Source organism: Malus domestica, chromosome 14 (assembly GCF_042453785.1).
Source record: "Malus domestica chromosome 14, GDT2T_hap1".
In the NCBI taxonomy this organism is placed as follows: Eukaryota; Viridiplantae; Streptophyta; class Magnoliopsida; order Rosales; family Rosaceae; genus Malus; species Malus domestica.
This window is the reverse complement of record NC_091674.1, coordinates 22,613,661-22,685,749: the sequence shown is the minus strand read 5'-3', so window position 1 is coordinate 22,685,749 and position 72,089 is coordinate 22,613,661. Positions and strand designations below refer to the sequence as shown.

General features: G+C 38.5%; 4 protein-coding genes across 4 annotated transcripts; 3 read left to right on the top strand and 1 right to left on the bottom strand.

Annotated features, from left to right (window-relative positions):
- The first annotated feature begins 840 nt into the window (after positions 1–840).
- LOC139191434 (disease resistance protein RUN1-like) lies at positions 841–21,895 on the top strand. The gene is made up of 2 exons (XM_070812291.1): positions 841–1,307; positions 20,058–21,895. The coding sequence occupies exons 1-2, from the start codon at positions 1,237–1,239 to the stop codon at positions 20,524–20,526; spliced, it is 540 nt and encodes a 179-aa protein (XP_070668392.1). The 5' UTR covers positions 841–1,236; the 3' UTR covers positions 20,527–21,895.
- A 16,425-nt stretch (positions 21,896–38,320) lies between these two features.
- On the top strand, positions 38,321–42,705 carry LOC103424418 (NAC domain-containing protein 14-like). The gene is made up of 8 exons (XM_008362500.4): positions 38,321–38,950; positions 39,412–39,713; positions 39,863–40,168; positions 40,295–40,675; positions 40,866–41,327; positions 41,408–41,722; positions 41,807–42,121; positions 42,215–42,705. Exons 1-8 carry the CDS (start codon positions 38,785–38,787, stop codon positions 42,545–42,547), a joined length of 2,580 nt encoding a protein of 859 aa, XP_008360722.1. The 5' UTR covers positions 38,321–38,784; the 3' UTR covers positions 42,548–42,705.
- A 3,107-nt stretch (positions 42,706–45,812) lies between these two features.
- Positions 45,813–46,365, top strand: LOC103424417 (uncharacterized). Its single transcript, XM_008362499.4, has one exon. The coding sequence runs from the start codon at positions 46,023–46,025 to the stop codon at positions 46,212–46,214; it is 192 nt and encodes a 63-aa protein (XP_008360721.1). The 5' UTR covers positions 45,813–46,022; the 3' UTR covers positions 46,215–46,365.
- A 13,034-nt stretch (positions 46,366–59,399) lies between these two features.
- LOC108173693 (uncharacterized) lies at positions 59,400–60,212 on the bottom strand. Its single transcript, XM_017333240.2, has one exon. The coding sequence runs from the start codon at positions 60,210–60,212 to the stop codon at positions 59,400–59,402; it is 813 nt and encodes a 270-aa protein (XP_017188729.2).
- Positions 60,213–72,089: the final 11,877 nt, after the last annotated feature.

Genomic DNA, 72,089 nt, shown 5'->3' with positions numbered 1-72,089 from the left:
TTCAAGATAATCTAGGGCATTCCGGAACATTCCACACAAGTGTACATATTTAAGCCTCACCTAGAATAATCTAGATTAGGCAAGTTGTATCTAGAACTATGCTAGATATTTTTGGATGTAAGTAGGGGATTCTAGAACCCTCCATTGAGGAGGTGACTTAGGCCTATAAATAGGAGGTAAGGCCATTTGGCCAAACCATCCAAGAATTGTAAGCAATTGTAAAGTTCTCTTAAGTTTCAATACAAAGCTTCCTTTCTCCCATCTTCTAAGTGATCTTAGCATTCTCCAAGCTATCTTAGCTTTCTTTGTGATTCGATCCGGGGAAGCGAGGCTTCGAAGGCTTACTTAGCTTGTTCATCGAGGTATTCAAGTCTAAGTGCCGCACGGGCGGAAGGCTTAAAGAGTCATCCCGTGACACTAGGATACCATGCAACCTCACAATACAAATTCGACCGATGAGCTTTGGAAATATGATGTATATCTCAGCTTTAAAGGATCAGATACAGACATGAAGTTTACAGACCATCTGCGCAGCAATTTGCATCAGAGGGGATTTCGCGTCTTCAGAGACGACGATGAGCTTCCAAGACGAAGAGAAGACTACAGGCTGGTTTGGTATTGCTGTGCTTTGAAAAAAAACAGCTATGAGAATAAGCGTTTGTGCTGTGAAAATAAGCAGCTGTGAAATAAATCAGCAGAGTGTTTGGTAAACTTTTTTGTAAAAATGCTTTTGGAAAAAAAAACAGTCTGATAGTGAGTCTTTTCATTAAAGGAGCACTGTAGCTCCATGTGCTTTGAAAAAAAACCATTTTTCCAAAGCTGCAAATAGCAGCTTCAGCTTTTTCCTTTGATTTCAGCTTATTCTCACAACAGCTTCCAAAATAAGCCTTTTTTTTTTCAGTTTACCAAATACCTAAAACCCTCACAGCTTTTTTTCATGGGTGATTTTTTTTTTAAGCACCTCACTCTCAAACCACCCCTACTTACCACCACGACCCTTCAAAGGAATCGAGGAGTCAAGGATTTTTTTTCATCGTATTCTCTAAAAATTATGCATCCTCACCCTGGTGCTTAGATGAACTCGTCAAGATCCTTGAATCCAGAGACTCAATGGCAGGACAACAAATTGTTATGCCAATTTTCTACAAAGTGCAGCCCTCAGATGTAAGAAATCAAAGAGGCAGTTTTGAGGAGGCATTTTCTCGTTATGAATGAGTATCTGAGGATGATCTGCAGATGAAGCTGTTGACATGGAGGAACGCTCTTCGAAGAGCAGCAGAGTTGACTGGGTGGCCTTTGGATAACGGGTATGCATATTTCTAACCACTCGCATAATTACATTTGAGTGTCGTATTCTTTTATCCAATTTTTCTTTGCTAGAGTAGTCTGAGAAATAGACGGTGAATATTGACTCTAAGAAAATGAACGATTGGATCTAAAAATTCGAACAGTGAATATTATTTTGAAAAGTGAGGTCTTTTGATTGAGGCCAACCAAACCATACATATTATAGTAAGGGGCGTGATATCCACACATCATTTTTTTACTTTTCTCACACCCCTTGTTAATTTCTATCATTTGATCTTCTTTAATTCATCCGATCCGACGGCTAAAAATTAAAAGGGTGTGAGAGAAGTAAAAAATGGTGTGTGGATATCACACTCCTATAGTAAACCCTCTTATCTAAAATAACACTCGAGAGTAACCTGAAGAAGAAAACCACCGTAAATTAATACCTGTATCGAAGGTCTATTGACCTCTACGTTTGATTCTTCTAATGTATGTTTGGTTTAGGTATGAACTATGAAGACCCTGCGTAAAGCGGGAGTCTTGTGCACTGGGTACGACCTGTGATCCAGCTAAACTGAACCAACTTGGTTTAGGTAATGCATGAAGATGCACAGGTTCTCAGAGATCACGGCAAGAGTCTCAATCCCTTTTCCGGATGAATCTCGACCCTTTTTTTTCTTTTCTTTTTTGGCATATTTTTGCTCACCATTATATTTATCATCATTAGATGAGTTTAAATTTCAAGATTTATGTAGTGGATAAACGCAAATCTCAAAATTAAAACACATCTAACGATGATAAATAAAGTAGTAAGCATTACTAGTGTTGAGCAAAAATGTACTTTTTTTTTAAGAAAACTAATGAAAATGATTTGAAAATTTTGACTTTTAACGATAAAGACAAAATAAAGGGTAAAATGAATAGTACCAGGATTGACTTTTTAATGTTAAAATGTGATTTTTCGTTAAAATGAACAGTACCAGTAGCTTTTCGTTAAAATTTCCTTTCTTTTTTTTTGGGTGAACGTGAATCTTGACCATTCTACCCATGTGAACCGTGCCAAGTTCAAGGTAAAATGACGTTAAATTGTCCTAGATAAAAACCAAGTCATTAACATCTGCAATCAAAGCCATTAAAATCTGCCAAATATAATGAAAAACATCTATAAGAGAATCCTCCTTGGCATCCAGGGACGATGAAAAAACAAGCATACCCTTATTTATTTTATTTTAAAAATCATTATTGAGAGAATCTTCTTTGTATTCAAAGAGGATGAAAAGACAAATATACAGGTTATTTATTTTATTTTATTTTTAATAATATAATTTCTTATGAGAACCCTCCTTGTCATCCACAACCACAACCACTACTTTTTTTTTTAAAGCTCTTTTCTCTTCTCCCGTGAGAGACCTTTTCTCCTCTTGTGAGAATCTTTCTTACCTTTGTGTGAGTGTTCTTCATTTCGTTAAATTCACATCATTGCCGGCCCTAGCCGTGGCTAGGGTCAGTGGTAGTCTTATGGTTTTCATTTCTTTTCCTTTTTTCTTTGCTCTCTCTGTTGTTTGCACTTTTCCCCATCCATGCAATTCTTGATTTCCTCATTTGAAGTCTTCCCTTGCTTTTGATCACACCATCTCTAAATCTAATTCCCAATCATCCTCCATCTCCTTGATCCATTACCCTCCCTACATCTCCCTTTCATCCCCCTCCATCCATCTTCCGTCATCTTTTTCATTAGCTCGACTCAATTTCGATTGTCTTCCACATATTCACCGCAATACTTCACGGATTTATGGGAGGATGTGTAGAGTTTTAGCTCGGATGTTCGCACCACCATCCTTGTTGGCCTTGTTGGCCCTCCCCAGTGTTCGCCCTTGGTGGCGATGTTGCTCGCTTTCTTCCAGCAGGCTTCCTTTGTTTCGTGGCGATAGTCGGTATGGTGGTCCTTGGTAGATGATGCATCCTTCTTCTTCATCAAGTCTGTAGTTCCTGTTGGTGTGATCTCAGGCGATGGTGGTGGGCGACAGATGGCAGTGATCGTTGTAGGGTTTTCTGGTGATGGTGTCTGCAGGCATCGGATGAGTTGTACATTTGGGTTTCAATGTTGTGTTTTTTGCGTGAGTTGGGCTCTAAAGTTAGCTTTAGGCCTTGTCCCCTATGTTTTGATGCATGTCTTTTCCTTTGTGCTTATCTTGTATAAGGGCTTATGTTTGTACTTCTTGTTTTTTTTTGGAAATGGTAGTTACCCTTTTTGTCCAAAAAAAAAACCACTACTTTTTTTAGGGGTAGTTCGGATTGAGATCCCGATCCAAAAATGATAACATGAAATCCATAATAAATCCTTATCGGGACGGAATTCTAAAAACCAAAATCGAATCGAAATTTTGGTATTCTCGAATTAATTTGATTCGGTATGGGTATAATTTTCAATATATGAAACGACAACATCTAATTGCAGAAATCCAACGTGCATGCTCAGAAATCGTAAATATGTAATTCAACATCCTAAATAGAAAATTCATTCCCAAATCCCCAATTTGTAAATCCCTAATTCAAAAGCCCTAAATTGTAAACCCCTAATTCGTTTTATAAATATGAAATTGCTTACCTAAATGGCTTGAATGCTGGAGATAAAGCAGAGAGGATTGTGGTCGACAACGAGTTGATAAGAGGAATGGGTCGTTGGGAGTGACGCCTGAGAGGAGAAAAGAAACGGAGAGGGTCGATAGGGGGAGAGTCAAAGATGCGTGCCTCCATAGTCGTTGCGACACTGGAGAGGTTCAAGAGGGAGGAGTTTAGTGGTGGGTGGTGACGGCGATGACTTAGAGAGGATAGAAAGGATGATGGATCGAGACTAGAGATAGCTTCGAAGGTTGAGAAAGAGTCGAGTGTCTGAGGTCTGTGAGGAAGTAGGTGAGAGAGAGAGAGAGTAAAGTTTAACAAACGATTGAGATTCAAATTTCAATCAAATCCAAGGATTAAAAAAATAAAAACTTGAACACGTGTTCAGTCGGGATTGAGTATAAGCAGCGGTTGCTGCTGAATTTGCAGCAGCCAATTCCAGTTCGAGAATGGCTATTATTAATTCAAGTATATATAAATTATATTAAAATATCTATTAGTTCAATTGGGGATTACCAAATAAAAACATATGGGATCCGAATCTCATATCGATCTTTTAAAGGAAAACTAATGAAAAGGGCTTGAAAACTTTGAGTTTTAATGATAAGGACAAAATAAAGGGTAAAGTGAATAGTACCAGGATTGACTTTTTAGTGTAAAAATGTGGTTTTTCGTTAAAGTGAACAGTACCGGGTGCTTTTCGTTAAAGTTCCCATCTTTTAAAGATCGAGTACCAAACGCTTCGGGATTTTCGGTTTAAAACGTTTTTGGTTTGGGTTTGGGACCTTTTCAATTCGGTTTGAGAGTTTTGGGACATTTTCCCCACATTTTATTTTTTTAGCAAAAAACATGCATGGCATGTGCGGACTTCCTAGTTATTAATAAATAAATGTTTGAAGAAATTAGGTTTTTATTTCTCATTTTTCTTTTTAATTTCTTTAAACTTTATTTCCTTTTAAAGTTAAAAACCTTTACATTAGCATATTTATATTTGTGGCTAATTTTGTATCATATATTTATATTTTTAATATCTACACTTTTCTTTTTTTAATTTTCAACCAGTTTTTTTTAGTTTTAATTTTACCCATATATTTAACTTACTTTTGTGCCAATGTTTTAAACTCTTTTTAGTTTTAACTTATACCCATATTTTTTTAAGAAAAACTAATGAAATGTGTTTGAAAACTTTGAGTTTTAATGATAAGGACAAAATAAAGGGTAAAATGAATAGTATCAGGTTTGATTCTTTAGTGTAAAAATGTGGTTTTTCGTTAAAGTGAACAGTATCCCAGGGCTTTCCGTTAAAACTCTCTATTTTTTATTTTTAATGTACCCATATATTATAATAAAATGCATACTTTTTAAATTTAAAAGTTAAAACGTAACCATATTAAAATAAAATAAAAATTATTTTGAAAAATAAATAAAAAAGTTTATTTTGAAAAAGAAAAAGAAAATCTCATAAGATTTCACGTAATTCAAATTTGAGTACAATAATTGAAACTCCCTATTTGATATTAATCTTTGCATGATTTTAGGGAGGAATTATTAATGTTCGTTGTTAAATTTCTTAATTAGTAATGAAATTCACATTTTGTCCTTCAACAAAAGTATTCAAATTAATAAGGTTTCAATCTAAAATGTTGATCAATCAGGGAAACCAAAATTTCTCTTAAAATATACAAAGAAAATACGTAAACAAACCAATACAAATAGGAGAATCAAATGCTTAAATTAAATTATGAGCAAACTTTGGTCGACAACGTTTTACCATAGTGACAGAAAATAACAATATCTAGGCGCTTTGATGCGCGTGTTCAATGGCCATCGATTTATCTCCCTCTAACACTTAATATTTTAACTCACTAACAATATTGTTTGTCAAAAAAAATAAAAATAAAAAAGAATAATGAGCAAATTGTGTGCCTATGAGTCGTGGAGTGTAAAGGAGGTATGAAAAATTCACTCTAGATTTGACTCAATTCTAATATGACTCATCACACTAAAAATAGGAAATTGCTTACGTGGAATGCTGGTCGAAGTGTTCAATTTGGAAAAAATATATAGTACACTATTATGTTTGTGCCAAAATCAACTTTTCTAGTTTAAGACAAGCTCCATTTACTTTGTGTGTGTGAACAAAATAGGTATATGATTGTCATTTTCTAAAAAAAATGAGGGTAAAATAGAAAAAATAGGGATATGATTGTCATTTTATCAAAAGGTACTGTTGACCCTAGAAACTACCAAGCCTACGTGGCGCGCAGGCCGAGTAATCTATAAGCTAACTACGTCCTTCGGTGAATGCGGGGCGTGCCAACTCGTTGGCCGAGCTCGGCCGAGGAGTAAATTTTGTTGATGTTGCGTTGGGTGCGCGGCTGACTTCTGCGTCTTGCGATTGCGGCCGAGAAAGGAACGCGTCTCGGCCTTTTGGGCTCTCGAACCTGAAGACAAGGTTACTATTCTTACGAAGTTCAATATCAAATTCGGCTCTCAATGTGCCGAATGTAATAACTGTAACACCTCACTTTGTCGAGAAGGCTGATAAGATGACCTCGACCAATAAGGATTCGGAAATCCTTCTCGACCGAGACTTGGATAGGTAATCAACCGTCCTCGCCGCAGTGCTGTTAATGCCAACGGAAGATGCTGCGAGACTGGCTGATTCTACGGTGACAGAGCTATCTATGCCGACTTAAGATATCACCGGTTACTTCCACAGTGCTGTTGATGCCAACAGAAGATGTGTCAGCGAAAAAGAAAGAAAAAAATCTCAAGTTTATGAGTTTACGCAGGGCAGTTTTGTATTGATTTGCAGGGGTCTTCAATGATGCGCAGTCTCTTCTATTTATAGCAACGGCTCCCCCCAAGGTCGAGTTAAAAACCTACTCGGACTAGGTCTTCTTCTCCTGATCAGCACCAACTCGACCAGTCCTACTTTCACTAGGATTGTGAATCTAGTCCTTAACCGAGCCGGATTCGCTTCCGGGTCTTGCCGAGACTCCTCATTGCATTAGGACTCGACTTCTTGCGTTATGACCTAGCCGACCTAGGTTTGGAGGCCCACGTACTAAACGATCCATGGTATTCTTGTCGCAAGGCCTTCCGGGCCGAGAATGATTCTATACTCGGCCCAAACTATTATTTTGGGCCCAAACATTGCCCCCTCGCTTCTGAGGTCCTCGGCCTGAATTCGTTGGCCGAGGTTCGGCCTTGAAGAAGCGAATGTAATCCTCAGAACCCTAGTGTTCTATTTCCAAGGCGCATTTATTGAGCACGATTGCACGATCTTGATCCTGCTAACCAACTCGCCACGTGGCGTCTTCTAACACGACCAAACCCCAATAATGACGTCTAAGGCGTGCGGCTACCTGAACCGTCGTGCCATCATGACCTTATGGCTGAACCTAGCCACTCTACCTCAATCCGCGAGTCGCTTGTCATCATGTAGACGTCGAAACGTCTTTCACCATTAATCTCGCCATCACACGCAATCGTGCGCCCCCAAAACCTGAGACCCTCGGTCTTCTCAACTGCATTTCCTAAATGTTCATCATAATTAGCGATTCCTTCGGTCAATTTTGCACTTTGTTTTGAAATTCGAACGATTGCCCTTCCTTCCAAAATCCTATAAATACTGAGAATCCCTCATTCATACTTTACGCTTTCAAAACCTCTCTGAAATTTCTTGCCAAGCGCAGTTCTTTTTCCAAGTCTTCGTCTCCAAATCCCCCAACTCAGAAAAAAAAACCTTTTCCACCGTACCTTTTAACCTTCTTACAATGGCTTCCTTCATCTCTAAGCTTTCAAGGGAATGTGATCAGTGTCAGAAGATTCTTGATCGAAGCTCCATCAAAACCATACGGTTTGAAAGTGACATGAGCACTTCTCACCAAATCTTGGGTCCTCTTTTCAAAGCGGCAGTACCGTCAACCATTACTGGACTTCTCCAGGAGCACTGCCTATCACCCTTGCTCCAAGGGTTTGAATGGTTGAGATGGGATGCGGCGAAACCTCAAGGCTCCTGGCCTTCGACTACTACAACCTGGGCAGCTTGGGTTGTTTGAATGGAAAAGCTCTTCGGCGAGCAATGGAAGGCCCTTGGTATCTACGACGTCATCTTCCTCTAATCTATGGATGTCGTTCTCGACAAGGAGCTTCTCCTAGCCGCCTTGTGTTTCTGGTGTTCGGCCACCAACACCATGGTTCTCCCCCTTGGCCCCACCGTTCTTGATGTCACCGCCATCTTGGGCATCTCGGCAACTGGACTCTCCGTCGATGCGGCCCTCTCCGGGTACCAGTCGAATCTTGACTTGAAGACGCTTTTTGATCGACGGGCCTTTGAGACGTTGAGCCGTGAGGGTCAAATCCCGTCGAAAGAAGACGTCCAGAAACTTCACAAGAACTTCTTCAATTACAACACCCTCTATCTCCATTTCGCCGGCCGAGGAGAAGAGGCCCTGCGAGAAGGGGAACATGAAGCTTTCCTCTTCTATTGGTACAACAAGTACATTTGTTGTACCAAGTCAAACAAATGTTTGGTCGAGAACATGCCGGTAACCGAGGCTCTGGCTAGTGGTCACGTCCTGTCACTTAGCTCCAATATTCTTGCCCATCTCCTCCGCTGCCTGGCCGAAACGACCCTTCACAAGATCGATCCACACCAGAATGGTCCCCTCTGGGTCTTCCAACTCTGGTTGCAAGTTTACTTCGCCTCCCTTCGGCCGGCCATTGCCGATTTCTCGCCAATGGAAGCGCTCGGACCTCAGCTGGCCTCCCGACCGACACCCCCTCACCAAGCCGAAGAGGTATTTAAGTACCTTTTCGCCCTTGATGACCTTTCCAACGACGAATTCCTGGTATGTCGTCGTCGAGACTATCCTTCTTCCATCAGGCTACCCACGTCCATGTGGGGCGCGGACGAAGATGCCGACCTTCGTCAGTCCTGGGGGTCATTCGTGCTCACTCGCGACCTTCCTCTCGGCTGCGATGGGAAACGAGCGGGTTGGGAAGTGTACCATCCTAACTTCCTTGCTCGACAACTCGGCTACCTCCAAGGCTGCCCAGTCCCCCTTCTCTTCTCCCGAACCGTCCTAAGCCGTGGACGTGAACCTGGTTCCTCGGAGAAGGAATGCAATATCGCCACAAGGGAGTTCCAAGAGCAATGCCAAAATTTCCGCATTCGACCGGCCACCCCAGAAACCCTTTGCACTGACACCTTCGGTGATTGGTGGGAGGAGTATACCCAGGAGTTCTTTGATGCTCCGGTCGAAGGTGTGTTGACCAAATGCTTTGGTGATCGACCTAAGAAAACCTCGGCCCCCCAAGCTCAAGGTAACTGCTCATTTCTCCCCTTTTCTTTCAACTTTGCACATTGATTTGCCTTGCTGATTTGCTTTTACTCTCTCAGGTAGTCGGCCGTTGAGGAAGGTGGAGGTAGTCGTTGCGGCTGCGGCCGAGAAAAAATCGGTCATTGCTAAGAAGGCCAAGGCTGCTGGTCGAGCCGTACTGAACAAACGGCCTCGCCAAGAGGTCGAGCCGGCTATCGAACCTCCGCCGCCTACCAAGTGGGTCAAAAAGTTGGCAAAGAAAGGAGCACGGGAGATCCACGTCATCTCCAGTCAAACCACGGGGGCGATGACTCCCAGTGTTTCCCCTTCTCCTGCCGTCAGCCAACCCTTGGTCAAGAAACAGCCAACTCTGCCCGCGGAAACAGTCCGAGCCCGGCCTGTTTCTGGGGTCGGGGCACCCGTTGTAGCTCCCTCGGTCGAGACTGCGCCTGTCCTAGAAAAGGCAGTCCCTACGACCGATGGGACTTTTCCCGTACATCCAAAACCTTCGATTTTCATCCTAGAAGAGAGTGAGGGGAGCGATGAAATTCCATTGACGAGTCGCCCTCATCTCCACCGTCGACCTCTACCTGCGTCCAAGGCGGCTGTTCCAGTCGGTCTTTCCACGGCCGATCGTGGCAAACGACCGGTCGGAGAGTTAACAACGGTAGCGGAAACGCCTGCTCCTCCGCAGGACCAAAACCTCAATCCCGCACTCGAAGCGGCTGTCTCGGTCTGCCCTTCCACGGCCGACCGTGGCAAGCGACCTGCCGAGGAGCCAGAAGCGACGGCGGAGACGCCCGTTCACCCTCAGGACCAATACCTCAATATTCCTTCCCAGGAAGCCACTTCGGCCTTCGTAAGTACCTTCCACTGTTTTTCCTTGATAACTTTTCTGCTTTAGAATTCTAAACGAGGAAAATACTAAATGTCAGGTGCCTATACACTCTTTTCATCGAAAATTCTACGCGCCGAAGGGCGTTATCTATATTTCTTGGCCGCCTCAGTGGCCATCGAACGTAGATAACCTCCATCGGCCGCGTGAACTGAGAAGCAGTTTAAGACACTGGGCTCAGCCATTGAGTTCTTTAGGTTTGAGCAACGATCCTGGAGACATGGCCGAGGTCTCTTCTCGGCAGGTTAAAAAACGAAACCTTCTTGCTATCCTTTTCATGACTTCTTTTGAGCTTAACCTGATTTGTGTGTGCAGGCTTCGTGGGAGGTCGAATTCAAAGCCCTCCTCTCCAGCACAACGGCAGGGTCTGGTCCTTCGGCCGCTGTGACTGAAGCTGTCGATTCAACCGCTCTAACTCAGTTGCGAGAAGTCTTGTCGCTTTCGACATCGCAAGTACTCGAGCGCAACGGTCTTGACTTGCTTGGCGCATGTCTGAACGACCTCGGAGCTGACGGTCGTCTAAGCGGAGATGCTATCATTCGGGCATCGTCTGCCTTGGAGCGGGTTCGGGAGACATTCAGTATCTTCTAGACCGCTTTAAAGGCCGAACAAGACCTGCAAGCTGCCACGACCGTCTAAGAAGTTCTCCGTCTGAAAATCGACGCTTTAAGAGCAAAAGGTGAAGCATTGGCCGAGCTCGACCGTCAAATGGCCAAACTAGCGAAACGTAGGTCGGTCATTGCCTCCGAGCTTGCTAAGGACTTCGAGTCGGGCGGAAAAGATTGCCTAACCGAGTATACAGCCAACACAAAACGGGTTGAGCGGTTAAAGCTGGATAAGAGGAACCGGCAAGCCGAGGTTATTATGGACGAGGTGCGGTGGTTGGAGTTGAAGGCCCTGCTCGGCACTCTTCTACCCTCTTCACCTTGAATGTACATGAATGTAAACCGATTGACTTACTCATTTTGTACATGCTTATCAATCTTAATGAATTGGTTTTTTATTCCCGCATTTCCCATGTGACCGGATAGTATTTCTTTAAAAACTTCCCATTGATGGGTAATCTGTGCACTACACCGGTCCGGTCTTTAAGATGATACGCCCCTTTTCCGTATACTTTATGTACAACGAACGGCCCCTCCCAATTTGGCGACCACTTGCCGAACCTAGGGTCTTTTAGTCCTACGGGTAACACCGTTTGCCAAACCAATTCACCCTCGCCGAATGTTTTCTGACGCACCTTTTGATTATAGGCTCGCTCGGCAATCCGTTTTTGTGCCACCAGTAAGTTATAAGCGTCAAGTCATGCTTCTTCCAAATCTTCTAATTCCTGTCTCATGGACTAATTATATTCGGCGCTAAACAAACTACTTTGTTCAATTAATCACAATGAATTTATGCTTAACTCGACTGGTAACATTGCATCGTGTCCGTAGGTTAATGCATACGGGGTTGTCGCAGTCGCCGATCTGGGCGATGTTCGATATGCCCATAATGCCTCGTTCAACTTCAAGTGCCACATGCCGGGTCTTTCTTTTATTATTTTTTCGAGGATGCCGATCAACACTTTATTACTTGCCTCGGCCTGCCCATTCGCTTGTGGATAATACGGTGTAGACTGTTCGAGCCGAATTTTTAAATTTGCCGTATACTCTTTAAACCTTTCGGCTGTGAAGATTGTTCCATTGTCAGTTATGATCGTTTCTGGTACGCCAAATCTGGTCACAATGTGTTCCTCCACAAAGTCGCAAACTTCTTTAGACGTTAGCTCGGCATATGATTTTGCTTCGACCCACTTAGTAAAGTAATCGGTTGCGACTATTATCCATGCGTGTTTGGTAGCTCCGGAGGATGGCGTGATTTTGCCGATTACGTCCATAGCCCATCCTCTAAACGGCCATGGTTTAATGACCGAATGCAACGATTCGGCCGGGACCCTTTGTATAGGCCCGTGGATTTGGCACTGTACGCATCCTCGTGCAAACTCGATACAATCCTTTAGTATTCTTGGCCAAAAATAACCGTGTCGTCGAAGTAGCCATCGCATTTTTCGTCCAGATTGATGAGCTCCGCAAACCCCTTCATGGACTTCTGTGACCGCCCGAGCACCCTATTGGGGGCCGAGGCATAGCAGTAGCAATCCATCCTCCCCTTTTCGGTATAACTCGTTTTGGTATGTGACATAGTTCGTGGCGTGGACTCGTGTCTTGCGACTATGTTTTCCATTGGGATTGTCAAGGTATTGCATAATGGGTTTTCTCCAATCATCCGGTGTTGCCTCGACGGTACAAACCTCTATAGTATCTTGTCAGTCTAGCAACGAAGGTAAAGACATGACCCGAGTGCGTATTACATCGTCGCGCCGGAGGATCTGCTGGTTGACCAAAGCCGGGTATAGTTGTCGTAACACCGGTATTTCCCGGCCTAGCTTGCCCCCCAGGAGTTGTGCACCAGAGGTAATTTGAGCCAACTCGTCCGCGTCGGTATTATGGATCCAGGAAATATGTTCGAACGTAATACCGTCGAAGGATTCGGCCAAATAGCTGGCAACCATGTGGTAAGGTGCCAGGGTACAACTCATGCAGGGGAAAGACCCATTAAGTTGGTTAATCACAAGCTCAGAGTCGCCGAGGACGAGGGCACGGGTGGCCCGCAAGTCCTGAAGGAGGCCAAGGCCGATGATTAGGCCTTCATATTCGGCCTGATTATTGGTGCAGTCAAAATCCAACTTAAGCGAAAAATACCAACGATCGTGATTAGGAGATTGAATGACAACTCCAACGCCGACCGAGGATGAAGTACTGGACCCGTCAAAATACATCGTCCAATAGTTGTCGCGCGTTTCAACCATGCCGATTTCGACATCAGTATCCCCAAAACCGTAGGGGGAGGGGTGGTGAGCAAGGAAATCGGCCAATGCTTGGCCTTTGACAGCTTTCTGGGGCACGTATTGCAGGCTAAACTCGGACAACGCCATCGTCCACTTCCCAATTCTCCCTTTTACGATTGGCCGGGTAAGCATGTATCGGATAACGTCGGTCTGGGCAATGACTTGTGTGACCGACGGAAGCATGTAATGCCGGAGCTTGGAGGCGGCGAAGAACACGGCAAGACAGAGCTTCTCAACGGCGGAATAATTGATCTTCGGTGGATTAAGATTTCGGCTGAGGTAAAAAATAGCCTGCTCTCACCCGGCATCATTGTCTTGGGCAATGAGGCAGCCGATGGACTCTTCAGCCGCCGAGATATATAGTTTGAGGGGTTTACCGCGCCGAGGTGGAACAAGGATAGGGGGTGTTGTGAGGGAGACTTTGATTTGTGTAAACGCCGCCTAATGCTCGTTCGTCCACGCAAATGTATCTGAGTCCTTAAGTTTCAAAAGAGTTGAAAACGCTTTCATTTTCCCTGCCAAGTTAGCTATAAATCGGCGGAGAAAATTTATCTTACCGAGTAAGGACTGTAGCTGTTTCTTCGTAGTCGGTGGTGGAGCACTGATGATTGCACATGCTTTATTTTCGTCCACTTCAATCCCACGGTGATGTACCAGGAAACCGAGAAAATTACCGGCCGACACACCGAATGCACATTTGGCAGGATTCATTTTGAGATTGTGTTGGCGCATACGAAGGAAAGCCTGTCGGAGATCATCCACATGAGTCCGCCGTTGTTTGGATTTAATTACAACATCGTCAATATAGACTTCGACGATGGTTCCAATTAAGTCATGAAATATGGTGTTCATTGCCCGTTGGTATGTGGTGCCGGCATTTTTGAGGCCGAATGGCATAACAACCCATTCGTAAGTGCCGAGTGCCCCTGGGCAGCGGAAAGCAGTCTTGTGCACATCTGCTTCAGCAATGAAAATTTGGTTGTACCCGGCATGTCCATCCATAAAGGATAAGATCGCATGATTTGCCGCGGCATCGATTAATAGATCTGAAATCGGCATTATATACTCATCTTTGGGAGTTGCCAGATTCAAATTTCTGAAATTGATGCAAATGCGCAGTGCACCATTCTTCTTTAAGACAGGAACGATATTCGCCAACCATTCCACATATCGAGCTGTCCGAATGAACCCGGCTTTCAAAAGTCGAACCAGTTCGTCCTTGATGCCGAGTTGCACTTCGGTCGAGAATCGACGGGGTGGTTGCCGGAAAGGTTTGCACCCGGGCTTAATACGTAATTCATGCTCGACGAGAGTCCGATCTAAGCCGGGCATTTCATGGTAGCTCCAAGCAAAACAATCTTTGAACTCTGTAAGCAAGGCACGAAGTTCGTCCTTCATTTGTTGGGGAAGTAATGCACTAATAAACAAAGGCCGTGGGTCGTCGGCCGTCCCAACATTAATCTCTTCCAGGGGGTCCTTAACCTGGGGCTGATGATCTTCGAGCTCAGCCGGGGCGGCTCGAACTTTGTCAAGGGATAAGACAGGACCATTATTTCCTTCGGCAAGGAACTCGACGAGGTTAACGCCCGAATTTGGTTGTTGAGATATAGTATACCAATAGGCCAGCAGTCGTTCCATAATAAATGAAACCGCGGCCCTTCGTTCCTCCCGATCGGCGTCAAACATCGGCTTCGGGGAGAAAGTTGGCTAATCCGAGTCTCGCCGAATCCTGGTGGACAGTCTCGGCGCCAACCTCGATAGCTTTCTGAACAGAAATTCGAGTCGGCTGTCCTTCATCATTGAAGCCTTGCAAAGTAATATAGCCGACGTGGTCATCATAGTACCGTGCTTGGATCATGTTGGTTTCGAAGGGTTGGCTATCGGCCGGGTGAACAGTGACCGATTTGCCGTCCCAAAAAATGAGCACTTGATACAACGAGGAAGGAATATAACTGGTTTGGTGAATCCAATCTCGACCGAGTAGTGCATTATACTCGGTTTTCAAATCAACCACGAAAAAAACGGTCATGTGAATGAGACCGGCAATATTCACTGTTAGCGGAAGGACACCTTTGGTTTGGGATTTGTCGCCGACGAAACTACTCATTGTGATCCCCTATGGAATAAGTTCGTCATTAGAGCGACGTAAGGCCTTCATGATGTTCATAGGCATGATATTGACGGTAGCTCCACAGTTGACAAAAACTTTAGAAACTGGATATCCCTCGATATGGGCTGTCACATACAATGGCTTTAAATGATGGAGGTTGGCCGATGGTGAACGAGGAAATAATTCGGCCAAAGCTGCTTTGATATTGTCATCTTTTGTTGTAGAGTCAACTTCAGCAACGGATATGAAATTAACATGGCCGGCTTCCTCGGCGACTACATCACCATCGGGGAAATTTGGCTGAGCTGTGCTGGATTGAAAAGCAGCGGGTAACACATGGACCATACTGATTTCCATGTTATCCAAGATGGATGGGCCCATCGGGTTAGGATCCTCTTCGTTATCCTCATCTTTCGTCTGGTCGGCGACTACAGCTTCCGTTGTTGTCAGAGTTGGACAAAAAGATTCTCCTGCTCCTTCTTCAAGGGTTTGATCCTGTGTTGTTGCTTCGGCAGCTTGTTGGTTCTGCGTGATTGCCTCAAGTGAGGCTGGAGTCGTCAGTGTGCTTGGAGTCAAAATCCGAGCCTGCTCTTGGTAGTGTATCCGGGCATCCCTGGTGTCGAGATAAGCATTCAATCGCGCAACATGCTATTTCATCAGTCGTAAGGCCGAAGAGAGAAACAGCTGAAAATACTTTGAAGTGATATCGTAAATATTGAAGGTCCTCCATTGAGAACGGAAGGTCGGCTACATCGATATCAGTGTAGGGGTCGACTTCAAATCCAAGGACACGAGCTTCTCGTATGTGCTGGAATCTTGCTTTCAATCCTGGGTCTGAGGTCTTCTGAATGATTCGCTCGGCATCAGGACAAATCAGGACTAAATCAATTGTATCCTGACATGCCTTTGGCAAGCCATACAGATCATTGGCCGAATGTTTCTTATGGAATTCTCGCATGTACTCCAAAGCCTCCCCGAGGAACGGTGGGTGCAAATTCCGTCGAATTTTAACCAAAGGTTCTTGTGTGGCCGGCGGGGCTAATTTGCTTTCGGCCTCTTGCCTGAAATGCTCGAGGCGTGCCTTCATCTCCCCCGGCCGAAGAAGAAGTTTGATCCGTTTATCAGCCTCTTCGAACGTGGTTTCAATATCTCGGTTGACCAGCCGTTTCCCTTGAACCAACTCTGTCATAATAACTGGAGGTGGTCGTTCATCATCAGTAACAATTGTGTCCTTCGGCCGCCATTAAGGAGTCGAAGTTTCTTGGGCCGCTTGTCGGCGGGCCATGCAATCTATCCTTTGGTGCCAGCGTTTCTGGGATTTGGACAGTGCAGTGTAAACGCCTTTCGAAGAATGATATGTATACCAACGTTGATCGCTAGGTTTGGGAGGTTTGAAAGTCTTTTGGCTCCGCGATGACTCCGAACTGCTAGAATTACGTTTATAGTAGTCCTCATCGTAAAATGAAGCATTAAAATCAAGACGCCGCCTGACTGAGGGTGCCTCTTCCATCCTCACTTTAGGACCGAGCCTATCAAAAACCCCCTGATGTTGGCCTACATCGGCAACCTTCTGCTGGGTTGCGGCCGTAGGTCGTTCCGTTATAAGCGAAGAGGGCTTCCCCTCTGGCTCACTGCCGACCTTTGCTCTACATTTACTGCACAAAACCGTTGTCCCATTGTCTTCATCGGTGGTATAATCTATCATAGGTTTGACAATAGCGGGACCCGTTAAAGCTGTAGGCGGTTTGTTTGAACGAAAATCGGCCATGAAACGCGGCCGAGAATTCTGATTCCGAAAGCGTTGCGTCGCAACATCTTCGGCCTTCCCTTTCCCTTTGTCTTTAGGGAGGCATGCATCGACCATATTTACTGTTGCCGTGGGGAACGGGTCAGTATCAACACTCATCTTCTTCTCTGGAAATTTCAGTTTGCCATTATCAATCCAGCTTTGGACGTTGTCTCGAAACACGACACAATTGTTTGTCGTGTGTTTGCTTGAATTGTGGTATTTGCAATATATCTTCCCTTTAAGCTCTTCGGCCTTGGGAATGTTGTGCCCAGGTCGAAGTTTGATGATCTTTGCTGATAATAGTTGATCAAAAATTGCGTCGGCTTTTGTAATATCAAAAGTATAAACTTTCGACGGTTTCAGTGCTCATTCAGTAGCCAAGCGGGTTTTGACTTCCTTAGAATCAACTTGAGTCAGTGCCTTGCAGACGTATGGCTTGTCTATCACTATCTCAGCTGCATCCACACTAACGCATTCATCCTCGGTTGATGCATTACTGACAGTAGGATTCTTGTAAATCGTCCCCCGAGATGGAGCTTTCGAAATCTTTTCCTCGCGGAGCAAATAATCATACTGCTCGACATGCTGGGCTAATTCGTACATATCCCGAAAGTTTGCCCCCAAGAATTTCTTTTTGTATTCGACGTCAAGACCGTTCAGAGCAAGTCTGACGAATTCAACTTCGGGGAGAGGCACTCGGCACCAATTTCTAGCTGATTTGAATCTAGTAAGATAATCCATTGGTGACTCGTCAGACGCCTGAGCCATCCTTGCTAGTGAGGATACTGACATTTCCATTCCCGGTCGATAAAACTGCTCATGAAATTTCTCGACCAACTCCTCCCAACTCTGGACGGAGTTCGGTGGGAGGTTAATATACCAGGCGAACGCTGAGCCGGTCAACGAAAAATTGAAAAGTCGCAACTTGTGAAAGTCATTATTAACGTCTCCGCACTGTGCGGTGAAACGAGCTACATGTTCCAACGAGGATAAGGATGATTCTCCGGTAAAAAGGCTAAAATCCGGGATCTTGAAACCTCTAGGGTATTCGACCTGTTCCACGTAAGCTAGGTATGGGTGTATAAACTTAGGGAACTTTGGCCCTTTCTTCATGGCCGAATCGATCATCCGTTGAACATCGGTCAGATCGACGGGCGTTACTTCCGCTCTCTGGTCGGATCCGTCTCACCTACTATTCGACCCTCCTCCTCTTTCCAATTGGAGCGGTCTGAGCCGAGCAGGAATTGGCTCGGTCAGTGCACTTGATAACAGATTATTCCTCGGCGGCAAATGCTGGGCTAGATCGAAAATTCTACCATCGCTGACCTTACTAACCAGTATTTCGAGTAATCTGGTTTGTGCTTCATTGGAATTGCGTATCACGTCATGAAGCTTATCGATTCCTCGACTCAATGTCTGTTCAACTGTCCGAGATTGCTCGTCAAGCCGTTTTCGAAGAAACGACCTTGTGGGTGGATCGGATCCTTCGCCACCATCCTCATCACAATCTTCTATTACTCCTTCATTAAGAACGCAAGTGTTCCTGTCTGGAATTTCAAGACTGCGAACCTGACCGTCGAGATTGACTTCCCTCTCTCGGCGAGTTGCGCTCGTGGACTCAGGTGTCACGGCGCTAATGGGATTCTGCGCTTGTGGCACATGGTGTCCTGCGTTCTGATTTGGTAGATCGGCTGTCGACTTTCCCATAGCTGTTTTCTTTTTTACCGATCGTGTTTCAATTGGCATGAACTTCGTAGTCTAGCACTGGGTCCCACTGGGCGTGCCAAAATGTTGACCCTAGAAACTACCAAGCCTACGTGGCGCGCAGGCCGAGTAATCTATAAGCTAACTACGTCCTTCGGTGAATGCGGGGCGTGCCAACTCGTTGGCCGAGCTCGACCGAGGAGTAAATTTTGTTGATGTTGCATTGGGTGCGCGGCTGACTTCTGCTTCTTGCGATTGCGGCCGAGAAAGGAACACGTCTCGGCCTTTTGGGCTCTCGAACCTGAAGACAAGGTTACTATTCTTACGAAGTTCAATATCAAATTCGGCTCTCAATGTGCCGAATGTAATAACTGTAACACCTCACTTTGCCGAGAAGGCTGATGAGATGACCTCGACCAATAAGGATTCGGAAATCCTTCTCGACCGAGACTTGGATAGGTAATCAACCGTCCTTGCCGCAGTGCTGTTGATGCCAACGGAAGATGCTGCGAGACCGGCTGATTCTACGGTGACAGAGCTATCTATGCCGACTTAAGATATCACCGGTTGCTTCCACAGTGCTGTTGATGCCAACGGAAGATGTGTCAGCGAAAAAGAAAGAAAAAATCTCAAGTTAATGAGTTTGCGCAGGGCAGTTTTGTATTGATTTGCAGGGGTCTTCAATGATGCGCAGTCTCTTCTATTTATAGCAACGGCTCCCCCCAATGTCGAGTTAAAAACCTACTCGGACTAGGTCTTCTTCTCCTGATCAGCACCAACTCGACCAGTCCTACTTTCACTAGGATTGTGAACCTAGTCCTTAACCGAGCCGGATTCGCTTCCGGGTCTTGCCGAGACTCCTCATTGCATTAGGACTCGACTTCTTGCGTTATGACCTAGCCGACCTAGGTTTGGAGGCCCACGTACTAAACGATCCATGGTATTCTTGTCGCAAGGCCTTCCGGGCCGAGAATGATTCTATACTCGGCCCAAACTATTATTTTGGGCCCAAACAGGTACAAAATTAAAGCTTCTTCAACCGCCAACCTCCTCTCACGTTGTTCTCCTCAAGCGCAACCACTTCAGTTCATTCAAATTATCCAAAAAGCATCATGATTTCACTTATGTGTATGAAAAAATGATAGTGTGACAATTTCTCTTAATAAGTGCATATTTTTTATTTTATGTAAATATTTCGATATAAAATTACTATTTTGCCCTCCTTATGTAAATATTGTGTATAAAAAATGAGGGCAAAATAGGGAAAAAAGGGGAAAAGGTTCAAAAGATAGAAAATAACTATTTTGCCCTCCTCATATCAACATTGTGTATTCAAAAGTGAGGGCAACATTGGCAGAAAGGGGGGCAAAAAGTTGACAAACCCTCTTTTCATTCACTGAATTTGAATTTATGTAATGAACTGGCAGGCCTGAATCAGAGCTTATCAAGAACATCGTTGAAGATGTATCAGCACGAATAGTAAATCGTACCTATCTGCATGTGGCAAAATACCAAGTTGGATTAGCCTCTCGAGTGCAAGATATCCATGAGATTCTAGATCTTGAGAATGGTGATGTTCGCATGGTAGGTATATGGGGACCTGTTGGAATAGGTAAAACAACAATTGCTAAAGCTGTTTATAATTCTGTTGCCCAGCGGTTTGAAGGGAGTTGTTTTTTGGCAAATGTTAGAGAAATTTCAATGAGTCCTGGAGGCCTTGTTCGACTACAAAACTTGCTTATTTCAGACCTTCTAAGGCTAAGGGTAGATGGATCGGAATCTTTGAAGGTGCCAAATATTGATTTAGGGATCAGTATGATAAAGGCAAGGTTGGGGCATAAAAAGATTCTCTTAATTCTCGATGATGTGAATGATTTGAGCCAGTTAGACTCATAAGTTGGAAATTGTGATTGGTTTGGTTCCGGAAGTAGAATTATCATAACAACCTGAGATAGGCGTTTGCTAACTGCTCACGGAATTCACCCTATATACAAGGTCAAGAATTTAGATCCTGTTCAAGCTTTGGAGCTCTTCAGCTGCCATGCCTTCAACAATAGCATTGATAGAATGCCAGATGACTGTATGCAAACCGCAATTACTGCATCAAGCTATGCTCAAGGGCTTCCATTAGCTCTTGTAGTTTTCGGTGCATTTATGCGTCATCGAAGTACAGACGAATGGAAAGCTCCATTAGACAGGAGATTTTTCAACCGAGAAATTCACGACATTCTCAAAATAAGTTTAGATGCGCTAGAGGAATCAGAGAAAAATGTTTTCCTGGACATTGCTTTTTTCTTAAAAGGTGAAGATAAGGACTCTCTGATAAAAATAATTGAAGGTTATCACTATAGTCCACAGCTTACTATTGGAGTACTCTTAGATAATGCCCTCATCGAAATTGAAGAAAATCGTGTTTGGATGACCGAAGTCCTAGAAGATATGGGTAAAGAAATAGTTCGCTGAGAGTCGCCGGATGAACCTGGAAAGAGAAGCAGGTTATGGTCTGAAGAGGATGTGTACGGCGTTTTGACGCAAAACACAGTAAGTAGAAACACAGAAGGGCACACACACATATATATTATATATAGATGAATTTATACTTAAGTGGTAACAGGTTAATAGATTAATACTACACTAACCACTCGTTTGATCATGATCAAAATCAATCATTTGTCATCATTCAGAGATCACACATGCACAAAATTAGTCAAATCATAAACTATTTCACCATTTGATTGTTATTCATTCGTCCATTTGTTTGATTGCATAGCTAAATGTTGTTTGATTTGGCTAATTATTTTCCAAGGTAATCTTTAATTAAACAATGATCTAAAATAATGAACGGCTTGGATAATGAAATGATAGTTGTGAAGTGGAACCATGGCCCTAAATAAGTTATTAATGTCATATTAATTCAGCAGTTAAGCTTTATTGTGGGTGTGTGTTAAGCTCTTTTGTGGGTGTGTGTGTGTTTGTGTATCAACTAAAGACGATAAAACAATTATTATGTCATTATTTATATGTAATACTATGGAGATTATATTTTTAGATCAACAAATGATATACATAACTAACATCTAATTAGAGAAATTCATTAATTGACATATATAATATTTATATATCAACAACCACGTTAGATGGGTGCACCAATGTGGATGTTATAAACCCTTGTCAGCTGTCACATTAGTGTGCCACATACCGTGACAAATGTGATGTATATAATGCTACTCTTAACATATCAATTGCCACATTAAATGCAACTGTTTTATCATGTCAGGGAACAAAAAAAATTAGAGGCATCATGATGAAGTTTCCAGAAGAGACCCTTTTCGGTTTTTTTTTTTTTTGTTTTTTTTGTTTTGTATATTGGGTTTCGTTTTTTGTTCATGGGTTTTGTGTAAAATTTGTTTATTTGTATATTCTCCAATTAAAATTTTCATTTTTGGGTAAATTGGAGCTGTTAATTTACCCCCATGAAGTTAAAAGTATTGAGTTTGCTTTGTTTTGGTTGGTTTTTGGATTGGAATTTGGGTTGTTGTTTTTGCATTATGTCTGTTGTTTTTGCATTGATTAGGTCTCTGCATTATGTTTAACAAAGGAGCTATTTCCCGAATATTGTTTGTTTTTTTTAAGTTTAGGGGCTGCTGTCGATTGTCTTTGATTAGGTCTCTGCATTGGTTAAATCTTTAGTTTAGAGGCTGATGTCGATTGTCGCCAAGAGAAAGAACATGCATTGATTAGGTCTCTGCATTATGTTTAACAAATCGCAGGACATAGAATGCTGTTGTTTTTGCATTTTATCAGAAAAACCGGTGGTGGCCTTGATCACTTATGAATACTGAACAAAAGCACTACACTTTTAAACTAGCCAAATATTTGAGCAATATTTGCTTATTTTCCGGAACCCAAACTAATATAATATTTGAGCTAATGTCCATATCTAATATTTGGGTTCCTGTTTAGATTGAAATGTGATCAATCTACTAACAGCATATGAATCCTGGTCAAACTTCTAATTAACAACATATGAATACTGAACAAAAGCACTTCACATTTGTCATATATTAACAGCATATGAATACAAAAGCACATCACTTTAAACTGGCCTTGGTCAAACTTCCAATTATCAGACTATTGGTTTTAAAAAAAGGAGGCGTTAGGCTAATGTAGTGTAGGGGGAGATCGGGAGAGTAAGAGGAAAGGTCCTGAACAAAAGCACTTCACTTTTGAATTTGGAATTTCAGAGGACATGACTTGCTTTAGGAAAAATATATATAATAGTTAGTTTTAGTTTGTTGATTTGATTCTTTGTGTTTTTGAACTGTTAAATCTTTAGTTTGGACTGTAACTAGATAAGCCAAAGGATTAGAACTTGATAGCATGCCATTTCCTTATAGACATTAATGTTTTCATCATCAAGAGTCTTGTATTCTTCTTTTCGTTTTTTGGCATGGTGTATTGACATGTATCAGAATCTCTCTTTTGAGTATAGTAGTGTTTTCTTTTATGCTCTCAAATTGCATCTCAGCTTGTTATTATTCATATGTTGTTAGTATTCATATGTGTATCTCCAATTTTTCGGATTCAATTTGCAATTTGTTGTGAATTGTGTGAAAAGTTTTCTGATAAAATGCTTGAAAGATTTGGGATTTGTACATCCCGTATACATTAAATCCCATAATCAAGGTGCATCTCGTATACTAACATATTAATAACATCCCCACTATAAAAATGAACTCAAATCAATTGCAATTACAGATTACTAAGTTTATTCTTTTATGGTTAGTGCAGATGGATATTGATGAAGAGAATACTTAGGTCATGGAAATGTCAACATTCAATCTAAGTGATACACAAGATACAATAAGTGCACCGAGTCCTTCAAAGAGAAAGGCTAAAGGTATGCGAGTAGGTAAGATACGTCAAAAGAGATCCCGTGATTGGACTTTGTTTGAAGAATTGCTTGTTGGTCCTGATAATAAACAACATGCGAAGTGTAAAAACTGTGGGATAGTTTACGTATGTGATAGTAATTGTGGGACGAAAAACCTATTGAATCATATAGATACATGTAGTAAAAAACATCACATTGATATGAAAAAATCTCAAGTTGGATTGCATTGTGACAACCCGTCCCAAATTTTATTATTTTATAAATTTTAAAAGGTGAATTTACGAGAATACCCTAGAGGCGAGGGTATTGATTTCCGTTGATCACTAGTTGATGATGTGTATGAATTATTATTGTTATTATTTTAAGGGATGTGGTTGGAAAAAAAAAAGGAATGAGGGCTGCCTTATAGCAGCAAAGGATAGGGGAGAGAAAGAAAAAGGGCACTGCCCAATCAGGAAAGAAGGCCAATCGGAGTATAGAGGAGAGTGAAGAACCAATTAGGAAGGAGATCAAGAAGGAAAGGAGAGAAGAAGAAGAGGAGAGAAACCAAACGGGGTCTCCCTTGACCCGTAAAACCCGATCGGCGAAAGCCATGAAATCGATGGTTTCCCGGCCAATTTTCAAGGAATTAAGCCAAGTCACCACCTGGAAACCATTCCACGACCTCCCATCTTCCATTTTCATCCATTAATTGGTGGATTTTAGGCCTAGGGTTCATGAAATTTCACCAGTGGGTACGTAGGTATTATGGCGGCGTTCCGCCGTTTGTGCCGCTATTACCATTGACCACCACCCTCATTCAACTTCTCTTAAGGTCAGGAGAAAACCCCAAACAAGTTGGGGATAGTGGAGTGGCAAATTTGGTGAATCGAAGCTCACCCAAATTCTAGGGTTCTGGTGGATTTTCATGAAATTGAAGTTTTTCCCAGCCAAACTAGCCTTAATCACAGGTATAAAGTTTGCTCTACTATTTGAGATCTTCATTTATGTAATTTTTGAGAATTTTTAAAAATAGTTGAATTTTCTGGCAAGTCAGGGTGGCCGACTGCCACCCCCGGCGGCGGGTGGCCAGGGGGCCGTCAATGTTATTCTTAGGCTAACTAGATGCTTTGAGTTAAGTTTTGATAATTGTAGGACGGAGGTTGATTGTTAGAATCTAAATTCTCTACGTTACGTTAATAGGTCATTATATGAATCGGCGATCCGACCGTTTGATCATCACCAAACTTTAATATGTTATAATACGTAATATTTGAGAACCATAGAAACTTACGAATCAGGAATTTGACGTACGAATCTCCCCGAATTGTATTTGTAAATTCATAAAATAAAATGTTGACCGCTACTTGATTTTGGGCAATTGGCTGAGATCCGACTGTTGGATCATAATGAAACCTTAGGAAGTTGTTCTAAAAGTATAATGTGAATCTCTAGAAGCAATGGATCGGAAATCCGTGATGCAGATCTTCCGAATTGAACTACATAGGGATATGTTTTATGTAAATTATGTATTCTATTGGTAAGAACTCTGAGACGTGATTTGATAATTGTTCTAGGCAACATTGGTTCGTGATGTCTCGATATGCGTGCTAGGGAGTCATAGAGCAGACCTCAGGTGAGTGGGTCTTTTCCTTTCTATCGTGTATATATATATATACACACACGTATGATTAATAATTCCACAAACGTTTTTAATTGATTTATGCTTATTTCCTACATATAATTGTTGTGAATGCTTTGAAGTACTAATGTGAACTACGAATGGCTTGATCTTTTGTTTAGGGTACATAGGCCGTCCAACGAGACGTTAGATGTAGCCATACAATATTTGAAACAAAAACCTTGTTTGGGAATTGAGCAATGTGAAGGAAATTGGTGAAAATATGTGATTTAACCTTATGTTTTAAGTGATTGGATGTTGGTCATAAATCAATGTGGAAGGAATCAAGAAACTGAAATAAGGAAACGTAAGTAATAATAGTTAATTAAACTAGTGTTTAGTTGGACTTATTCCCGATAATTATTTCCGAAAATAAATAATTCGGGAGTAAGGCGTTATAGATTGTGCATTTTACACCACATTATATATATGTATGTATATATTGGAAAAATACTATGATATGGTTGAGTTTTAGATTTGCATTATGGCATATCCATGTGTATACTACCTACACAAAATTATTATGAATGCTTTGAAGTGCGAAGATGAACGTGGAACACACAAGTAAGTTCAGGTAAGTTATGGTATTAGTTGAGATGATTGAGTTATGGCATGATCACATTATGTTTTAGGTAACTCCGACATTGTTGTACAAGTTGCCTATGAGTTGTATATGTCACATGAGATGCACTTAGAGCTCATATACCTGCACTCTGGTGTTAGTGCTCCCGCCCGTGGCCAGGGCATAGTCCTTTACGTGATGTTCACCTCTCGCACCTTACGCTCACCTTGGATCCAAAGTACGTGCACAGGCCTTTCGTACAGACCACTATAGGTGGTTCCGACTCGTAAGTGACCCGCGATTATTCGCACAATCTTCACGTGATTGTAGCACTTGAGCGTATTTATTTACACCCAGCCTGTCGTACAGACCACCTTAGGTGGTTCCGACTCGTGTGCAGGTATACTTATTGAGATATGGATAAGTCGTACAGGTCACTAGAGGTGACGCCCGACTTATGAGCTAGCATATGTGATGAGATATGGATAAGTCGTATAGGCATACAGGTCACTATAGGCGACTTCCGACTTATGAGTTAGCATTGATTGATAAGATATGGGTGCAGTTGTACAAGTCACCATAGGTGACTCCGACTTGCGTGCAAGTATGGGTTATTAATCACATGATTATTGATATTGTTGATGAGATGCTGTGTTGTGGTATATTTATGGTTTACTGTTAATACAACTTTGATTTCACATTAATACATGGTATGATTTTCTGGAAACTATATAGGTGTTGCAACGAGTGGTTGTAATGCTTTAGATGGTTTCTATTAAAATTTCATTTCTAGGGCCACTCACCCTTGTTTTGTTTTCACCCTCCAGGTTTTATTAGTTGAGCTTTCTTATCGTCGAAGATTCGTGGTGATTCTTAGTATTGGAGATTCTTTTGAGGATACCATTTTTAATCCACTATACTGTACTTACTTATGCTCTAACGTCACGTGTGAAGTGGGTTCCTTCCCACTCACCAACGCACTTTGGTATTTAGGCACTCTTAGGTTTAAATTTATTCACTTTTTTTCCATATCTTCACACTTTATGGCTTCGTCACCTTCCAGGTGTCGGCCAGCGTAGCTCGATCTGGAGTCCTAGTGGGCATTCCGGGTCGAGGTGTGTTAGTTTGCGTTCTCCTCAGTTTAACCATTTTAGCTTTTGTGAGCTATTAATTGAGGCTATAGTTAAGCATGATTTGCCTTTTAGGTTTGCTAAATATAAGGGCATTAGAACTTTGTTTAAATACATATCTCTTGATATCAAACTGCCCTGTAGAAATTCATTTAAGAAACATGTGTTGAGGATGTTTAAAGATGAAAAGATAAGACTTCGAGATTGGTTAAATACAGTTGAGGGAAGAATTTGTTTGACATCTGACCTATGGTCTTTTGCTACAACTGATGGATATCTCACACTCACATCTCACTTTGTTGACAAAGAATGGAAAATGCACAAAAGAATTTAAAATTTTTGTCATATGCCTCTTCCACATACCGGGGTTGCTTTGTCTGAAAAAAAAGTAACGCCTTATTAGTTGAGTGGGGGATTGAAAAGAAACTGTTTTCCATTACTTTGGATAATGCCTCTGCAAATGATTGTTCTGTTGAGCTATTGAAGAAACAATTAAATTTTAGAGGTTTGTTATTAATGGATGGAAGGTTCTTCCATGTTCGTTGCGGTGCTCACATTCTAAACTTGATAGTCCAAGATGGACTAAAGGAAATTGATGGATCAGTGATGAAAGTTCGTGAGTGAATCAAATATATAAAGTGTTCATAAAGGAGAAAAAATAAGTTTTTTGTTTGCGTTGCACAAGTAGGGTTGGCAGGTAGTAAAAGAGGGTTGAGACAAGATGTGCCTACTAGATGGAATTCAACATATACAATGCTTGATAGTGCTATTTTCTATCGTCGTGCTTTTCTCAATTTGACACTTGTTGATTCTAATTTTAGTTCATGTCCTTTCTTGGAAGAGTGGGATAAAATATAGAAGATTTCCAATTTCTTGGGGTATTTTTATGAAGTTACTTGCTTATTTTCCTGAACAAATTACCCTACATCAAACTTGTTCTTCCCAAAAGTGTTCAAAGTCCATTATTGTATTCAAGATGCTATGGAATATTGTGATGATTTCATGAGACAGATGGGGAGTTATATGAATTTGAAGTTTGAAAAGTATTGGTCAGAGTATATTTTGATCCTTGCCATTGCAGTGATTATTGATCCTCGCTATAAATTGCAATTTGTAGAGTGGGGTTATGACAAGCTTTATGGTAAGGAGTCGAGAGAGTTGAAGGATGTTAGTGGCACATTGTTTGCACTCTTTGGTAGTTACATGGACAAGTTCTCTCATCTTCTTGTATCCAACCCAGTTAATCAAACTCCTACTTAAATAAAAATTGGAGACAAACTTTTTGAGGTAGTATTTATATTTGTTATTCCTCTTTTTATACTTTTTATATGCATCTTTATATTGTACGTTGTTCTTTGTTTCTATTTTGTTTTTATATGTAGGAATTTGATAATATTTATCAAGATGGGTCAACTTCAGTTGAAAAAACTGAATTACATCTATATCTTGAAGGAAAGAGACTCGATAGAAAACAAGAATTGGATATTCTTTCATGGTGGAAACTGGAGCAATTTCGTTATCCCGTACTTTCTCGTATGGCTTTTGATGTGTTAACAATTCCTATCTCAACTGTTGCCTCGGAATCCGCATTTAGTATTAGTGGTAAGGTGCTTGATCAATATCGAAGTTCTTTGTTGCCTAAAACCATTCAAGCCTTGCTATGTACTAGAGATTGGCTTTTTGGCAAAGAAGGTAAATTTCATATTTCTTTGTATTTCTTTTTGCTTATATAATAGGTTATAATTGTTTTTCCTTTTTTCTTTTTATGTTTAGCTTTAGAGAAAGAGGGTGTTGACTTGGAAGAACTTACTGAAGAAAATTTTGACATGAGCCTTAACGAAAACTCGAGACAATGCTCCAGTAGTATTAGTCTTGATTAAGTATGGTATGTTTTTTAACTTGTTCTTTTAAAGACAATTTTTCTACGTAATCTACATGTAATACTAGCTGAGAAATATCATTAGGAAGACAACATCCTCCTCTGCAAATCGAACATGTTCGAATCTACTCGTCCTATGCTTTGTCTATTAAATCTTGTTAAGCTAAGGCACATATTTGATAGTTTCTTGTGTTATTATAAGCTTAAATCTATGGTGGGTGTTTGTGTTTTCTATTTCTTCTGTCAGAAACATTTGTCACATATAGGTGAATGTTGAAGGCAAAAAAGCAGCAGAAGGTCAGTGGAATCATTCATAAAGGAGCAAAAGAGGGTGGGACATGAGGTTAGGGCTTGCAATTTTGTGTCAACGCCACACGTTGATCATTTCAAAAACTACCCAAAATTGTACACTTGTGAGCTAATCGGGTTTCTGGAGGAGTGCGTGCTTCCTTGTTGCAAACAGTCGCATTGATTGATCGAAACCATGGAATCACCGAAGATGATTCTAAAATTATTTTTCTTACTTGTGCTTAAATTTACACAACATATACAAACATATTATTCTCATCGATCAACTGTCAAGTTTTACCAAATGATGAATGATGATGTTAGTTGCACCCAATCGGGCCAATCCTGTATTATTATTATTACTTGGCAGTTTTGATCTTTTGATACGCATTGGAATGGGGGGACAATAAACATTACCCATAGTAGAACTTGTACTTGGGCTCTTTTTACTGCACTAAAGAGCGTCGATCCGTGTATCTGTTTTAATTGTAATCCACCATTCCATGTTGACTCATGACTTGCATTGCATCATCTGCTGCTTTTTTGCATTGATTTGGATGAAATGTGTGAAAAAAACCCAAAAAAGAAAAACAATAACGGGTGATCTGTTAAGACCTGTTAGCTTAATGGGTCGGGACCCGACCCATACCTAATAAACTTGACCCGTTTACAGCCTAACTTGCAGTGAACCTACTTTGGAAATTATGATTAAAAGGCCCAAATGTTGGAACATTGGGTGGTACACCATGTGTCACTATACAAATTATGGGATATGTGTGTTAAAAAGTTAATAACTTAAAAAATATGATTTTCCATTACTTATATAAAAACATGTGATGTATCATCCGTGTTCCGGTCACAAAGAAAAATTTCTCCCAAACGTGGACTTGGCATTCTTTTTCTTTCAATTTCTCTCCGTCTTATTTGTTGACCAACGAAGATGACTCGCCAACCTATAAGAGCATCTCCATCAGTTGGTGGAGGACAAAAGTAAAGACAACAATATTGCCTTCATGCCCAAAAATTACCTTTAGCAGTCCAAATAAGCAAGGACCCATGGTTGGCCAACCACTGCCGACCCATAAGCCCGTGCAAGTGCCCAGTGCTAACGTCAGCCATGAATTTATTATTTTTTGCCTGGCGCGTGTAATGGCCGACAACACTACAGCTGTGGGCTCGTTGCATTAAATGTAGAGACATGTGGCTCCATTTAAAGCCGTTGGATTTCAATGGTAAATTTTTTTTGAAAATGCTACCGTTGCGACACGTGGCACAATCTGGTGCGTCCGATTTCAAATCAATTTGAAAATCAACAACCAAGATTAATCCAACATTAAAGAAAATTTTAAAAATAGAAAAAAATTATAAAAAAAATCTGAACAAATATAATAAAAATTAGAGTTTTTTATTTTTATTTATATTTATTTTTTTATAAATATTTTTGCCCAACTATCTTCTTCATTTCTTCATCACAACTCAATATTCATTGTAACTACAATCTTCTATATTTGTTTTCCACTTTCCAAATTGTTTTTTTTTTCCTCCCAAAAAATGGTTGAGAAGGCAATAAGGTTAATCGCAGAAGACCTTGCTTTGTTTCAGTGTTGGATGCGTGTTACTCATGACCCAACCACTGTAAATGAGATGAGGGTGCAACATATGTGGAATGATTCATGAGCAATTTGTCATGGTGAGTCAAGGCACATCCCGGACCAAGCAATCTTTGTTGAGTAGGTATAAATATCTACATAAAGTTTTGAAAGCTTGGAAAGAAGCCATTGGAAAAGTAGAAGAAATTTATGCTAGTGACATTAATCTAGCCGATGTGGTAATGTTATATTATTATTAATGAATTAAAAATGTAATTAATATGTTATTTATTTTATTTATGTTATGTAAATCTTTATGTTGTTTGACAATTTTTTTTAACAATTACAAGCACAAATGTGGTTCAATCTTAATAAAAAGAAATCATTCACAAGGCACAACTGTTGGGACATTGTGAAGCATACTCCGAAGTACAAAGTTCTACCTAGTGGTCCACAAGTTGAGTTGAACAAGACCCCCTTGCAAAAGCCAACTACTGAAGAGTCGCCATTAAAGGCGTCATTGGAGACCCAAGAAACCCCAAGACCTATTAGTAAGAAGGTTGCTAAGACAAGAGTTGCAAGAGGGAGTTCTTCGAATAATGATTATTAAAAAATAGTTGACGAATTGGCTCGCCAACATGCATTGAATATGGAACAAGACATGTAAACATATGAGCAAGAAAATGTCTAGAGATAAAGCAAATGCTAGAGAAATGGAGTTAAATAAGCAAGAAAGGCAAGAGGATAAGGATCATGATATATCCAACAAGTCAACACCAATCATATTGTGTCTACATCAACATGGGCATCAGAAGATTGAAGTCAAGCAGTACGATCTCAAACAACCTTGCCGACCTCTACCCGACATCACTACCAAAGTCTACCTTCCAGAAGCTTAACCAAGGAATTGGTATGCGTAACTTTCTCACTTGCGATGCTTGCAGTTTCATTTGGAAGGTTTGTCAAACTCAGGGGGAGTATCCAAAAGTATACTCACTTGACCTTAATGTACTCTTTTTCCCTATGATTATGAGTATTTTTCCCACTGGGTTTTTGCTACCTAACTAGGTTTTGATGAGGCACTCATCTTGGGTTGGTCATACCCTTGTGTATGTCCTACTTGCGCCCTGAAAACGTATGGTTTTGACTTAATGAAACTTGTCACTTTTTCCTTTGACTATGGGCCTTTGTCCCACCTTAGGTTTTGCCATAGCGAGGTTTTATGAGTTTTACTTATCCATGCATTCTTCCATTTGTTTTGAGACTCGCATTCACTACTTGTGCCAACTAGAAGAGACGATTTCATCAACTGCTTCTACATTTGCATGAAGACCTGATGCGCTATCTACTTGAGTATTTGCACACTCAAGGGGGAGTGTTGTGACATATGTTCTTATCAATATTGTGATTGTGTAAATCCTAAGTAGAGATAGATTAGGAATCCTTTGGGATCTAGAAGATCTTTCCTAATAAACTTTGAATTACTTAGAGAGCAAGTTTCTCTCCTCTTTATTACTATAAATAAAGGCACAAGGATTGGGGAATTAACACACAATTCCTCAAGCCTATTCTCCACTCTCTTTCTCTCTATGCCGCACCCCTCATTTAAATATAGGGCACAACAATAATACTATTATATTATATATAAGTTATACTATATATTATTCGATTCGGATTCGAAGATGCATATGGATTGGTGACCCCTAAAACCATATCCAATACCATAACCGAATAAAGTTCACGGTTTTTTTCCCCATAATACCTGAATTTTCATACCTAGATCCTCTCCATTCAGGCGATTATCTACGGTAATCGGGTTTAATAGTTTGAATTATAATCCCTAGTCTTGTGTCTCAACCCATCATCCTCTATATCCTCTTTAAGTCATCGCCGTCATGACCCACCACTACACTTCTCCCTCTTGAACCTCTCCAGCATTGTAACAACTATGGAGGCACGCATATTTGACTCTTTCCCTCTCGACCCTCTCTGTTTCTTTGCTACTCTCAGGTGTCACTCCCAACGACCCATTCCTCTTATCAACTCGTCGTCGACCACAATCCTCTCTGCTTTATATCCGACATTCAAACCATTTAGGTAAGCAATTTCATATTTATAAAAACGAATTAGGGGTTTACAATTTAGGGCTTTTGAATTAGGGTTTGAATGAGAGATTTACAAATTGGAGATATGGGGATTCATTTTCTATTTAGGATGTTGAATGACATAGTTATGATTTCTGCAATTAGATGTTGTATTTCTGAGCATGATATTGCTGTTTCATATATTGGAAATTATACCCGAACCGCACTGAATCCCAAAATTCGAGAATACCGAAATTTCGATTTGGTTTTGGTTTTCAGAATCCTATCCTGAAAACGATTGATTCGGGATTCAAGTTATCAATTTTGGATTGGGATCCTAATCCGGACCATCCCTAGAAAAAAGTAGTGGTTGTGGTTGTGGATGACAAGAAAGATTCTCTTAAGAAATTTATTTTCATTTAATTAAAATAAAATAAATAATGATATTTTTGTCTTTTCATCCTCTTTAGATGACAAGGAATACTCTCTCAATAATAGTATTTAAAATAAAATAAATATGGCTATGTTTGTTTTTTCATCCTCTTTGGATGACAAAGAGAAGAAAAAGAAAAAAAGGGTCGAGATTAACTCGGAAAAGTGATTGAGAACCTCTGCATCTTCATGCATTATCGGCGGCCTTCTCGTCTTCTCGTACTCACTTTTCCAATTATATTCAATAAATAATGATTATTATTTTGATGGAATTTGTGACATTTCTTCCTATGCGAGGGGTCCATTAGCAATTAGCATATAAATTTTACTCCGACATAACACCAAGTTGGTTCCTTTTAACTGGATCAAAGGTGAATTAGAAAAACCAATCTTCAAAGTTCTTACCTAAACCAAACATGCATTAGAAGAATCAAACGTAGAGGTTAATTCGATACAGGTACTAGTAATTTACCGTGCTTTTCTTGCTTTTCTTCTTCAGGTTACTCTCGAGTGTTATTGTAGATAAGAGGGTTTCTCTAGAATATGTATGGTTGGTTGGGCTAAATCAAAAGACCTCACTTTTCAAAACAATTTTCATGTTCGAATTTTTAGATCCAATCGTTCAGTTTCTTAGAGTCAATATTCACCGTCTATTTCCCAGACTACTCTCCTGAAGAAAAATTGGATAAAAGAATACAACACTCAAATGCAATTATGCAAGTGGTTAGAAATATGCATACCCGTTATCCAAAAACCACCCACTCACGTTTGCTGCTTCTCTGAGAGCTTCCCTCCATCTCGACACCTTCTCCAGATTTGTATCCTTATATACTTCTTCATGATAAGCAAATACCTGAGCATAACTGCCTTTTTGATGTCTTTGTAAAGTTGTGAATGACAATGAATGATGTATTGGATTACTTGTGTTGTAAGTCACTTGTTTATCGAGTTGTTAACGACATAAGTAATCTGATAGTCCTAGTAAAATAAGGATTATGGAGTTTTAACCTTTGCAATTAACCTCAAAGAAATCTAATAGGTTTCGCTACAAAGATATAGAATCATGGTAGGACTCAATCACTTAAGTGTTAGGGTTTGATTTTTGTAGCTATTAATAGGCCGGCTAACAAGGAACCCAATGATATATAAATACTAGGTTAAGTCCCTGCTTCCATACGTTGAATTCCTCATAATATTAAAACCTATTCATATAGTAGAGGGATATTTTGGAGTATTGGAAGGAGAAGGCAACCTTGTGAACTCATCTTTTGTCATCCGAAAGAGCCATATCTTTCGTATTCTACATATAAGTTCAATATATTTAGTTCATCTCTATTTTACATTGATTTGATTTATTCACGATCCTAATGTTTTGTTGTGATTTCAGAATATGTCTTACAGTCTTATATCCGAGGGCCGCACCTAGTAGAAAATTGGCACAACAATTTGTTGTCCTGCCCGTGAGTGTCTGGATTCAAGGATCTTTACGAGTTCATCCAAGCACCAAGCTGAGGATGCATAATTTTCAGAGAATACGATTAGAAAAATCCTTGACTCCTCAATTCCTTTGGAAAGCCATGGTGGTAAGTAGTAGTCTTCTCTGCGGCTTGGAAACTCATCGTCGTCTCTGAAGACTCGAAATCCCCTTTGATGCAAATTGCTGCGCAGATGGTCCGTAAAGTTGTTGCCTGTATCTGCTCGTCTAAAGCTGAGATATACATCATATTTCCAAAGCTCGCCGGTCAAATTTGTATTGTGAGGTTGCATGGTATCCTAGCTAGCTTTCCGGAATCAAGACAAGGAATTCGAAGAGGTGGGAGCGATTATGTCAAAAGACTCTCTCGTACGTGTTTATAAATTAGGCGACCGACCTTTGCGCTAGCAGAAATATTTCCCAGGAAGTTTCCGACTGCTACCTTTCAAGTTTCAACGCGTATGCGTGTGAAACCATCGCCAATGCTATGCACCTGCAGTGAACTTCGGAAATTATGATTTAAAAAACCAAACGTGGACTTGGTAGTCTTTTTCTTTCTATTTCTCCTTATCTTTTATGTCGTCTGATGAAGATGACACACCAACCTGTATTAAGAAAATATATGTAAGCGGATAAATGGATCTTGTCTTCCATAGTCCATGTTAGTGTGTAAATTGTGATCTGTTGTGGCAGTTGCATTTCTAGCTCATATTGCGAGGATGTTTAGCTAAATTGGTTGTATGCTTATTTGTTTAAGTCTCATAGGTCTTAAGTAAGTAAGTAGACATATGTCTTCATCTCATAGGGTGTAAGATGGAAGGGTGGGATTGTTTTGATGTAATTTGAATACTGCCAAAAGTGTGCACCGGTTAGAAGAGAGTGGATTTCCTTTCCTCTCTTAGATGAATGAAATGTTGAATGTGTGAAGAATATTCAAAGTCGTATTCTCTGTTCTCTCTCTCTCTCTACCATCATCTCTTCCATTTTCGTACTGTAATTCCTTCTATTCTCTGAGGAAATCTGTGTAGTCATAGCTCATAGTTGCATAGCTCACTCGAATTCTAAGAGCATCCCCAATGGGGGCTTTATCCTCCATGAGGCTACCACATTTCTAGCCTTAGTGAGAAATTTCGTCCCCAATGAGCCGGAAAATGAGGCTAAATCCACCACTGGGGTTAGTAACTTCCTTTATTGGGTAGCATAAAATCGGGCTACATCTAGCCTAAAAAACAGTGGGTCCCACAAAATTTTCAACTTCTTTTCTATCACACTCCCTCACTTGCAAATACACTTATACTCTCCTTTTATTATTTTTTAATTCTTTTTTCTTACTTATTTTTCTTGCAATTTGGCTAATTAATGATTTTTTTTTAATTCCATAAGAATTAAAATTTCAAATTGATTTAACGTTCATGGGCATTGATGGGTGAAATTTTCAAATAATTTTTTTTTTCAAAATTGTATGATACTAATTTACTAATTGGTGAGGTAAATTGTTGTGTTATACGTGAAAATCAAATTATTTCAGAGCGCGAAGTGGGGTTTTTTTTCTTTCAATGTATGAGATTGAGATAAGGGAATATAATCCAATGAATGATTTATAAGTGATGAAATCTAACTTTGCCACAATTTGAACTTTTTAGGTTGAAGCGTTCACAAAAAAAAAAAAAAATTAAGATAGCATGTTCAAAAACCAACATAAGAAAAACTAACACAAAAAAAAAAAAAAAATCATCACTTAATCAAATTACTACATAAATAAATATAGATAGCCCCATATAGAGCCCGAAAGATATAGCCCCTCATTAGGAGAGATTCTTTTATAAAACCCCAAAGATTCCTCGGAGCTCTAAAATAGGCTATATCCACCACTTTTCCGGCCTCATATAAAGCCCCTCATTAGGGATGCTCTAACGTGATATCAGAGCCTGGTTGGGTCTGAATCCTCTGGTGTCGTATCTGTGAAGGATTGAGCTCGGATTCACAACAAAAGCTCATTGCAGTGATTTGAACTTGTATATGCTTGTTGTTATTGTATAGGTATTATTGGGGTTCTTGGAATCGGAACTGCGCTGAGACTTGCCCTGGAATTCTTACACGAGTGGAGTTTGCGGAGAGCTGTGCAGAGGGTGGACGCCAGTCACACAAATGTGCCTCTTGGTTACCATCCTGCTTTGTAGGTAAAAGTTGCAAATAACAAGATAATGTACAAGTAGAAATTTACTTTATTGCGCGGATGGAGGAGGGTATACGTTCACTTTGTCTTGTTTTTCTAGGGCACCCTTGCTGTTTACCTCAACCAAATGTACCATTTACTATTTTATTACTTGTCTTTTTATTTTTATTTTTTAAAGTTGTTATTTTATTATTTGAGCACGTTGTATAGAATTGCACATTCATATTATCTTAAAATGGAGAAATGTTAAGACTCAGTTGATGACTGTGAGCCGCTAATGCATGTGAGTCTTATAAAATATACTTCAGCGGTTCCTATAAATGCAAATTTATTCCTTCTTGATCTTGGACAAAATTGCACCTACAAAACAATTAACACATTTGGTTAAGACCAAAAGCCTCACGCGCCCATGATGAATAGGGAGGTTTTGGCCGAAGAACCTCCAATGCCAAAGTTAAAATTTACAGAGAAAAGTGTTTATAGAGTTTTTGGAGTTTTGTAAAAGTGTGGACTTAACTTTTTAGAGAAAATGGGGTTCAATATATAAAGCATAGCTAGCCCTCTTGAGAGAGAGTGACCGGCCTTTTGGGTAATTTTTTAGTATAATGAGTGATTTATTTGACAATTAATAGATTAATTAGGTAATTAATCCATTAATTGGTCAATTAACTTAATTTATAAGGAATGTTTTGAAGGTTATGAAATAATTACATTGTGGAAAATATAGGATGAGGACGGATGAAATAACTGTGAATTTGTTACCTATTTTGGGCACTTTTGGCTTGATTGACGGATAATTGTCCACTACTCACGTGTAGAAAATCCGGTGCGCCTCGAGGGTAATTTTGTCCTCTTTTGTCCAAACCACGTGTCGCTTTGTGATTATTTTTGGCCTGCTGAGGTCCAAGGGTAATAACGTTCACACTAATGTAAGATGGAAAAATAATCTATGGGAGTTTTATTTTTAAACAATGATATTCGTGGTGGGAATACCGCAAGCTACACAATAACTAGTCATAATTAGTTGTCGAATTTGTCATTCATGAGAACCAAACCTGAGACCTCTTGATTACAAACGAAGAAGAATGTAACCATATTGTAATGCTAGTGACAATAATCTATGACTTCTAATTAAGATGGTAATAATTCGACTTCTCCGAACAATTTTAAGAACTCTAGTCTGTAAGACGAAACGGAGAAGGAAGCCATGTGACATGTCTTACTTGCCATGCTTGCTTGCTTTGTTTGGTGAAGTTTTGACAAATACGTAATTTCTCATGATGTAAAATGTCACATAATTTCTCTTTTTTGCAAATTTTCATTTTTTAAGCAGGCAAAACATGTTCATAGTACAATGCAAAAGTAATCAGTTTACGAGTTTGTTTAGAAATTGTTTTTTGATAACTAAAAGAGCTTTTAGATTTTAAGAGTACTTGAAGTGATTTTTTCAAGAAACACTAATTATGTGATTCTTGAATGAAGCATTTTAAGTGATTTTCAAAAATTAACTTGCATTTTTACTTATAATTGGTTTCAAAAATATTTTCTTTATAATCGTTTTCGAGTACAATTTTTATTGCAGAATAAAAAAAAAAGTAAAAATCATAAGTAAAAAAGTCGAAAAACAGTACGGAATGGGATTTTTCATGCATCCCACGACAGCAGGAGACGAGCCGACACATGGCGCCTCGTTTCTCTGCCACTTAAGCAGCGCTGTCAAAGAACAAGATCCTCTACAACGCATGCACGTAGCACCGCTCCCAGTCAGAACCCGGAGGCGTCTGGTCAACTGAGTCCACCAATCCGGAGCTTGGTAAATCGACGTAAAAGCGAGTGGGTGACAGAGGAGAAAGCACATAGTTTCCGAACATAATTTATTCGACTTTACTCTAAACAAACAGCAGGGTTCGGGAGTAATTTAATTTTTCTGTGAGCTAGGGTTTTGAAAAGTTGGGAAAGTTGAGGAAGATCAGTGGTGGGAGGTATATGGCGGAGCTGTCGATGGAATCGCTGCCGTTGGGGTTTCGGTTCAGGCCGACGGACGAGGAGCTCATCAACCACTACCTCCGGCTGAAGATCAACGGCCATGATTCCGAGGTCCAAGTCATCCCGGAAATCGATGTCTGCAGATGGGAGCCCTGGGATTTGCCAAGTAATTGTTTTTCTCTCTCTCTCTCCCTCTCTCTCTCTCTCTCTCTTCCCCTCTCTCCATTTTTTGGGGGGTTTTGAATTCGAATTTATAGTCGTTGTTTGTTTATTTCTGAATAAGAATATTTGGTTGGCTGGATTGAGAATTTTTCCTTTATTCCATACATCACCAATGAATAAATCCTCCTTATTGCTATGTGGATTCCTTGCGTAATTCCACTGTAATTGTGATAATTATAAATAATAATTCAATCTTTTAATTACCCATCTCGAATATTGTTCTAAGCTTGAAGTTTTTAGCTGTAAGTAGTGAATTTTTAATCTGACTGAGCTGAGCTATTAATGGTAATTTTAAACAATATTACGAAATTTGGAATACCCAACTCGAATATAGTAGTAAAGCTTGAAGCTTGAAGCTTGTAGCCTGTAGCTGTCCATAGTGTCAATTGCGGTGTGCTTGCGCAGAACTATCGGTGATAAAGTCAGATGATCAAGAGTGGTTCTTCTTCTGCCCCCGCGATAGGAAGTACCCAAATGGCCATCGGTCCAATAGAGCAACTGATGCTGGATACTGGAAGGCCACGGGGAAGGACCGGACCATCAAGTCCCGCCAGTGCAAGTTTGCCACTAACAGCAATGGCCAAGTTGGAATGAAGAAGACCTTGGTTTTCTACAGAGGCCGTGCCCCCAAGGGCGAGCGTACCAGCTGGATCATGCACGAGTATCGTGCTACTCAGAAGGAACTCGATGGGACTGCTCCCAGCCAGGTACTCCCTCTGCTTAATGCTTTTGCCTTATTCACCCATTCTTCGCATGTATATACGTGGAGATGATGCACATTTTGAAACTTATCTGTCCTGGAACTGATAAATAATCCGTACTAGTTCTGAATAATGTTTAAATGACTCTGATACAGGGTGCCTTTGTTCTCTGTCGCTTGTTCCATAAACCAGAAGAGAAGGCTGATGAACCAAAGCATGACGAAGTTGAACAAACTGGTCTATCTCCTACCACAACTAAGTCTTCTCCTGATGAGTCCTCAGATATAGTTCAGGAAACAGCTACATCAGAGATGCAAGGTGAAAAGCAGTCAGAAGGTATCATGAGGTGGTTGACTGATAAGTCTGACAAAGTGACCCCTGATGCTTTTTGTCAGCTACCTGTTGACAGTTTTATGGCCTCTGATATGGAAGATCATGGAGCAGTAGAAACAGGAATCCAGGTAAGATGTCCATGATATGTTTTGTTTTTGTCACGTTCAGTATTGTACTGCTAAATTTATACAAAAGTTTACAGATATTAACAACTGGTGAGGAAACATTTTGATCTTCGTGGTTCTCAACTGTAGGGGCATCTGACAATGGAAGAAAATCCGGCATTCTATGAGTCTTTGGGCGGCCTGGACGATAGCAAAGACTTCTCACCGTTGCATTCGCAGATTAATGCAGAGCTGGAACATTATGTGGGTTCACCTTTTACCAGTGACTTTGGCAATTATGATAATGTATTGCATTTTCAAGACGGCACATGTGAACGGGATGTACCCCTCAAGGAGTTGTTTGATGAGTTCAGCAATAGCCATTATGGGAGCTCCTGTGAGGAGTCAACTAGTCAGAAGAACTTGGTCGTTGGAAATGAGACTTATCTATCTGGTCATGCATGCACCACGCTGCCAGGAAACTCATGTTTCAATGGTGCATGGGGTAACACAGACGCCAAAATCGCCCAGGTATGGGTAAAATAAATAATTTCTTGTTTCTTGTAACCCCAATTTTGGAACTTCTTGGCTGTTCTCCTGTCTAGCGTGCTTTGTGTACTTCATGAAATTGAAATTCTAGAATTAATCTTTTGAAAATAATTCGTAGTATATTTAGAAATGAGGTCTAACTGTAACCTTTTGCTTTGTCCTTGTGCACCAGAATGATTTGCAAAGGAGAGCATCTGGCTTGTACAATGAGCAATTTGGCTCCGAGGATCTGCAGAACACCTCATTTGGTTATTGGCAAGCTAAAGCTCAAGCATCATTTGATGACCGAAAACCTAGAATGGGAAATATGACAGACAGTTATTTATCTCAATGCTCATTTGCTGAGCAGTTTCCTGTGAGTTCAGTCAATGATGTGTCCAATAGTTTGCATGGATCTACCGGTTGGAAGAATCTTGATAACCACAGCGGTGATGATGTTGGTGGAACTGGAATCAAGACTAGGGCTCGACATCCTCAACTACAACCGAATATAGATAACTTTGTAGATCAGGGCTCTGCTGCAAGAAGACTTCATTTATTAGTGGACCGTTCAGTTTGGTCAATTACCAACGGCAATGAGAGCGATGAAAACTACAGCACGGAAGAAGATGAAGTCCAATCAATTATTGCAGAGGTAAGGGCGTCCTTGTGAAGCTAACTTAATAATTCTTGTCAAATGCATTTATCTAATTTTACACTGATTGTTTCATGCAGACTAGAGAGGATATACAGCAGAGCCCTACTTCTGATGAACAGGAGGAAGAGCATGCGATATTCAGCAACAAAGAAGAATGGTCCAGTACGAATAATTCTATTAACCATGGCTTTGATCCTGATGGTAGAAGTGGAATCATGATTAGGACTCGCCAGCCTCAACAACGATCAAATTCAGACAGTTCTGTAACTCAGGACACTGCTCATAGAAGAATCGGTTTGCAGATGAATATTTCATACGGGTCCATTGCCGATAGTAACGTGAGAGAGACAGATTACGGGGGAGAAGATGAAGTAGAATCTGCTAATACTGAGGTAAGGGTCCTTGGGACACTACATTAGTATCTCTGCTGTTGCTTCTTATGCATTTTCAAACTTTACTCTATTTGTTCCATACAGGCTAGAGAAGCTATACAGCAGAGTCTGGCCTCTGATGAACATGAGAAAGAGCATGCGGAAATCAACGATAAGGAAGACTTGGCCACTATGAAGAATTCCGTCAACTATGATTCCAATGTTGTAGGTAGATCCGGAATCAAGATGAAGGCCCCCGAGCCTCAACAACCATTAAGTTCAGGTGATTCTGCAACTCAGGCCCCTGCTTCTAGAAGAATCCGTTTGCAGATGAGTACTTCACCTCGGTCAGTTGTTGATAGCAATGTGAGAGATACAACCCCTGCTGAAGAAGATAATGTGCAGTCAACTATTTATGAGGTAAGGATGGTCAACGAAGCCAACATAAGCATTGTATATACATATGTTCGGTGTTCCCATCAAATTCTAAGCGAGCAATATTGTCCCTTGCAGGTCAAGGAAGCCACGGAGAAGATTTCTAATTTCGATGAGCAGGAAGCAGAGTCCCGTCTTTTGAAGTCAGACATGGGCAGGAAAATTACCGATGGCTCACCAACAGAACTGGTTGATGAGAAGAGGGCTGCTGAAGAAGCCCCAATAACGTTGAGGTTAAGGACGGGAAGGGACGGTGCATCACCCAGCAGCCATATGGGGCTGTCAGTGTCTTCGAAGGAACTGCCCAAACACCACGGCCTGAGTCCTACATTTGTTATTTTGGTTGGTATTCCTTTAGCCGTAACCCTGTTCATAGCATTTAGTGGGATTTGGATGACATTTAGATCTTGACGTTGCACGGAGGAAGCCATTGACGATAGGCATAGGCGCTTCGTTCCACGATGTGTTTCAGTTGAAACGGGTTATTAGGCTTGTAAATTGCGTTCTCATATAATCGTGCGGATGTAACCTTAGATGAGATAAATAATGACAGTTTGTAGTTTGATTTAGTCTGTTTCCAGACAACTCTGTTTTTCTAGAGTTTAGTTGGCTTAGTTTTCACTGGAAACATAACATAGATCTGACGTGGCTATTATATTTAGGGCTGGTTCGGTATGGGATACCGAACTGAAAATGACATACCAAATCCCGAACCGAAAATTTTCGGGACGAGAATAAGAGGACCGATCCCAAACCGAAACTTCGGGATTCCCGAATTTCGGTATTCCCAAAAAAATTTCGGTATTTCGGGATTTCCCGAAACCGAACTTGCATTGAAATCCAAATCAACTAATTGAAATCGAAAACATTCAAACCTGCATGAAAAACCCAAAATGAAATCAGAGAAGTGACAGTGAATCAGTGAAGATTGATGGGAGATAGAGAGACAGAGTGAAGAGATAGTTCGTCCTCCTCCTGACCCGAGCCCCTAATTCGAAACCCTAAGCCCCAATTCGAAACCCTAATTTGAAACCCCACATAGAGAATCAATGGAGAGAATCGAAGGTGGGGATGAAGCCGTGATGTGTGGTGGTGGCCAGAGGGGAGAAAGTTCGTCAGAGTGAGACTGTGAGAGGGTGGTGGCTGCTAGGCTTCGAATTCGAGAAGGAGAGACAGAGAGAATCTAAGAGGCCAAAGATAAGAAATGAGAGAGAGTGAGTATGGATGTGTCGGCTTGGGTTTGAATTGAGTTGAAGGAATGTTTTGGTGGCTTCGCCTTTCTAGGTTGCAAAGCAGACAGCACCCATGTGCTTTGATAAAACTTCAAGCGCCAGGCACACAATCAGATCCTTATCCCCACACTTAAGTTATTCTAATAATATAAATAGGCCATATACATATATTCCAACATATATATAACAATAGGGTTTAAAGTTCGGTTCGGGATGGGAATACCGAACAATTTTAAGTGTGAGACCGAATCCCATACCGAAAAATTCGGGATCGGTTTGGTTTCGGTATCAAAATTTTCGGGATTTTCAGTATGGTTTTTTTTCGGTTTGGTTTCGGTATGGTTTGGGATTTTCGGTATTTTTTTTCACCCCTAGTTATATTTGTGTCATTTGGCAAAAAAATAATTTTTTAATACATTTAAAAATAATTAATTAAAGAAAAATTATTAAAAAATAAAAAACCAAACCCTTAAACCTAAAACCCATCTTCCCCAACCTTCGTCCCGCCCCTCACCATAACCTTCCTCTCACTCTCCCCTCTCTCTGTTTTCCTAATTTATTTTTCATTTTTTGCGATTTTTTAAATTTTTATCTGAGCTGTTGAACTCGCGGGGATAGTCGGAGATTTTGCTTTTAGGTCCCTGGAATTTCGTTAATCTGCGAGGGATTAGGGTTTTTGGAGGATGAGATTTGAATGGGATTTTGAGTTTCTGCAATGGTACCTGCTGTGTCGACGACATTGAACCCCAAAGCCACGTCCCAAGGAGGAGGTCGTCCTCAAAACGGCACCGTAAGGCCGCCTCTTTTGCCTTCGGAATCCAACAATGGCGTCGCTGTTCCTCGCCGCCCCAAAGCTCGGGAGGTCACTTCTCGGTACATGTCCTCCTCCTCCTCCTCGCCGACAGAGTAGCAGCTGTGGCCTGCGAGGTTGCGGCAACCAAATAGTATGAGTAGGAGCTTGGATTGTACGGATGAGAGGAAGAGGGTGAGTGGATCTGGGGCCAATGTGGTTAGGGCATGACGTTGATGGGAGATTGAGGTCGAATTCTTACAATTTAGGTTCAGTGAAGGCTACTGAGGGGAGGTGGGGTGGGGTGGGATCGCTGGGGTTTTGGTGGTGAAGGTCGGGGAGGTGAAGAGGAGGAGAGGGAGAAGGTGTTCGTGGGGGGGGGGGGGGGGGGGGGGTTATGGGGGAAGGATTTGGATCCTCGTGGATCGTTGGAATTTTATCTAACCTCTATAATTATTATAATTTTAAAGAAACCTGTTTGTTAAAAATCCAACGATCCAAGATAATGGGTCAGGAGCATCTTCTCCATTAGCTCAGGAGAGGATCCAAATCCATGGGGGAAGATGGGTTCTGGATTTGTTTTTTTTTTTTTTGTTTTTTTGGGTTTGTTTAAATAAATAGGGTAAATTACTATAATATTTTAAATATATAAAAAATTATTTTTTTGGTTATATGGATAATTACATCAGCACAAATGTAGATCATATATTTGCCACGTCATTACTTAACATTTTATTTAACGGATTAGAAAGATCCTATATTTACCACGTCATTACTTAACGGTTTATTTAACGGATTTTCTAATAAATGTATGAAATTGAAATAAAATGATAAGTAAATGTATAAAATTGAAATGTTTTAAAGATGTAAGAAATTGAAATCAACTTTAAACCTAAGAGGATAAAATGTAATTTACCCTATTATTAACTTTGCACAATATGGAACTGGATCCTCTCCTGAGCTTAGGATGGGGATCCTTCTAAGCAGCTCATTCAGATTGTTGAAATTTGATTCAATGACTTCAAACAATGAACTCTTCTAAAAATTTTAATAATTACAACCGTTAAATTAAGTTTGAACGATCTGGATGAGCTATTCAAAAAGATGCTATTCTGAGCTCATGAGATGATCTAGTTCCGCGCAATATAACGGTGAACTCATATGTGCAAATTGCAGGGCGTGGCAAGGAGAACACGTAACAAAGGATAAAAATTGAGAAAAGGTTACCAGTGAGTGACGTCCATCTTTTGTTCTCTGCTTTCTTCCATTTTCTTTAAAAATTGGGTGAAAAAATAGCCCAGATAAATCCGAACCCTGAACCTCCAACGAGTCATCTCGTGTCAACCTCCACGTGGCAGCCAAGTAGCAAAGCACACTGAAAAAACTAGAAGGTTCCTGATATAGTGGAGATATTTTTTAATGTGATTAGAACACGGAATAATATATTATGTATTATTATATAAATAATGAAATGTGTGTTTAAAAAGTTAATAAGTTAAAACGTAAAATTTCTTACTATTTATATAAAAATAAGTAATGTATCATCCGTGTTTCGGTTAGAATGAAAATTTTCTGAATATAGTGGGGTACCGTGGGGGCGCCGTTGTTAATGCTCAATCCAAAACCCCAAAACCGAACCATACGAGATCACATGTCCTTCCACATAAATCCACTTCCCACCACCTGCTTTCACATGTTATGTATTTCTATAAATATACAAAACCCTAAAATCTAGAGAGAGAAAGAGAAGGGATAAGGTGAGGAATTTCTACTTTCAAAAGCTTGTGTCTTTGATTTGTATTTGATGCTATAGTTATTGGGTTTTTGGAGTTATTAATTGGGTAAGCCAGAAAATTCGAAAAAGATGATTATGGTGGCGGTGCTGGCGGAGCTGATGGAGGAGTACACGGTGTTGCTGGCGAGGGTTTTGGAGCATTTGTTTTATTCCGCGCCTTTTCCGAGGAGGGTTCGGTTTCTGATCCTCAGGAATCTTCCGTTTGCTTCTTCCTACCCGCATCATCCTCCTCCACCTCTGGTTGGAGCCCCTGCCGCTTAAACCATTCAAGAACAAGGCTTCTTTCTTGTTTAGCATATAAGGGTTCCTCGGTTAATTTTCTTTTTCTTTTTCTTTTTCTTTTTCTAATGTTCTTTACGGAAATCTGATTTTGTGTAAATATTTGGAGTTATTTTAACAACGTTGGCGTAAATTTGATTGCTTGTTGATGGATAGATGAATGGCAACTGTGCTTTGGTCGGATTGTTCTGTAAGGTATGCAAACGTATGAGATGCACTGATATTTGAACAGTTGGATCTGAACTGTTAAAATCTTGGCTTTTGAGAAAATTGTGGTTAACCCACTAAATTGATCAGTGATGACGGGTGTGTGGAAAAGAACCGCGTAGAAGGCCACCTAATTTTTAGGTAGAGAAATGCAAAGTAGAATTTTGGAAAAATGGGGCTCGTTGAATTCTTTATTACCTTAAGTTTTTCAGTAAAATAATTTATAATATGAATATGAAAATTTACTTGTGAAATGACAGAGTTTAGAGATTCTTGTTTCATTTTTAGGGGTACTTCTTCCATTATTATCATTGTCAACCTAGTCACATCACATCATTATGATAACCCTTATACTTATACTATTATATTTTTTGTTGGTTTTTTAACTAAAATAGTCCATGAGATTTGCATAGCACATCATTTTGGTCCATGAGATTGAAAATCAATAGAAATTGTCCCTGAGATTGTCCACCATCTATTATTTTGGTCATTCCGTTAAAAACTTCGTTAAGTGTCCTAGAGCTCTTGATCGGAAGTTTGGACAATTTTTAAAGTTTCGTAACTCAATCGTTTCTTAACAAATTCGTTCCATAATATATCAAAATGAAGATAGGAAAGTGTTGAACAAGATTATACTTATTTGGAAGCCTAATGGTTACCGAAGATGGCTGGAAAATAGCCTAAAAGGTAATTGGTTCGTAGGAAAACTGAAAAACTCGCCGGAAACTGGGTAAACTTTAAACGTTCATGACTTCTTTAATACTCAACAAAATCCAGTTATTCGAAAACGAAAATCATAATTCTCAACGAGACTAAGAGAATGGTACCTTTATCGATGGCTAATTCGTTGTGGTTTAGTCGTCAATAAAGGTACATTTCTCTTTGTAACGTCGAGAAATATGATTTTTATTTTTGAATCACTCGATTTTGTTGAGTATTGAAGAAGTTATGAACGTTTAAATTTTACCCAGTTTTCAGCGAGTTTTGTAGTTTTCTCGCAGACTAGTCACCTTTCAGACTATTTTCCAGCCATCTCCGGGAATCATGGGGCTTCCAAATAGGTATAATCTTGTTCTACACTTTCCTATCTTCATTTTGATATATTATGGGTCGAATTTGATTAAGAAACGATTGAGTGACGAAGCTTCGAAAATTGCTCAAACTTTCGACCAAGAGCTCTGGGACACTTAATAGAGTTTTTAATGGAATGACCAAAATAATGGATGATGGACAATCTCATGGACCATTTCTATTGATTTTCAATCTCAGGAACCAAAGTGATGTGTTATGCAAATCTCATGGACCATTTTAGCTAAAAGCCTATTTTGTTTTAGGGAATTCATGGACAATCATTCTAAAAATGACAAGCCAATTCAGTTATCCCTAAAAAGAGTTCTAGTATTCAACTTCAAGTCCACGACTAACTGGGACACATCCGTTTGACCAAGCAACCATAAGGTGAATTACCTTTCAACTTGGGCCACGAAAAATAGTTAGAGTCCATTAACCCTAGTCCAGCTGCACATGACTTGGGCACCAAGTTAGGTCTAAACCTTTGTGTTTCAAGTGAGGTTTTCTTTTCGAACCTAGCTTCTCTGCCTTCCCACTTCTCATACACTCTTATCCCTTCCTATTTTATGCGGTCACAGTTAAGTCACGTCAATATTTTATAATGATTTTTTTTATAGAGATAATAAGACAAAAAGCAATAGTAATATAAAATGTTGACGTGGGTTAACCGTGTGTATAGAAAGTGGGAGGGTAGAGAAGCCAGGTCCTTTCTTTTATGTATTAACAGTTGACCTCAGAGCATGCATAATTTTGCTAGGGAGCGGTTTTCTCTTTTCTGTATTAATAGTTTTGTTGACCAAAAGAAGAGTCCATAATAAAGCTTTGGAAAATAGTAGTTAGTGTTTTTTTTTTTGAACAAATGATATTAAGGAAATGGGGTGGGTTTAACTTCATAATGGGCTAGCAATAATGTGGTTTAAATTCGCCTTTAGCGAGAATCGAACTTAAGACCTCACACTTAGAAATGAAGACGAATACTATTAGACTGTAATACTAAGTGGCAAAACAGTAGTTAGTGTGAAAACAAAACATTTCCTTCTCATTTAGTGAATTTCAGAAGGTACAATGTCCTATATTTTCGGCAAATGTTTTTTTTTTTTTTTGGTTAATCAAAAGATTTTGTCAAATTAGATGTTAGATGTAAGATGTTAAATATTTTCGACAAATGTTAGAGAGACTATTTTTTTAGACTACAATTATAAATCATCTTATGTTGTTAAACTTTGAGTCGGTGCAATGGCACTAATCAAAATTGATACTCTCTCTAAAGAAATTTTAACCAAACAATGTTATCTATACTAAGAGGGTGGTGCACTAGTAGAAAAAACACTTTGCGCGACGTAGGTACCTTCGTCGTGCAAAGTCCAAGGGCGTCACGCAAAGTATTTATTTGGAAAAAACAATTATTATAAAAATTACCGAAAATGTGACTTTCCTCCTTTCAAATTCAATTTTTTTTAACATCCCCCACAATAATATATTTTTCTAACAAAAACCCACAATAATATTTTTTTTTCATATATATCAGTCAATTTCTTAAGTATTATAAGTACGAAATAAATAAATTAAAATATATTTAGTAAATATATATACCATTGAACTTCATGGGAAAAGCATCGTATGAAATTAACTAGTTTCAAAGATCCAACCGTCAAAGTTGTTTGTATATGCTTTGAGATCGCATCAGCCAAAAATCGCAAAAAACAAACATATAGAGATCAAGTAACGGGACAAAACTTTTCAACGATTATAAACGAAAAAACACGATTTAACGGTTAATTGAACTCCGATTTTGATGATTTTTTACAGCTATACTCCTTAATCCTATATGAATACAATAAACTAATTCGATCGTCAATTTAAAATATTAACACAAGTGGTTACCACAATATCTTATGTTATACTTAATGACAATATAAATAAACTTCAAATGTTAGTGAATCTAATGTTTTGATGTGATACGCATTGTACAAAACTAGTTTCAACGATCCAACCATCAAAGTTGTTTGTATATGCTTCGAAATCATGTACGCCAAAAATCGGAAAAAAAAAACATATAGAGATCAAGTAACGGGACAAAACTTTTCGACGATTATAAACAAAAAAACACGATTTAACGGTTAATTTAACTCCGATTTTGATGATTTTTTACAGCTACACTCCTTAATCCTATATGAATACAATAAACTAATTCGATCGTCAATTTAAAATATTGACACAAGTGGATACCACAATATCTTATGATATACTTAATGACAATATAAATAAACTTCAAATGTTAGTGAATCTAATGTTTTGATGTGATACGCATTGTACGAAACTAGTTTCAACAATCCAACCATCAAAGTTGTTTGTATATGCTTCGAGATCATATACGCCAAAAATCGCAAAAAACAAACATATAAAGATCAAGTAAGATCAAGTAACGGGACAAAACTTTTCAACGATTATAAACGAAAAAGCACGATTGAATGGTTAATTTAACTCTGATTTTGATGATTTTTTTACAACTACACTCCTTAATCCTATATGAATACAATAAACTAATTTGATCGTCAATTTAAAATATTGACACAAGTGGATACCACAAAATCTTATGTTATACTGAATGAAAGTATAAATAAACTCCAAGTGTTAGCGAATCTAATGTTTTGATGTGATACGCATTGTACAAAACTAGTTTGAACGATTTAACCATCAAAGTTGTTTGTATATGCTTCGAGATCATGTACGCCAAAAATCGCAAAAAACATTCATATATCAAGGTTTGGGATGTTAATTAGACCATCTCCGATCAAAGGGAATTTGGTCAATATTAACCTTGAAATTGAACAAAATAATCTCCAACCAAAGAGCTTTTACAAATGGGCGTATTCGGGGCTCAAATCAGCCCCTAGAAGGCCTAAAAAGTGCCACCCCCAAGCAGTTAGGCATTTCTTTTTGAGCTTGTTAGTTATTGACATGGTGAAAAGGTACTTGGGCATACTAAAAAGTACGTGATAAAAATATAGAGAGAGTAAGATTTAGCCAATAAGATTGAAGACGGAAAATTTAAAGATTTTGTGGTATATACTTTATGTTGAATATATTTTGTGTTTGAAAATTTATAAAATTAGTTTTTTATTATTCCTTAAAAAATTATATTTTTGAGGCCTATGTAGCCCTCCATAGTTGGAGATTGCCTTAATTAGTAGTATATCCGATTCAAGTTTTCGTTATTAGTAATACTGTTTAGTGCTTGGAGTAGAATGTCAGGAGGTTTGTGAAGGCCGGTCAAACAAAGACATGGAATAAGAACCTCTTGAAGGAGGAAATAGAGGAGAGGCTAAGAGATTTGAGATGATGCTACTTGAAAGAGTAACATTTCGATGATGTGAAAAAGTTCCAATTGATCATCTACAAGAGTCGAGCTTAACACATTTTACTTAAAACAAATATTTGCAAGTAGATTTCATATACCAGAATATATTCAACATAAATTATATAACACAAAATCTTCAAAAACAAAATAATGTATTTATTTTGTACTCATAAGCCAAAAAAAAAAAAACTTGCGCGACGTAGGTACATGCGTCACGCAAAATAGCTTTGAGCAAGTTTTTTTTTTTTTTTTTTTTTTTTTGGGCTTATGAGTACAAAATAAATACTTTATTTTGTTTTTGAAGATTTTGTGTTATATACTTTATGTTGAATATATTTTGTGTTTGAAAATATATAAATTTAGTTTGTTATTATTCCTTAAAAAATTATATTTTTTTGAGGCCTATGTAGCCCTCCATAGTTGGAGATTGCCTTAATTAGTAGTGTATCCAATTAAAGTTTTCGTTATTACAGTAATACTGTTTGGTGATTGGAGTGGAATGTCAGGAGGTTTGTGAAGGCCGGTCAAACAAAGGTATGGAATAAGAACCTCTTCAGGGAGGAAATAGAGGAGAGGCTAAGATTTGAGATGACGCTACTTGAAAGAGTAACATTTCAATGACGTGAAAAAGTTCCAATTGATCATCTACAAGAGTCGAGCTTAACACATCTTACTTAAAACAAATATTTGCAAGTAGATTTCATATACCAGAATACATTCAACATAAATTATATAACACAAAATCTTCAAAAACAAAATAAAGTATTTATTTTGTACTCATAAGCTAAAAAAAAAAAAAACTTGTGCGATGTAGGTACATGTGTCGTGCAAAATATCTTTGCGTGACGTAGATACACCTGCATTGCGCAAAATAGCTTTGCGCGACGCATGTACCTACGTCGAGCAAGTTTTTTTTTTTTTTGGGCTGATGAGTACAAAATAAATACTTTATTTTGTTTTTGAAGTTGTTTTGTTATATACTTTATGTTGAATATATTTTGTGTTTGAAAATATATAAATTTAGTTTGTTATTATTCCTTAAAAAATTATATTTTTTTGAGGCCTATGAAGCCCTCCATAGTTGGAGATTGCCTTAATTAGTAGTGTATCCTATTAAAGTTTTCGTTATTACAGTAATACTGTTTGGTGATTGGAGTGGAATGTCAGGAGGTTTGTGAAGGCCGGTCAAACAAAGGTATGGAATAAGAACCTCTTCAGGGAGGAAATAGAGGAGATGCTAAGATTTGAGATGACGCTACTTGAAAGAGTAACATTTCAATGACGTGAAAAAGTTCCAATTGGTCATCTACAATAGTCGAGCTTAACACATCTTACTTAAAAAAGAAAAAGGTAATGAAAGAAAAGAAAAAAAAAATACTTGCGCGATGTAGGTACACGTGTGTCACGCAAAATAGCTCAAGTTATCTACCAAGTTAACTTAAGCTATTTATTGAATACTTAGAACGACTCAAGTTATCTACCAAGCTTGTACATTTTAAGCTCGCTCAAGCTCGACTCATATAATTAAAAAGCAATTCAAAAATATGTAAATTCATTACACCCTGATAAATAAGAAATGTGATTGTTTGAAATGCCCTCTCTTGGAAGCTAATCAGGTACAAAACGCATTACTGCAAGATGGCTCTTTGCAGTCACAATTGAGAGTTCTCGTACTTTAGAAAGTTGTTTGTCATTTTATCACTTAAAACGTATGAAGAATATTTTTCACTAAATTATTCTCATTTAGCGTGCAAATGAAATCACAAGTGCTCAACTATCTGTAAATAGTACCATATTCTATAAAATTAGAATCATTACAAAAAAAGCTAGCAAACATTCCATTACCTGTAACTTTGGAGTAGTGAATTCACCAAATAACTTGACATGGAATATGTGTACATCAAATGGGCGATATGTGACAAGTATATATTCTTGATAGACATCCATCACCATTAGTTTAGCCAGCAATGGTTTTTGACAAAGTAGCGAGCTCTAATCAAGATGATATCTTGGATAGAAAAGCAATTCGTAACTGAAATTTTACATCAGACCATTATAAATATCCCACAGTACATAATAAAACAACTAAAAAAATAATCCACACTGGTTCCATATCTCACACCCTTCTCTCTTTCTACTCCGGCTCTCTACTCTAACTACCAGTTTTTTATTCTTCAAGTGCACATAACGAATTACTTAAACCCCACAAGATTTGGAAAAGCAAGGCACCGCACTCTTCATTGCACATACTTCATAACAAACACCTTATCAATAAGTTTGCAAGTACAGATGAAATTCACACCGAAATGTTCTTGTATAGTGAAAACAATGACAAAAGTAGGCAACTTTAATTGGAGCAGAAATTTCACAAACACATAATCAACATAAAAGTTTAAATTTTGACATTACTCTAGCAAACAGCACAAAGGCAATAAGCTATCTATCTTCAAAAGCCTCCCATCCCTGATTTAGAGACATCAGTCATCCAAAAATCTCAAAAACATTTTCCCATCTTGAAAAGACAAACAAATGCCACAATCACATATGAAGTTCAAAGCTCAAACAAATAAATGGACAACATAACAAAGTTGCCGAAAAGTTTCCAGATCTACATTGTCGTTATCAGGCAGGAAATTCACATTTTACAACATATCAGAAAACTATTGCATACCTGACATACAGGTTCCCCCCACTCTCACTGGGTAATCCCCTGTAGCTCTTATAACTGCCACAACCTACGTGCAGCATCAAACGAAAATCATAAACAAAAGATAACAAAATTCACAAGAAAAGACGATTTCAGTTACCAATAAAATCCAAGCAGTTGTAACTAAGGCAACATTTCCCACTGCATCGAGCCCAAAACACAAATATTAGGCCTAATATTTTCATTAAATATAGACTAGTTTAACTATGTCGAATAAATTCCAAAAAAGTCCCATTCTTTTCCCCAGCCTTCTCAGCAAACAAACAATCATCTAGGTTCAGGTAAAGGGACAAAAAACTACCTGCAACAAAACACTCAAACTTACGAAAATTCAAAACAACCTATATATCCTGTTGCAGTCACCTATCACTGAAAGCTTGAGTCCTAGTTTACATATCAAAACCCACAATTAAGCAGTATTGAAAAAAGCTAATTAACTGATTGCAATGCAAGTTTACAACGAACAAGGACTTACCTCACCACGATCACGAGGATGGTTATACTGGCACCGACCACCGTATCCAAAGAACCCGGTTCGCATGTAGTAGACACAGTTGGGCACGCCGGGTCTCTCTGGGTACGATTCGCTGCTCGTCAGCCCCAATTGCCACATTTGCTCTACAATTCCCCCGCAAACCAGAACAAAACCCCAATCACAACCCCACATTACCAAACCAAACACAAAACCCTAGAAACCCCAGATTACGAAATTAGCACAAATCGAGCTCAAACGAAGCGAAATTAAAACGCCGAGCAAGTAAAGGAGCCAGAGATCCAATGATGAGGATGATGGAGCCAGGGTGGCCAGCAGAAACCCAACCGGATATTGAACAACAGGCATATCAACGAGAGATGAAGCTGAGAGGTTGTACCTCATGGTCTGCACTCGATGGTCAAATTTGCATGTAAATCCAAACTTGCACTGACCATTTTGTAGGTAGAATGTACACGGTTGCACTCCCTGTCCAAACACGATGGTTAATTTTCTCCATAGAATATGACATTGTTTAACTAATTAATGAAATATACGCAATTCACCACATATATGTTAAAATGCTCAAAATAATCGACACGGGCACAAAAAGGCACGACATCTAACATTAAAAATCTAAAAACGTCTGTTGCTTCACGATAATACTTTTGTTACAAAGTGGCTAACCAAATTTAAATAATAAAACAAAAAATGTGAAGAAGAAGACTGAACTTGCAAGACCAGGTAAAGAAAAGCAACCCTACATTAGAGGGGAAAGATATCTCAAAGAATGAGGGCAATAGCAATTCTATCAACGATGAACAAACATTTTCTCAAAAAACAGCATCTCAAAACAACACAAATTCTGTAACATTTTTCCCCAATTTTTCCATCAGACCATTATAGATATGGAGAGAGGGTAGCGTGAGAATGTGTTCGGAGATGACCTGGAGAAAACGACGACGTCGAGACTGTTGAGGATCCAGATGGCTCTGATGCTGCAACCTCCGGTCATGGCTTCTCTAAGCAACTGATTATCCGACAGAAGACAACGTCTCACACCTCTGCGGGTTCCGGAAATGTTAAATCTTCAACTCGCTGTTTTAAATTCCATTACTACGGCGTCGTTTCAATCTAGTTATTTAAAGGAAAAAGAAAGGGAAAATATTCTTGATCAGTATCTTCAGACTGCACAACAAGCAATCGTTCATCACCATATATCACTTGACGAACGTATGTAAATTCAAACAAGAACTACAAACAAGACAGTAAAAGTTTCAAATATGTAAATTCAGATTCTTTCTTCAAAAATGTTCACTATAGGGAAGAAACACTACAATATTCTACAAGAACAGTTAATGCAATAAATTGGAGAAAACCATGGTTAAAGCATATTTCCCCAGAAGGGCAACAACTTCAAAATTGGTGGATAATATAAGAATTCTCAACATATTAATGTAGAGAAGTATCATCAGAACATCCTACTATCTGTCAACATCATCTTGATATTTGGTTCTATGAAAGTGAAACAGAATATGATTAAACAATAAACATGTACCTAATGAACCTATATCCGTGTACTTGTCACTGAAGGCATACACATCCACCTCTATCTGGAACTTGGTAAATTCCGCAGCCATCTGCTTGTAGAAAGGATCCCCTAGTAGTCTTAGTGGATGCTCTTTATCAGAGCCATAGACACGAAGATCATCTCCACACAACTTTAAGCGACCAACACCAAGAGATGGCAGTGTGTTTTGAAAAATTAACAATTTCCCCCCAAGGTTGGTCTGCAAAAGCACACACGTGGACATAAGTTAATGCAAAGTAAATGCACAACCAGACTCTTGGAACTGCATAATGAAGTACTAAATAGTCAATTACTTAAGGAATACATAACTTAACACACTGCTTTTATAATTGGTGATAAATTTTATCCAAAGGTAAAATTAAAATTGCTATTTGTGAAGAAGCTCACACTCCATAAGCATAAGCGAGGCTTTAAGAGCTGGACCAAAAGCAGACTCCACATTCACGTTGTCTTGAAACATAGACTCCGCTACGCTTCTTGATTCAGATAGATTAACAAGAAGATCATCTGGCAATGGAACAAATACATCATCCAGATCTGAGACCACCATCATTTGAGGCTGAGTCAAAGATAAATGCACATAAAACTCACAGGATCTCAGCACAAATGTTGGTAGTCGGACAAAAAAAAAAAAAAAAAAAAAAAAAAAACAAATTATGTTAACACTTAAGCGTGATAACAGAAAACACATACCTTCAAAGCATGATCGGATGGTTTGGGCCATAACCTGCAAAGAGGTCATCCATAAATTTCAATAATTCCAACAGAGAGGTAAACGGACCTTTGGTAGTAGGTAATCAAAGATATAATAAAAACAACTCAAATGAAAAGAGATCACAACCTTCCATGAGACTAACATAAAACATAAAACTTACATGATATCTTTATCTTTATAGAATGGAGACGATCAGACGATTTGTTGGGAATATTAGTGTGGGTAGATAAGAAGCGGTGTTAAACCCTCAGCCTCCTGCTTTTGCCTTTACAAGTTTATATTAATCCTCATCCGAACTACAATAATAACTCTCACTATCCTCACTACTATCATTTCCGGATTCCCATTCGTCCTCATCTTCGTTTGCCTCTTTTGGTGCATTGTATTGAGGCAAATCACCAAGGTCAATTGATATTTCGAATTCGGGTACTCCAAGTATGTTAAACGGTTCTTGGACAATATTAGTATCTTGGAGTGTTTCTTCACTAATTTCTATCGAAGATGATAACTGTTGGTCAGCGACGTCGTCGTTGTCATCATGATCTAGTTCCGGAATATCATATAGCCCTCTTCGCTCAATCTTCTGAACAACTTTCCAACCATTGCCGGCTTTAGGGTCGTCTAGATAGAATATTTGTTTCACCATAGCTGCCAAAATGTATGGGTCTTCATCGTACCAATGTCTCGTACTGTTTACTGATAGTAAACCATGATCTCACTTAACACTCGTTCGGTTATGTGGGTTTGTATCAAACCAAAGGCACTTAAATAGTATCACTTGACACCTGTATTTGTAAACCAATTGTACTACACTAGTTAGTTTGCCATAAAAATTAATGTCTTCACTGTCGCCTGCACCCGGGACATGAACACCACTATTTTGAGTAGACAACTTGTCATCACGTGTTGCCCCCAAGAACTTGATCTCGTTTACATGACAACCCGAGAACAATTCAACGTGAAGCGGTCATCTCGCCAAGTTATATAATTCTTCATCGTAAGAGGGTGAATTCAATTCCTTCAATTTGTTCATCTAATATAACATATACAAAAAGTTAACATGTTAGTGTAACCAAATTTAAAGAAAGGCATGAACAAGTTGGAAAATATGCTCAATTTAAACCACATACAACTTACATGTGCGTGAAACCACGAAGGAAACAAGTCACGGTGCTTCTTGGCATATAAATGTGAAGGATGTTCCCGCTTCATCAACTGTTCATGCTCTTCAAGGTATGGCAAAGCCTCCTCACAATTGTTGAGTATGAACCAATGCGTTACCTCCATGTCATTTTTGGTAAACGATTCGCCTTTTACAGGCTCACCAAATGGTCGCGCAATTTGGGCAAAAACAGACAGTTTCTCTTTTCTGACACCACCGTCATTATTGCGTTGAGGACGATTGAAAGCTGTCTCAACATCTTCAAGATACATTGCACAAAAAGTTAGTGACTCATATGCGACCCATGCCTCCACCAGTGATCCTTCGGGCTTTGCCCTGTTTCGAACACATTTTTTCAACTCACCAATATATCTGCACAAATAAAAGGTATGCTACAAATTATTCAAAGCGTTCGTTGATCATGAATCTATTATATATATATATATATACACGCTTAATTAAGTACCTTTCTATTGGATACATCAATCGACAGTTCACTGGTCCTGCAAGCAATGCCTCATCTGGCAAGTGAATCATCACGTGAATCATACTTGTAAAGAAAGCTGGGGGAAATATCTGTTCGAATTTGCATAAGACGTTCACAATGTCGTCTTGCAATTGTTTAACATCCGACTTTCGCAAACACATTGCTGTCAACTGCGAAAAAAATCTCGACAACAACACGATTGGTTTCACCACATCAAGAGGCAATAAGTGTCGAATACCAACCAAAAGAAGGCGTTGAAGTATCACATGACAATCATGACTCTTCATGTTTGAAAATTTACACCCCTTCACGTTTACACAACGCGAGATATTGGAAGCATACCCATCTGGAAACTTTACAGAAGAAATAAAGTTGAAAAACTCTTTCTTCCCATTCGGCTTAACTGTAAAAAAAGGATGGCCTTTCTTCAATGTACCACCGACTCTCTGCATCCACAAGGATGACCTAATGCCCATTCGTTCCAAATCGAGGTGAGCTTCGATTGTGTCCTTCGTTTTTTCTTCAATGTCTAGAATTGTCCCGACCAAAGTATCAAACACATTTTTCTCAATATGCATAACATCTAGGTTGTGTCTCAATTTTAACTTTGACCAGTACGGGAGCTCAAATAACATACTCTTGTGCGTTCAGTTTAGATGTGTAGTTGGTCTGGGCGTACAGACCCTTTTGCCCAAATGACCAAATTCCAAATGATTTAACTGATCCAAAATCTCATCTCCGGACCATTCTCTTGGTCTTAGCCGAGTCTCTTTTGTGCCGTGGAAGGCTTTATCATTCTGACGCCACTCGTTGTCCCAAGGGAGCCATCTACGATGACCAAGATAACAAACTTTTCTCGCATGCCAAGACGATGTTACGTTTTCCTTGCATATTGGACATGCCAAATAACCCTTAGTCATCCACCCAGAAACCATTGCATACGCTGGAAAATTGTTTACTGTTCACATCACTGCCGCTCGCATGGTGAACATCTGCCCAGTATACTTATCGTATGTACGAACACCGTTTTCCCATAAATCTTTTAGCTTATCAACCAACGGCCGCAAATAAACATCAATGGACTTTCCTAGATCTTCGCTCATTATTAGAGTCAACATCATGTATTCTTTTTTCATGCACTTCCAAGGCGGCAGATTATAAGGAAACACGACGACCGGCCAAGTGCTGTGGTTTTGGTTTAAAACCCCAAACGGATTAAATCCGTCGGTGGCAAGTCCCAATCTGACGTTGCGTGGGTCAGCTGCAAAATCAGGGTACATCCGATCGAATTCTTTCCATGCCTCTCCATCAGCAAGATGCCTCATAACATCGTCATTTACCCGTCTTTCTTTATGCCATCTCATGTCGGTTGCCGTATGCATCAACATGTACAATCATTGCAACCTAGGCTTCAATGGAAGATAACGCATTACTTTTTGTGGAATCTTGATCTTTCTATTCTGTGATGTCATTTTAAACCTCGGCTCATTGCAGATAGGGCATTTATCCAACTGTTTGTTCTCCTTATAAAACAATATACAATTATTTACACATGCGTGAATTTTTTCATACCCCAATCCGAGACCTTTCAACACTTTTTGGGCATTTTTTTGATCTTCAGGTAAACAATTCTCCTTTGGAAGCATCCTCTTGATAACTCCCAAAAAGTAATCAAAACACTTGTTTGACAAACGAAACTTGATCTTGCCATGCATCAACTCCACAATTGCTGAGAGCACCAAAAAGTTCTCGCAACCCGGATATAATTCTTGCTTGGCATTTTTCAATAGTTTTTCATAGTTTTTAAATTCCTCACTGTCCATGGTTGGACGACCGTCATCTCCCCTTTCCTGATTGGTGTTGCTCAAGGCATATGGATAAACGTCATTTACAATATTCATAACTTGTTCACTAGGATCCACATTAGATTCAATAGTCTCCACTTGTGTCACGTATGAAGACGAAGTTTGGTCTAATAATTCTCCATGATGATACCAAGTAGTATAGGTTTCCATCATCCCATTTCTTACTAAATGAAATCGAACATTTTCAAATGTCTCCCACATTGAGTTATTACACCTTCTACATGGACATCGGATATGAGTTGAACCTGGGTTGTGTCTAGTTGCGAATTCAGTGAACTTATCTATTCCATCCAAGTACTCAACATCACATTTATTATGATTATGTATCCACTGTATGTCCATTTTGTCTGCAATCCCAATAAAAGTACAAGAGTTACAACAACTTCAACTACTGTATTGTCACCTTATTCCTCCGGTAAGGGCCCTATCCCATTCAAGAATGCACAGTTATGTGTCGTAATTTATGATTCCAATGGATTAAATTTCGACGTGGGCTAATTTCGGCAGCATCTCCTTACAGTTCTTCAAGTGCACGTTGTAGATACATAATATCCACCGTGTACTCAAAGAACAACAGGAAATGTTACCAAAATTTCCACTATCGAAACCTAATCCGTGAACCGCAAACTACAACATATAACTATGCATTCCCAAACTGTCCATAAAATGGGACAATTCAAGAATTAATTGGACCGCAGTCATGCTTTTGCATCCATACACGAAATCCAACTAATTCTCAAACGGGAAACTAAGCTTTTCTTGAAAAAACTGTACAAAGTTAAGTAGTATTAATTTCGTACAACACAAAACAATTTTGTACGTGATGTACACAAATTTGTGCATACAAATAAATTAAATCACAATAATTACTAAAGCTAAATAAAATAGATAAAATTAATAAAGATCAATTACAAATTCAATCCCAAAAAACTCCAACGTGACCGAAAAAGGGCATAGCACGCAGGCAAAGGTACACAATAACAAGTATAAGGAATCTGAAGTTGCTCAAAAATTGGTGTTCATATGTGATCAGGGGAAATAATATAGCTATAGAAAATAGGTTAAAATGAAAACCAAACTCTTGACCGAAATTTTAGATCTTTACAATCTTCCTTAAAATATTGCTTTTGCTTTTATTTTTTTATGGTAATTGTAAAAATTTCCTATCCATGAGGATTAAAAGCTCCTTTGCACCATTAATAGATTTAGTAAATCTTCATAGAGGGCATGATATGATATGTTATAAACTGTAAAGATAAAAGGATTGTTCATAAATTTCCAAAGAGTGTCCTGTTTGTCGACCCTTCTTGTTTCATATATCGAACTAGACAACTATTGTATAATGTCAGTTTTGATTTATCAGTAGTCCAGTGATCATTTCATTTGATTCAAATTGTTTGTTCATGTAATGGTATTCGACAGGTAGATTTCCTTGAGGGACACTAATATGTGTCATATGTGTGATTTTCTTGTTGGTGAAGATGCGAAGGCCTAAAGGACGACAAACTTTGATACCCTTAAATCCCGCATAGGCTATGACTGGGTAGATTTATATCCATTATTATTTGTGCCTTTTGTGAATAAGCTTTTAGCTGTTTAGTGGTTGCCTAGTTTTATTTGTTTCTGTGCATTATGTGTTGCAGGGCCTTAAGTATGTCATGCTATTGTTTTTTGTTTAATTGAGTTACGCAAACTCAAAAGAGCCCATTATTTGCAATCACGTTAATTTTCAAGACTTTTTCAAGTCAATTTAATTTATGATGATTTGAAGTAAACGTCATTTTAATTTCCATTGTTGGTAGATTCGCAAAAGACATGTATGATTGTATTAGGCTATAAAATGAAAAGTTGTCCCTTCGTTCAATTTCACGTTTTTGCTCACGTTTTAATCTCTCTTCCTTGCGTTGCCTCTCACGCATCAACCTCTCTTTTCTTTTTGTCTCTCACTCTTGTTTTTCCATTTCCTTTCTCATTCTATAAACAGAACAATCAAAATATCAGCATATTAATTGCTAAGCTTAAGAAACAATTGTTTAGGACTTAAAAATAGAACCTTTCTCCTCAGAATTTCTTGTTTCTCCAACTCCTTGCGGATCCGCAACTCATGAGCTTTAACATCTTTAGCGATTCTCGCTTCTTCACTCTACAAGGTGCAACTGGTTAAGTCCTTGGTTGAGAAAATATACTAATATACTAATATACTAAAGTTAACTGAACAAGTATACCTTGTGTTTCCTCTCAATTCTCAGGATGGAGTCATTAATTTGGCCTTCAGATAATACATTAGAGTTTCTAGTGCAGGTGCAACAACAAGGGGATCACTAAACTGAGTATTTACCCTCACATTAGAGAAAGAGTCCCTTTGTGCTACACTGCCATCATCAATAGGAGATCAAAATTTTCAATATATTGGGTATTTACCCTCAATCATATATGCATGATAAGAACAAAAAAGATCAAAATTTTCAATATATTGGGTAATATTAACCAAAATTTCAATACAATCATATATAAAAAAATGGATGACATAGAGGTTTTTAAATCACCTGAGTGTGATTAGGCGGCTATGGAGGTTTGCAGGTGAGCTATGGAGTTTTTGACTTGTGTTAGAACACTGAAAATTGAAAAGAAAGACAAAAAGGTATATTTTCGTGTTGACTTTGCGCGACGAATCTAGGCGTCACGCAAAACAGCTTTGTGCGACATAGTGAACCTGCGTCGCGCAAAGATGGAAAAAAAGTGGTAAAACAAGCTTGGTTTGGCGCTAAACTCTTGCACGACACATAAAACGTTGCGCAAGTGGTCTTTGCACGACGGTACTTTGCGCGACGAAGGAGTGCGTCACTCAAAACCGTTTTGCGCGACGAAGATACAACTACGTCGCACAAAACTGTTTTGCGCGACGCACTCCTTCGTTGCGCAAAGACCACTTGCGCGACGCTTGTGTGTTAGCGTCGCGCAAACATACTTTGCGTGACGAAATGTGCTGCGTCGCGCAAGTTTCCGTCGCGCAAACATGTTTTTGTACTAGTGGTGGTGCTGGTTAAGCCTCACAATGAGTTCGTAATAATATGGTCCAACTTTATTTTTTACGAGAATCGAACATAACTCTTCTCACTTACAAGTGAAAAGAAATACTATTAAGTCGTAGGCACATGTCTAGTTCAAAAGACGATCGTTTGAGGTTTTATCGTAAAACGCATTGATACTCAACTTTTGATCTAACAAACAACATCATGATCTTACTTCTTAAAGTTATATAGTTTCCTTCAACAAATCCAAAATATTCCTATGTAAATTGCCTGTCAATAATAGATCAAGCTCGGTCTACATCAGAATACCTCAACGAACAAACATCGTCTCATAGAGGAACATGTTTTGAAAACATCTGTCTTTCTCCATACAAGAGTTCAAGGTTTAAATGTGATAGGAAATCAATAAAAAAATGAGTTAGGAAATAATATACAACAAAGATTAAGGAGCCAATGAAGACTTTTTTTTTGAATACTTTGGATGCGATCCCTAATTCTTAACATTCTTTGACTAAAACCTTAATAGTATTCAAAGTTTGATCAAAGTCCCTTGACTTTGTACACCTCATTATATTACAATTAATATTTATATTTTTATAGTTTTGACATTAATTGTTTGATATTTTATGAGATTTATCATCCTATAAATTTAAAATCCCCCATTATAATACTATTAGAAACGGTTACAATAAAAAAATTCAAACATTTTGATTGAATAAATGGATAAAAACTATGTAAAAATAAGAAATAATAAATGGCAAAAGAATGTATCCATAGTGTTAAAAAAATTGGTACATTTCACATATAACAAAGTGGTACATTAATAAAGAAGAATGGATACATTATAAATAAATTAGGGTACAGATAAAAGATTAAAAAAAATATGAGTACAAATGAATATTTTAAAAATATAGGCGCTAAAAGTAATTAATACATGGGTACAAAATAAAACTAAAAAGAAAATATTACAAATTTAAAAAAATGTTACAAATTAAAAGTGGGTACAAACTAAAAATATAAATATATGATACAAAGTTTAGGCATAAAACATAAATATACCATATGTAATTTTTCCATGATTGATTAAATATACAATGTTACATGACGGTATACACATGGGTACAAACACAAATAAAACTTTAAAAAATATGGGCACAAAAAGAAACTAATATATGGGTACAAATTAAAAATGAAAAAAAATCTGGTACAAATTAAAAATAGGTACAAACTAAAAATAAAAATATATGATAAAAAATTTAGCCATAAATATAAATATACTAATTGTAACATTTTCAACACTAAAGGAATATATTTAAAAATAAAAATATTTTATTATTCAAATAATTAATGATGTTATTAATACTCAAGGACCTTGATCAAAAATTAAAAATGAATAGAATTTTAATCAATGCAGTAGTAAAAAGAAGGATGTGAACCTAATTTCATCTTTTTGTTTTTTTTGTTTTTTTGTAAAAAGGCAATGAAGACTTGACATATGTATACATAATTGTAGACTAATTAAATTGATTCTTAACAGTCGACACAGAAGATCTTGGTATAGTGAACCAAGTCTACATGTTGTTTGCTCATACATAAAAATCAAGATATTTGACATTGCGGTTAGTTTTTTTTTTTATCAAACGATAGATTTGTTAGATTAGAGAGCCGACAGAGTATGAAGACATCCCGTGATGCAAGAACAACACTTTTCTCTACTATTGTGGTAGAGAACCACTTGTCACTCCGTGATGCAAGAACAACACTCTTCTCTACTATTGTGGTAGAGAACCACTTGTCACTCCGTGATGCAAGAACAACACTTTTCTCTACTATTGTGGTAGAGAACCACTTGTCACATTGTGGTTAGTTGGTCCTATCACCTTTATATTAATTAATATATACATATGGTGATATTACGACTTCATCTAGGGGTTTGGGAAAGTTTATTCTCTGGATGAATCCGATGCTGTTTTGCCAATAAATTACAATATGATAGAAAAGAAAAAGAAGAGACTGAGGGATTGATGGTCTTACAAATGGCACAGATTAATTCCCATATGGGAGAAGGGAAGGAAAAGCATGTCGAAACCACAAAAGGACAACATGGAGTGAACAAAATTTTCTGTGGGCAGGAGGAACTGAAGTGGTTGCTGCAGAATATGTTCCAACTTTTATTTTTATGGACCATGCATGCCCTGGCAAGCTTTCTGAGGTCCCATGTGTTTGGGAAGTACAATATGGCCCAGCGTAGCACAAAAGTTGCATGATTTTGTGTGAATTTCCCACTAGATTGTCAAGGACAAACCTAGTTTTTGTATGATTTTATGCGAAATTTAAATAGCAATCGACCACGTATTGGAACTTCAAGAGCTTTCTCTTTAGCGATTTAAAATTGCTACATTATCATCTAAGGGAAAATATCTTTCTGGTGAAGCTAACCAAGAAGTAGGCGGTGGATTCACTTCAACAAGTAGCTAGATTCAATTTGTTAATAGATATCGACGAGCAAAAACTTATCCGGTATGTTAGTGTAACAGTATCTCTATGATTGTGCATTATTACTTCGGAATACCATCAGATGGACATCCTAGTGTATGTAAGTCTTTCTCCCGCATAGACTCAAAGACATCATTGAATTAGCCTTTGGGTGGGGAAATGACCATCTTAGAGCTATCTATTTCTATTGATTTTCAATCTCAGGAACCAAAATGATGTGTTATGCAAATCTAATGGACCATTTTAGCTAAAAAGCCTATTTTGTTTTAGGGAATTCATGGACAATCATCCTAAAAATTACAAGCCAATTCAGTTATCCTTGAAAAGAGTTCTAGTATTCAACTTCAAGTCCACGACTAACTGGGATACAGCCGTTTGACCAAGCAACCACAAGGTGAACTACCTTCCAACTTGGGCCACGAAAAATAGTTAGAGTCCATTAACCCTAGTCCAGCTGCACACGACTTGGGCACCAAGTTAGGTCTGAACCCTTGTGTTTTAAGTGAGGTTTTCTTTTCGAACCCAGCTTCTCTGCCCTCCCACTTCCCATACACTCTCATCCCCTCCTATTTTATGCGGTCACAGTTAAGCCACGTCAACATTTTATATTGATTTTTTTTATAGAGATAATAAGACAAAAAACAATAGATAATATAAAATGTTGACGTGGGTTAACCGTAACCGCACAAATAAGAGGGGATAGGAGTGTATGGAAAGTGGGAGGGTAGAGAAGCCAGGTCCTTTCTTTTCTGTATTAACAGTTGACCTCAGAGCATGCATAATTTTGCCAGGGAGCAGTTTTCTCTTTTCTCTATTAATAGTTTTGTTGACCAAAAGAAGAGTCCATAATAAGGCTTTGGAAAACAGTAGTTAGTGTTTATTTTTTTTGTTTTTGAACAAACGATATTAAGGAAATGGGGTTGGTTTAACTTCATAATGGGCTAGCAATAATGTGGTTTAAATTCGCCTTTAACGAGAATCGAACTTAAGACCTCTCACTTACAAATGAAGACGAATACTATTAGACTGTGGTACTAAGTGGCAAAACAATAGTTGGTGTGAAAACAAAACATTTCCTTCTCATTTAGTGGATTTCAGAAGGTACAATGTCCTATATTTTCGGCAAATGTGTTTTTTTTTTTTTTGTTAAACAATAGATTTTGTCAAATTAGATGTTAGATGTAAGATGTTAAATATTTTCGGCAAATGTTAGAGAGACAATTTTTTTAGACTACAATTATAAATCATCTTATGTTGTTAAACTTTGAGTCGGTGAAATGGCACTAATCAAATTTGATACTCTCTCTAAAGAAATTTTAACCAAACAATGTTATCTATACTAAAAGGATGGTGGTGTTGGTTAAGCCTCACAATGAGCGCGTAATAATATGGTCTAACTTTATCTTTGGCGAGAATCGAACCTAACTCCTCTCACTTACAAGTGAAAATGAATACTATTAAGTTGTAGGTACATGTCTAGTTCAAAAGATGATCGTTTGAGGTTTTATCGTAAAACGCATTGATACTCAACTTTTGATCTAACAAACAACATCATGATCTTACTTCTTAAAGTTATATATTTTCCTTCAACAAATCCAAAAATATTCCGATGTAAATTGCCTGTCAATAATAGATCAAGCTCGGTCTACATCAGCATACCCAACGAACAAACATCGTCTCATAGAGGAATATGTTTTGAAAACATCAGTCTTTCTCCATACAAGAGTTCCAGGTTTAAATGTGATAGGAAATCAATAAAAAATGAGTTAGGAAATAATATACAACAAAGATTAAGGAGCCAATGAAGACTTCTATTTTGGATACTTTGGATGCGGTCCCTAATCATTAACATTCTTTGACTAAAACCTTAATAGTATTCAAAGTTTGATCAAAGTCCCTTGACTTTGTACACCTCATTATATTACAATTAATATTTATATTTTTATAGTTTTGACATTAATTGTTTGATATTTTATGAGATTTATCATCCTATAAATTTAAAATCCCTCATTATAATACTACTAGAAACGGTTATAATAAAAAAATTCAAACATTTTGATTGAATAAATGGATAAAAACTATGTAAAAATAAGAAATAATAAATGGCAAAAGAATGTATCCATAGTGTTAAAAAAATTGGTTCATTTTACAAAAAAAATTGGTACATTTCACATATAACAAAGTGATACATTAATAAAGAAGAATGGATACATTATAAATAAATTAGGGTGCAGATAAAAGATTAAAAAATATGAGTACAAATGAATTTTTAAAAAATATAGGCGCTAAAAGAAATTAATACATGGGTACAAAATAAAACTAAAAAGAAAATACTAAAAATTTAAAAAAATGTTGCAAATTAAAAGTGGGTACAAATTAAAAATATAAATATATGATACAAAGTTTAGGCATAAAACATAAATATACCATATGTAATTTTGCTATCATTGATTAAATATACAATGTCACATGACGATATACACATGGGTACAAACACAAATAAAACTTTAAAAAATATGGGCACAAAAAGAAACTAATATATGGGTACAAATTAAAAATGAAAAAAAATTTGGTACAAATGAAAAATAGGTAAAAATAAAAATATATGATGAAAAATTTAGCCATAAATATAAATATACTAGGCGTTTGGCATGACGTGATAAGTGGACCTAACAATTTCTTATACGACACGAAAATAACGGGTTTCGGGTCAACACGATAACTAATCGGATTGTTATTGGGTCACACGATAAGAACCCGTTAATAATAGGTCATTAACAGGTTCACACGAAGGTGACAAGCGGGTAACTTGTTTTAACACATTAAGAAAAAAATTATTTTGATGATACTCCTAAAAAAAACTTACTATAAAATACAATAACCATTGTGTATATCTTGTATCTATATAAATTTTGAAAATTTAAGTTTTATTTATTTATTTATTTTATAGTATACTATAGGCAAAGAGTGAGATTAAAAAAATTATAAAACACATTAAAAATAAAAGTATAAAGTAATTTAAAATTTCCAAACACATTAAAAAAATTATAATAATTAATTTACAAGTGCGAAAATTGTGAAAAAAAAATGCAAAGGCTTGTGATCACATCCTCTACACTATGAGTATGGGTATATTGTCGTTTGAATTTTTAAAACCATACAAACCCTCATGAATAGTATTTTTAAGGGAGTTCAAAATATATAAAATTTATAATCATTAATGTACAAGTCTAAAAAATGTGAAAGCATATATAAATGTCCAAGGTTTGTCAACCTTGAAATGCAACTCCCTTCATTTTGCATATCCTTGACTATTTGGTATTTTATATAGTAATGTACTAATGTTTTTTCATGAGGCTCTTATTTTAGACTATGTAATACTTGAAAGACAAATAGTTTATTTATTTATTTTATATTTTAAAGTAATATTTATGTGACAATGTGTTATGCATATACTAATTTAGTATTATGTTTTTTATTTTTTTTCAATTATATTTTTCATTTTCATTATTTATTGATTTAAAATATATTTTCTTTAACGGGTCGAGTCATATTACCTAATAATCTTAATGGGTCGATTTCGGGTCGGTCATATTGCCGGTTTACTTTACCAAGTGTTACACGACACGACCCGTTAAGAAATCGGGTATGACACGAACACAAGAAATGACACACCCAGACCAAGAATGTCCATCTGGACTCCGAATCGAGTTGTACTAGCCAACACACGAAAGGTGATGAGTATAAGTAAAGTACATGTAAACAGGATTGAATCTAATTCACACATGATGTTATAGCATAAGTAAAGTACAGTAAATATGATATCCCATCCCAAAAATTAGTATTTTATTTTATTTTTGTCGTATTTCGGAATTTAATTGAAACTAGTTCGTTAAAATCTCCGGTTTTGAGAAGGTGAACTGAAGGGTATTTTTGTCATTTCAAATCTCGACCTTTTCGATCAACTCTTGAGTTGTTTAGGTAGAGCTTAATTCCAGCAGCACGTAGGCGCAAATGGATCTCAAGTCAGAACGAAAAAGTTAGAGACGTATGAAGTTGGAGGGCATTTTCGTAATTTGGCCAAAATGCTATAAATGGAGGGGCAGGTCCTAGGATGCTCCAGAAGGTTTCCAAAAATGGGGAGCCTGATTGCTTTTAGGTGCAATCGGGTGGCCGACCATCCAACTTGACCCGCTCGTTTCTCCTATGTCCGACCTCCGTTTTAGGTGATCTTAGTGTCCATGGAAAGCTCTTGATGAGCCCTACATCTTTGTAGTGTTAGATTTCCCATTTTCTTTTCCATTTTTCCCGTTAGAGGCATCCAAGTCTAGTCGGTTTCGTGATTTTGGCAACCATTTCCTTCGAGTGAGGTATGAAACTTCATCTACTTTTCATAATCTTCAAGTTGGTATGCTTGGTTCGTGCTTTTGTAGTCGTTTTAGTGTTGGGTGTTTAGAACCCAAGAAATCTTATTTTTCTCGGTGAAATTGGACAGTTTACGGCTTGAATTTGTCATCGGCCTAGTTGTGAAAAGTGTTTCCCTTGTTGAGCTCTAGCTACCTTATATATTTGAGCCTTTTTGGTTAAGGTTGAAAATTCGGGTTTGCAAACCCTCCACCTTGGCTACAAGTGTTGTCTAAGTACCAAATATCTTCTAGTGACCTTGTGAACCTATGTCTAGCTCAGTTTCTCGAAATTCAATTGTTTGGTGTTGTAATCAAATTGGACCACCACTCATTTATATGATTGGTGAAGATCCATATGTTGTATTGTTGTCAATTTGTAGATTGTTGTTAAGGCTTGATGGAGCTTAGTTGACTCATCATGATGACATGTCGTTCCCGATTGACTTGCACCTCGATTTACATACAAGTGGCACTTGGCCTTGGTTTGTGTGCCAGTCTTGTTAAGTTTCCTAAGTGGGGTATTGTGTGTTGTATTAGATTCCTTGGAAGCGGAGTTGGTGAATCTAGAAGTGAAAATAACCCAGGTGAGTGACGTGAATATTTTGTAATATGGTTATTACCCATTAAATTCCTTGTTATATACTATGTGGAGATAACATGGATTTACAAATAATTTTATGGAAATGTGTGCTACTATGCTATGTTTACTAGATGATGCTTCAAAAATATATTTATGATGTGTTTGAAATGATTGTAGTATGTGAGGGGTAGTAGAGGACCGGTAACCTAGTACATGGGGTAATGTGGGATATAATCGAAATTTGCACCATGTACCAGTGGTACATGGATGGTCCTGCTTGGTTAATCCGCAATGGGGGAGCATACTACTTTGGGATCGTGCTTGGTTAATCCGCGATGGGCGATCCTTATTACTTTGGTATAGCCATACATATTTAGGGATGATCATGCTTGGTTAATCTGCGATGAGTGATCACTACCTATAGTATTCGTAGGAGCGACTCTGCTTGGATAATCCGCTATGGGGATCACTACCTAAATAATTTTCTCAGGAGTGGTTCTGCTTGGTTAATCCATAATGGGGGACCACATCCTGATCGATTGCTTAGTGTAGGCTTTGGCTGAACTGTGTCTCTCTATAGCCCTAGACTATTGTTCATTACATATATGAACGATATGATTGAAGGCATGTGTGGCTCAATCTAGAAAATGGAGATTGAATCAAATAGTTTACATGAAGATGTTGCGTAAAAGTGAATGATTTTGGTTGTGACTCATTCTCACTCATAACGAAGAGATGCAATGAGGAAAAAGATACCAATCTCATTCCTACACGTGATTATATTATTGATGGCGTGTCATTCCTACATAACTTCGAGTTGTGTGATGACTGAATATTATCTCGATAGACATGTGGTGAGATTTGAAATTGAATAACCATTCATATACGTATTAATGAGGCGTATGGTGGTTAAATGATAATATATATGGAAATTGGACCCTTGTGATTATCGAAAAATGGTGAAAGGCGAGTGGTGAGTCACAATCCCAAGAGAATGACGGAATAATATTGACGGTTGGTATGGTATACAAAAGAAGTCATGTGTGGACGTAGCACTACTTTGACATATAATCATTTGCTGTTATTTATATTCACATATGTTATATTATTGTCACTCACACAAGCTTCGCATCTTATCCGGGTTTTGCTTTGCCCGATGCGCCATTCCCATGGCGTAAGGTTATTTTGCAGGGTAACGGGTGGTGGTTAAAGAAGAAAATTGCATGTTATGTAGTTGTGTGGGCATCGCACTAGAAAGTAGGTATTGCCACCTTTTGTTGTAAGTTATTCCGTTGATGCTCTGATCTATATTATATATATAAGTCTAAGTGACTATATATTTTATATTGTACCACTACAATCCTCCATCACGTGACGATTTTGGGTGAATCTCGGGATCAAGGCGTGAATGTAAAGGTAGGATAAGAATTATACCATCGAAAGTAATCATCTGTACCAAGATTTGCCAAGAATCCTCGTCAACACGAAAGCTCTGCTACTAAAACCTGGAAGGATGAAAAATAAGGGTGAGTGGAACTAAAAATAAAGTTTTGTAAAAACTTTTTCGAAAACATAATAACCTCTCGCAATAAAAAAAGTATAGTTTCCACATATAACATACTACGTGTAGTATGAAAATACTTACCATAGCCAGCAATATCTCGATAATGCAATATGTCATGACATTTCGTAAATAAACACATAA

Bases quoted from the DNA above. Each gene is read 5' to 3' on its own strand.
- LOC108173693 (XM_017333240.2), bottom strand. From the start codon at position 60,212: ATGGACATACAGTGGATACATAATCATAATAAATGTGATGTTGAGTAC.
- LOC103424417 (XM_008362499.4), top strand. From the start codon at position 46,023: ATGATTATGGTGGCGGTGCTGGCGGAGCTGATGGAGGAGTACACGGTG.
- LOC139191434 (XM_070812291.1), top strand. From the start codon at position 1,237: ATGAAGCTGTTGACATGGAGGAACGCTCTTCGAAGAGCAGCAGAGTTG. The intron at 1,308-20,057 runs GTATGCATATTT...ATGAACTGGCAG, and splicing joins GGGTGGCCTTTGGATAACGG to GCCTGAATCAGAGCTTATCA.
- LOC103424418 (XM_008362500.4), top strand. From the start codon at position 38,785: ATGGCGGAGCTGTCGATGGAATCGCTGCCGTTGGGGTTTCGGTTCAGG. The intron at 41,723-41,806 runs GTAAGGGTCCTT...TGTTCCATACAG, and splicing joins TAGAATCTGCTAATACTGAG to GCTAGAGAAGCTATACAGCA. The intron at 42,122-42,214 runs GTAAGGATGGTC...TGTCCCTTGCAG, and splicing joins TGCAGTCAACTATTTATGAG to GTCAAGGAAGCCACGGAGAA.